Below are 72,089 nucleotides of genomic sequence, written 5' to 3'. Positions count from 1 at the left end.
ATTTTGGGGCTATGGTCTATCACTTAATATTTTAAGAACATATTTAGGTATGGATGCAAATGGATCGGATTCAAATCAGGTTATATCTGAATCTAGTATGACACTATTAATTGTAGATCCAATCAGATCTGGATCTCATAAACATGGATTTGAATTCAAATCCGATAACGAAGTTGGATTTGATCCAATCCAATTTGTTTTTTTTAATTAATAAATTGTTGAATGAAAAATAAAACATTACAATTTAAATAAAGAAAAGCAGAAAATACAAGTATCTTTTGAACTATTTTGATAATATATATACATGTTTTTTATAAAAATAAATAATATAATAAATTTACAAAAATGCAATATAAATAATATATTTATAAATGAATAAATAACATATACAGGATCATCGGATAGGGGGATCCAAATTCGATCCCATTTATCCTATTATGCAAAAAAAGGAGGTTTTTTCTTTTTAAACTGGATTTTTATGCAAAAAAATCATTAAGCAATGTTTGATTTTCTAAATTTAAAAATTCACTAATAATAGAATAATAAAACATTTGCACTGTATATAATTCTTTACAATTACAATGGATAAACTCTTAAAAATTACATAGTCTACACGATCTGTTTCTTCTTCTTCTTCAATCGATCAATCTTATTGGCTTAGTTTAGTGGGAACCACATTAAGAACGAAGCAAAGATTTGAGCCTTGGGCGGGTTGTGGGAGACGAAAAGACCAGACTTGCAATGAGTGAACCTTGGGGCGCCATTCTTGCAGAGCAACGAGGTCGTTCCACGCTCCATTCAGCACATAAGAGTAACTACTGCCGAAAGAGTTCCACCGCGTAAAATTTAGTGTCCAGAATCTGCACTCCGGATCCACAACCACCACCTTCATCCCTCCATTCGTCTCCTTTCTTAGTCTCTCCCTCTCCTCTTTCGTCAGAAACGCCTCCTTCATTTGCTTACCGGGCATTGTCAAACGGTTATGCCCCCTGCTCAAGTCAGTCTTGTAAAGTGTTTTTTCTATCACCCACACGATACTTGTACCTCCATGGCTCTCGATCACGTTCAGCAACGCCTCCGGCATTTTTACTTCTCCGGCCGGTCGTGGATTTAGCGGTAGAGGAGGCGGTAATGGTGATGCTAGTCCTGAAGCAGCATCCATAATCAACTCGTTATTTTTCTCCCCCTTCTCCATCCTCCTCTCTTGTGCCAATTCTTCCATTTCTATCTCAACCAACACCTTCAGGAATTCAAGACCGATCTTGTTCTTCTTCTGATATCTTTTCTTTATCATTCCACTCTTCTCGTCAAAAATCCTCCGGTTCAGTCGCTGATGCAGAAGGATGCCTTTCTGTTGGCGCTTTTCAAGAATATTGTCCTGGTCCATCTTCTGCTGCACCCGCTCTGAAGTTACGTTCATCTTTTTCTTCTTCTCAATTTCCAATGTACGTTGATATCACTCTGAGAATCGTTCTTCTGCTGCCGCTCAATTTCGAATGTACTGGTGTCACTCAGAATTGTTATTTATAAGGTTAGTACTGCTAATTCGTTTTTCTTTCTAAACTCCTAGTAGAATTAGGATTATGTAGTGATCGAAAAGAAATAAAAATCGTTAGAGTTAGAGTCCTATCCTAACTGAAATATTAAATTTTCTCAGTTTCTATTTTTAGAATTTAGAAATTTAGACAGATGGAAATTAAGAAGAGGAGCACTCGAAGATGGAAAGGAAAAAGGAAAGTTAATTCTCCGCCGCGTTCCACTTACGATCTAAAATTGCTTTTTTGTGAATAGCTTCAGTTCTTAAGACTGTGTTTGGTTGTAATGAAATAAATTTGCACTGGTGCAAAACTATGACAGTGCAAATTATTTGAGTGTAAATTCTGACCTATTTTTGTTTTAAATTTTAGCTTAATTTGTTTGATTGCAGTACAAATGAAGTAAATTAACCGAATCGATCGGTATATATACAATAATATATATATAATATATAATATTATATTTATATTTTTACTTTTTAAAAAACCGGCTGCCAAAGGCGCGCCTATGGTCTGTCTGCCTTTCCCACTTTTATCATACATGTAACACACTTATCTTTTGAATTTTCCTCTTTCCCAAGTCCCAACACCCAAGAGGCTGGTGCACACTTGCCGAGGCCAAGTGAGTAATCCTGTGTGCACACTGGCTTTTTCGATATGTCCCCTTCCTCAAAAAATGAGATGCCTAACTAGTAAGTAATGGATTTTCAAAATTTTCAAATGGTGCACACTCGCCAAGGCCGAGTGAATAAACCTGGGCGCACACTCTCCTTTTCAGTTTTCCCCTTTTTCGAAAATAGTGATGTCTAAGTAATGGATTTTCAAAATTTTCAAATTTATTATTTTCCACTCCCAAGCTTTGTTTGACTGTCTCTGTCTCTCTCATCTCCCATCTTCGCGGCTCTGCCATCTCTCAGGCTTTCACTTTAGGCGACAACAACCACTAACTAGTCCGACATTGGCGAATCATTGGCCACCACATCGCCCTCGCAGGCTCGCCCCTCTGCCATGCTTGTTCAGTTATTCTTTTTTTTTTTTTAATTTGAGTGCAAAAAAAAAAAACCGAAAAACCAAACCGCAATTAACTGATCCACCAGTTAACCGATAGACCAGTTAACCGGTTACATTGGCTTGGTTTTGGTTCAGATTAAAAAAAAAACGATCAAGTCGGTTCCGTTTAAAAAAAAAACCCCACGGTTCAGTTAACCGAATCGTGAGCCCCTACCCCTAATTGTGTGGGCATCTTTAACACATTTGTGCCTCTTGTTAAAGGATTCTAACAAAGGCGATCTACTTGCAATTATGTCAAAAGGAGTTTTAAAAATAAAAAAACAATACATGAAAAATTCCAAAATTAAAAGAATTAACATTAAAGTTCCCAATGTAAAATAAAAAAAGTTGAACATTTAACAATTCAAAGAAATAAACGGTAAAGAATAAAGACTAAATAGTAAAGATTAAAGAGCAAATACTTCTAACAATATATAAAACATCACAATTAGACATGGCAATCAGGTCAGTGGGTTGACCCATGACCCAACCCAACCCAAACCTAGTCTTTTCGGGTTGGGTCAAGTTGGGTAATTAGCTACATATGAGACCCTAACCTTGTTTTTTTGGGTTGGGTTGGGTCAACTTTTTGCTAGGTATACATACATTAAAGAACATAAACAAGCATAAATAAAGAAATGTATTAAATTTAGGCTCTGTTTGGTGTCATGAGATGTGATGGGAAAAAGTGGGACAATAGATCCCAATTCTTGGGGTATAGGATCCCACAATTTTGGTAGGAAATAAGTGGGAATGGAGGGGAAACTTGTTTAACAATAAAAAACACATACCTTATAGTTTTTCTAAGAAAAATAATTTAATGTTTTACAATTATTTAATAAAAATGTTAAAATTAAGAATTAAGTGATAAATATTAATGAAATAAAACATTAATGATAAAATATAACCTAATAAAAATTAAAATATTATAATTGCTAATTATTTAAAAATTAATAATTGATAATAAAATACTAAATTATAAGAATATTATTAATTAATAATTAACAACAAAATAAATAAAAATTAATTAACTAATTAGTGAATAATCCAATAATTATTTTATTTTTAATAATTTAGTAATAAAATAATAAATAAATTAAAATAAATCATTAATCAACAAAAATACTAAAAATTAATAATAAAATATTAAAATTATTAAATAAAGCATATGTATTAAGAAAATGAAATATTAATAATTCTATATGAACTGATAAAGATCAAAACATTAATTAATTAAATATTAATTTCATATAATTAATAATAAAATACTTGATGAGGGCGGATTTGGCTCTCCAATGCTATTGTGACACATGGCACCTCGGAACAAATAGGTGACACCCGAAACCACTTTTGCAACAGCTTGCCTTAGCCAAGTTGATGGTATCCCACCTGGCAGCCCAAGCGCGGCCTAGCGGCCTGGCGTAGGCGCGGCCTGGCGCAGGTGTGGTCTGGAGGCCTGGCCCAGGCACGACCTGGCAGCTTGGCACAGTCACGACCGGGCGACCTGGCACATGCGCCGACCTAGCGACTTGCAAGACGTGCTCGTCGACGAATTCGGCAGGCATATCCAAACACTCCCACGATCCTTGGAAGTTGGCCCACATGCCGAACGATCTGGAGGGTGGTCAACGTGCATGGCAATTACCTCTAGGAATCTTGAACCACTTAGATGACCTCGCAGAAATCTCGGATATGGTGCGTGAAGCCCACGCCAAACAATGCCTATATAAAGGCACCAACCCCAGAAGCAAAGGGGGAGGCAAGCAAGTAAGAAAATTCTATCTCTCATAGTTTGTGATTTTTAGCTCGCAGTCTACTGTGAGAATACTGACTTAAGCATCGAAGCGACCTCGCTAGGTTAGCCACCCTGGGTCCACTGACATTTGGTTCCTTGCAGGTCTCTAAAGAGCAACAAAACTCATCAATCCAGCTCGCTAGTTAGGTAGCTCGGCACCTCAAGGCAACTCGCCACCTGGTCAGCCCAGCACCTCATAGGCAGATTGCCACTTGGTCAGCTCGACACCTCATAGGCAGCTCGACACCTAGGCAGCTCGGCACCTCACATGCAGCTCAAAACCTCACAGGAAGCTCAGCACCTCACAGGCAGCTCGGCACCTAGGCAGCTCTACTTTGGCCTCTGAGTCATCGGCCACTTGGAAGCAGGTCAAATGACGAGGTACTTAGCCAAAAAAAAATGATATGTGACCAAAAATCGCTAAATCAATTGGCGCCATCTGTGGGAAACGCTACAAAAAGCTAAGTTCTCATCCTACCAAAAGCTAAGTCCTCTTCTCACAGAAAGCTAAGTCCTCAGTTTTTAGAAACTAAAGCTCTCGCTTTATAGTTTCCATTTTTTATGAACTCAAAGACTATGCAGAAAGCTAACAGACTAAGCAGCTTTACCAACTTTACTTTCAATTCAGATAAAACCTCATCATTCCCCTCTACAAAGATGAGCTCTTCGTGGCTTCCATGGGAGTTGGCAGCCAACAGACTGCATGGGCGCCCTTGCTGGTCGAGCTTTCCAAGGCTCCCGTGCGAGCTGGCGACCTAAAGTTAGTGGGCTGCCCCCGAAGGTCGAGCTCCTAGTAGCTTCTTGTAGGAGTGGGTGACCGGCATCACGGGGCTGATACAGCGCAGCCATAGCTCTAAGGTGCCCACCTGACGGTCCAGGCGCAAGCTGGCGGCCTGGCATAGGCGTGGCCCGATAGCCTGGCCCTAGCACGGCCTGGCACAGGCGCGGTCCGACGGCATGGCCCAGGCACGACCTTGACATAGGTGTGGCCCGACAGCCTGGCCCTGGCGCGACCTGGCCTTGGCATGACCTGACAGCCTGGCACAGGCGCGGCCTAGCGGCCTGGCATAGGCACCAACCTGGCAGCCTGGCCCAGGCGCAACCTGGCAGCCTGGCACAAGCGCGACTTGACGACCTGGCACATGCGTTGACCTGGCGACTTGCAAGACGTGCTCGCCGACGAATTCGGGTGGTTTTTTCATGAATTCTGATTTTCATTGTATATATGACCAAACCAGCGAGGACCTAGCATGGTTGAATCGGTTCATCTGGTCCGATCCGGTTTTCTGAACATCGGTAATTAATGATCAACTTTTTTTGTTCAACATAGTTATTTTTTTTGAACGTAACAAAAAGTGGGACAATAGATCCCAATTCTTGGGGTGTAGGATCCCACAATTTTGGTAGGAAATAAGTGGGAATGGAGGGGAAACTTGTTTTACAATAAAAAGCACATACCTTATAGTATTTCTAAGAAAAATAATTTAATGTTTAACAATTATTTAAGAAAAATGTTAAAATTATGAATTAAGTGATAAATATTAATAAAATAAAACATTAATGATAAAATATAAGCTAATAAAAATTAAAATATTATAATTGTTAATTATTTAAAATTGATAATTGATAATAAAATACTAAATCATAAGAATATTATTAATTAATATCTAACAAAAAAATAAATAATAATTAATTAACTAATTAGTGAATAATGCAATAATTATTTTAAATTTAATAATTTAATTAAAAAAATAAATAAATTAAAATAAATCGTTAATCAACAAAAACACTAACAATTAATAATAAAATATTAAAGTTGTTAAATAAAGCATATGTTTTAAGAAAATGAAATATTAATAATTCTATATGAACTGGTAAAGATCAAAACATTAATTAATTAAATATTAATTTTATATAATTAAGAATAAAATACTAAATAACAAAATTGTATTAGGAACTAAATAATAATTAATCTACAATTTATTACAAAACATCTATTAATTAATTAAGTAATTAATGGATAATGAATAATAAAAATGTTAAATAATTAAATAAAATTAATAATGAAATGGAAATATTAATCGGGTGGTTTTTTCACGAATTCTGATTTTCAATGTATATATGACCAAACCAGCGAAGACCTAACATGATTCAATTGGTTCATCTGGTCCGGTCCGGTTTTCTGAACATCGATAATTAATGATTAACTTTTTTTGTTCAACATAGATTTTTCTTTGTAAACGTAACAAAAAAATATTTATATATATATATATATATATAAAAGGAGGTTTTTTCTTTTTAAACTAGATTTTTATTGCAAAAAATCATTTTGCCAAATTATTTTATTGAGTAGTTTCTGGCTTCTCCAACAGGAAAAGCATTAAGCATAGAAAACCCATGAAGCATTCCCAAATGAAGCCTTAATGCTTGTTTCTCAAATAAGTAATGTTTGATTTTCTAAATTTAAAAATTCACTAATAATAGAATAGTAAAACATTTGCACTGTATATAATTCTTTACAATTACAATGGATATACTCTTAAAAATTACATAGTCTACACGATCTGTTTCTTCTTCTTCTTCTTCTGCTATCGATCAATCTTATTGGTTTAGTTTAGTGGGAACCACATTAAGAACGAAGCAAAGATTTGAGCCTTGGGCGGGTTGGGGGAGACGAAAAGACCAGACTTGCAATGAGTGAACCTTGGGGCGCCATTCTTGCAGAGCAACGAGGTCGTTCCACGCTCCATTCAGCACATAAGAGTAACTACTGCCGAAAGAGTTCCACCGCGTAAAATTTAGTGTCCAGAATCTGCACTCCGGATCCACAACCACCACCTTCATCCCTCCATTCGTCTCCTTTCTTAGTCTCTCCCTCTCCTTTTTCGTCAGAAACTCCTCCTTCATTTGCTTACCGGGCATTGTCAAACGGTTATGCCCCCTGCTCAAGTCAGTCTTGTAAAGTGTTTTTTCTATCACCCACACGATACTTGTACCTCCATGGCTCTCGATCACGTTCAGCAACGCCTCCGGCATTTTTACTTCTCCGGCCGGTCGTGGATTTAGCGGTAGAGGAGGCGGTAATGGTGATGCTAATCCTGAAACAGCATCCATAATCAACTCGTTATTTTTCTCCCCCTTCTCCATCCTCCTCTCTTGTGCCAATTCTTCCATTTCTATCTCAACCAACACCTTCAGGAATTCGAGACCGATCTTGTTCTTCTTCTGATATCTTTTCTTTATCATTCCACTCTTCTCGTAAAAAATCCTCCGGTTCAGTCGCTGATGCAGAAGGATGCCTTTCTGTTGGCGCTTTTCAAGAATATTCTCCTGGTCCATGTTCTGCTGCACCCGCTCTGAAGTTACGTTCATCTTTTTCTGCTTCTCAATTTCGAATGTACGTTGATATCACTCTGAGAATCGTTCTTCTGCTGCCGCTCAATTTCGAATGCACTGGTGTCACTCAGAATTGTTATTTATAAGGTTAGTACTACTAATTCGTTTTTCTTTCTAAACTCCTAGTAGAATTAGGATTATGTAGTGATCGAAAAGAAATAGAAATCGTTAGAGTTAGAGTCCCATCCTAACTGAAATATTAAATTTTCTCAGTTTCTATTTATAGATTTTAGAAAGTTAGACAGATGGAAAGTAAGAAGAGGAGCACTCGAAGATGGAAAGGAAAAAGGAAAGTTAATTCTCAGCCACGTTCCACTTACGAAGATGGATTGTGCAAGAAGTCAAGAAACGGGTATAATATTAGTAACTTCCTTGTCTCCGCTGCAACCAGCAGGAGATCTTACCAACTAGTCTCCCATCTAAAATTGCCTTTTTGTGAATAGCTTCAGTTCTTAAGGAGTGCTTTTATGATTTGTTTCTCATGCATTTGCTATTCTGTTTTTGCTTTTGGTACATAGTTCTCTAATGGCCTTATTTTTTTGGGTAAATTGTTGAAACCTCCTCTGAAGTTTCTGGTTGTTGCTGAAACTTCCCCTGAAGTTTGGTAATTGTATTCACCTCCCCCTTATCTTTCTGATATAATTGCAAATAGGCCCCCTCTGAGAAAATCTTCTAAAAAGAAACGTGAAAATGTCCAAAATACCCATGCAGTTACTTTGACAAAAATGCTTATTTCCCAAACTTTCTATTCATGTAGCTCACTACCCTTAAATCCTTCTAATCTCTTTTCTGAAATTGATTTATTTTCCAAATTTGCCTTTCATATCAATCACTCAACGGTAAAGCTGCAACTTTAAATTCTTTGTTTTTGTTGTTCATAAAGTTTATTTTGGTTTTTTCTGTCGAAACTAGCCTCAATATAACTTCATGGGTAGTTTGGACATTTTAATGTCTTCTTTTAGAAGATTATACAAGAATGGTTCTGGTTGCAACTGAATCAGAAAGTTTTGGGGAGGTCATTGCAAGTACTAAACTCTAGGGGAGGTTTTGAAACTTCAGAGGAGGCTTCAGCAATTTACCTTTTTTTTTTGCTGTAGTGGGTTGATGAATATTGCTTTTCTGGTCAATATTATTTTAATGTTGTTTTGGTTTACATACTTCTATTTTCTGTATAATCTCTTAGTAGCTGTATTAAGTGATTTTGTGGTCAGCTGGTCTGTTTTCCTGAAGGAAAGATGGGGGAGGGTGGGAAGGAGGTATTGAAGACTGTACAGGAATTTCTCAATGTGGTAACTCACAAGGCCCAAGGACACATATCAGAGAAGGAGTTGAAGCCTTCAAAGGACAGAGATGGGGTGGTGGCCGTAGGTGAAGCTACCTGTGAAGGTAGGCTGGTCTTCATTGCATTGAAGGAGGATTGGGAGAAGAGACTTGTAGTGGAAATAAATAGACCACCAAAAGATTGGTGGAAAGTAGCAGAGGAGTTGCTGAGTAATCTGAATCTGAGCTGCACAATTATTTCAACACCTTATGAAAGTGTAAAGCTCTACTGGAGGTTCCAGGTGTTGAGTTGGATTTAGATGCAGCTTGCTTTCATGTGGAGTGTGGTGCAGTCACTGTCTTGAGGTGGTCTTCACTGGCTAATGCCAAGAATTTGAAGTTAGAAGATAAAGTAAAAATTTGAATCTTGGATCTGGCTTTACATCTTTGGAATTCCGAACTACTTGGGTCAATTGCTGCCTTGTGCAAAGCACATTTACATGGAGCTTTGTACGGAAGAAGAGAGCCTTTTTGGTTGGTAACATGACTTGAGCCCTTAAGACCAGTGTTAAACCTAGAGGCTCAACAATCACAGGGTGTCTTGCTGGGGGCTTCTAGCCTTTTTCCTAGGCAGAGTAATGGTACCCCAATAACTGTTTAGAATCAAGCATGTACTCCTGAAGGTTCAGCTGTGTGTTTAAATCTGGTTGGAGGGGATCTTTTGGGGTTGCATTCCAATCCAGTTGCTCTCAACCCCTGAAAATCTTGGAACCAAACTCTCTAGGTATGATTGTCAAATTAGTCAAGGCTACTGATAGTCTCCCTGTGTTCATAGAAACCATGGAAGCCCAATCATTGCCTGCAACTTGTCCAGAAGGAGAGTATTGTTTGTAGAAATGGGTGGAGGAGGGAAAGGTAGAGGAGAATGACTGTGAGGGGCAAGGGGAAAGGATTTGGAAATTGATTTGCGATTGTCTAGATGGTTATGTTGAAGAGGATCTTAATTCAGTGGGGCTGGAAGGACTAGACGGAGATGGAGTTGGGAGGAAGGAAGCATAGGAGATTAGGAAGGATAAGGGGAAACATGAAGGTGAAGTTGTTGGACAGTTGGGTTTGAAATTGAAGGAAGGAGTTTTAGTGTGTACTCTAAGAACAGAGGATAGATAGGGAAATCTCAGAAGACAAAGATGTTGGCGGTGGAAAGATTTAGATCTGATGTAGAAGGTGATATTGAATTTAGTGTGGGAGGGGAAAGAAGGAAGGGACTGAATTAAAGAGAGGGGTTGTGCTGGTAGTTGGTCTTTATCTTGAGTTTACAATAAAAGATCATAAGCTAGAATGTGAGTGGATTGGGGAGTGCTTGGAAGAGAAGAATTATAAAGGATCTGCTTCGAAGGGAAAGGCTAGGTGCAATAATGTCACAATAAACAAATGTGGCTAAAATGGCTAGGTGGGTTAAAAGTTTGTGGAGTTCTAGAGGTTTAAGTTGGTTTGTAGTGCCTTCTTGGGGAGCTTATGGAGGTACAGTCACAATGTGGAGAAATGAGGTATTGGAATCTCTAGAAAAATAATTGGCCAATTTTCAGTTTCTTTTAAATTTAAGAATGTGGGAGATGGGTTTACGTGGGTTTTATCAAACATTTATGGGTCAAATAGTTATAGAGAAAGAGGTCAGTTGTGGGAGGAGCTTTTTGACCTAAGGGTTTGTGAGATGGGCCCCAGTGTCTAGGAGGGGATTGTAATGTGATAAGATTCTCAAATGAGAGAAACAATCCCGTGGTGGAGTGAGGACATAAGTGGTGTTGATTTGGTGGGGATCCAAATTACCAGAGTAGAGATGCAAGAGAGTGCTTCTATCGTTGGGTGTGGGATTCAGGACTGGCCCCTGAGATATTTGGTATTACCTTTGGGGGGGGATCCCGAGGGAGAGGAGTTTTTGGGAGGGGGTTTTAGAGAGAGTTGTGAAAAGGTTAGCTTCTTGGAAAAAGAATTATATCTCAAAATGGGGTAGGGCAACCTAATCAAGTCTTCTCTTTCCAACTTGCCAACTTATTACTTTTCAATCTTTAAAGCCCCAGTTAAAGTAGTGCAAGAAATTGAGAGATTAATGAGGAACTTCCTTTGGGATTAAGGAGGGATTGGCCACGAAAACTATATTCTGAACTGGAAAGAGGTTTGTAAGACAAGATAGAGAGGTGGTTTGGGGTTGGGTCGGTTGGTAGAGAAGAACAAGGCTTCGTTAGGCAAATGGTTGTGGAGGTTCCCTAAGGAAAGTGAGGCTCTGTGGCATTTGGTTATTAAAAGCATTTATGGACAGCACCAAAATGGTTGGGACACAGGACCAATAGGGGTAAAAATGCTAAAAGTTCTCAAAAAATGATTTTGATTTTACTCCCCAATTTTCTTCAACACATTAGATATGGTGCCATCTCAAGACAAAAGGTGAAGTTTTGGGAAGACTTGTGGTGGGGGAATTCTCCTCTCTGTCTTTCCTTCCCTAGAACTTACAACCTATCCACCTTCAAACCCAAAACAATTGCTGAATTGGTTTCCAGGGAAGGGATTAGGATATCTTGGGATTTTGGTTTGAGAGGGCCTTTGAGAGACTTTGAAACTGATGAGTTAATCCCTATGCTTGAACTTCTCCAAAATGTCCGGATTTCCTTTGTAGGTTGTGATGAGAGGATTTTGGTTCCTGCTGTTAAAGGTTCTTACTCTTCTATTTATTTCTTTAAATCTTTGATTCCCTTTGTTGATTCTCGACTCTTTCTTGCTAGATAGCTGTAGTCCAGTCCAATTCCTCCAAAAGTAAAGATGTTTTATTGGGAAGCTACCATCAAAATAATTAACACCTCTGAAAATCTCCAAAGGAAGTGGAAAAATCGATATCTTTCACCTCATGTGTGTGTTTTTTGTTTGAAGAATGGGGAGTCTACTAACCACCTCCTATTGCATTGTTCGTTTATACAGCAGGTTTGGCAGCATTTCTTTTCTTTGTTGGATAAGTCTTTGTGTGCACCAATTGAGGTGGTGGATTTGTTCAAGACAAACTTTTGTGCCCCTCTACTAGGAGGCAAAAAATATTCCAGCAATGTTTGAGAGGTGCAATTCTGTGATCTATAATTAGCTTATTGATTTGCAAAATGTTGGTGTTTATCTAATTTGTCTGGGAAAATGATTTGTTTTAGGATACTGGGGTATATGCCATGCATCTAGGTTGGAAAATTTTGCTTCATAGGTTGTATTTTTTCAGATAATTTTTTATAGAATATTTGCTTATAAAATTTGGATTGGATTAGACGCGGTCGATCTATAATGGATTTATGTTGGACTGGGTTGGGTTGAACCAATATCCAGTCCATTGACAGAAGATAAGAGTAGGGGTGTCTATGGACTATGTTTTGGTCAGATACAATCTGAATTAAAACCAATTTGAACAGGTTGGATAGTCCTATAAGACATTGAATTGGACCAGTCCAATCCAGTCCAGTTTAAACAGGATGGATAGTTCAATAAGCCATTGAGTTGGACTAGTCCAATCCAATCCAGGTTGAACAGTCCAATAAGACATTGAATTGGTCCAGTCCTACAATAAACTTTTAATTTCTTCATAATCTTCCTATCTCTTTGGGTTGTCACATATTGAAGAGAAGAAGGTTTTGCACTGGGAGGTTAAATCTGAATTAAGAAGCCTGTCGGTAGAAACTCAAGTGTTGAATGTTTTGAGCCGCCTTTCAGTCAGATATTGCCCTCTTAGTCTTATTTTAATTGAATTCTTTAGCATATGAGCAGAGGGCGAAGAGGAGAGGAGGAGAAGAGAAGGGAGAAGAGAAAAAGAGATTGAGAGAAGACTCAAACTCATACTGGTGGCACCGGTATTTTTATCATATATACTAGGGCGAACGTACAACTTAAAAGAGGAAGAAAAAGACCAAAATGCCCCTTGCGGCATACACTAAATATTACATCACTCCCCCTTAAGTTGGGGCATAGATGTCAATCATCCCTAACTTGTCACATAGATCATAATGGCGCAAGGAATTCAATCCCTTAGTAAAGACATCTGCAAGTTGTTTTTTTGAGCTGATATAAGGGGTGTAAACTTCTCCTTTCTCAAGCTTCTCTCTGATAAAATGCTTATCAACCTCAATATGCTTGGTTCTATCATGGAGAACTGGATTTGCAGCAATGTTGATAGCTGCTTTGTTGTCACAATAGAGTGACATAGGGTCTTTAGCTTGGAAACCCAATTCACTTAAAAGGTTCTTGATCCACAGTAGCTCTGCAACTCCATGTGACATGGCCCTATATTCCGCCTCTGCACTGGATCGAGCAACCACACTTTGTTTCTTACTCCTCCAAGTAACAAGATTTCCCCCTACAAAAGTATAGTAACCACTGGTGGATTTCCTGTCATCTACCGAGCTGGCCCAGTCAGCATCAGTGTAAATCTCAACTCTCATATGCCCATGTTTCTTGAACAATAGGCCTGTCCCTGGGAATTTCTTCAAATATCTCAATACCCTGTCTGCCGCTTCCATATGTGCTACCTTAGGAGCAGGCATAAATTGGCTGAGAACCTCCATAGCATATGCTATGTCAGGCCAAGTCATGGATAAATAGAGCAGTCTCCCCACAAGTCTTTGGTACTGCTTTGGATCCTCCAAAAGTTCACCACCACAGTCCCCAAGTTTATGATTCACATCTATAGGAGTGTTGGCAAGTTTGGCCCCAAGTTTTCTTGTATCTTTCAGGAGATCTAGGGTGTACTTCCTTTGAGAGATGAAGATGCCCTGTTGGGAGTGGGCCACTTCAATTCCAAGGAAGTAATGCAATGGACCTAGATCCTTCACCTCAAACTGTGTAGCTAGGAACCTTTTTAACCTTTGTATCTTTGAGGCCCAGTCACTGGTAATGACAATATCATCCACATAAACAATCAGAGCTGTTGTTTTCCCTTGTTCCTTCTTCACAAAGAGCGTGTGATCAGATTGGCATTGCCTAAACCCCATTAGTTGAACTACTTGGTGAAATCTACTAAACCAAGCCCTTGGCGATTGTTTTAGGCCGTATAAGGACTTTTTTAATTTGCACACTTTCTGCTCTTTACCCTTGGCACAAAAACCAGGAGGTTGAGTCATGTATACTTTTTCTTCCAAATCCCCATTCAAGAAGGCATTTTTAATGTCTAGTTGATGAAGCTCCCAATCAAGGTTTGCCGCCAAAGAGATAAGAACCCGGATAGAATTCATTTTTTCCATAGGCGCAAAAGTCTCAGCATAGTCAATACCATACACTTGTCTAAAACCCTTTGCAACCAATCTAGCTGTGTATCTCTCAACTGTGTCGTCTGCCTTGTGTTTCATAGAGAACACCCATTTGCACCCTACAGGTTCCTTTTCCTCGGGAAGATCCACCAGTTCCCATGTGTCGTTTTTGTAAAGGGCATTGATTTCTTCCTTTATAGCCTCTGTCCACTCAAGAGAAAGGAGAGCATCTGTGACACTTTTAGGAACTAGGACATTATCAATTTTAGATAGAAAAGCACAAAATGAAGGTGAAACATTTTCATAGGATAAGAATTGAGCCATGGGATGGTGTGTGGTGCATGATCTAACCCCTTCCTTTTTGCAATAGGAAGGTCTAGATCACAATTTGAAGTGTCAATGTCAATGGGTTCAGGAGTTTCAACAGGAATAATAGTACCTGGGTGAGGGCATTGATTTAGCTCCTGGCAGTTCGATGGCATTGATTGCATAGTCTCAGGTTGTCCCTTGGCTATTGAACTCTGTTGGCCTTGACTTCTATAACGTTGTCTCCGAAAGACACGAAATGGAGGAGGGTCAGGTGGGGAAGGCAATAAGACTGGAGTCCGTTTCTGTTTCTCCTCACCAAGATTCTCCCCCTGAGGGGAAACAGAAAAGAAGGGAACATTTTCAAAGAATGAGACATCCATAGAGACAAAATATTTCCTTGAGACTGGATCAAAACAACGATAACCCTTTTGAGAAAGGGGATATCCAATAAAAAGACACATAACAGCCTTAAGATCAAGTTTACCCTGGGTAGGAGAGAGATCATGGACGAAGCACTGGCACCCAAAGACACGCATGGGTATGGGAAACATTGGAGCCTTGGAGAAGAAGAGCCGGTGAGGGGACCTATATTCCAACAACCAAGAGGGCATCCTGTTGATAATATATGTGGCAGTCATAACAGCATTCAACCAAAATCTTTTTGGAACTTGCATCTGCAACAAGAGTCCTCGAGCAACTTCTAAGATGTGATGGTTATTTCTCTCTGCAACCCCATTTTGTTGGGGAGTCCTTGCACATGAGCTCCTGTGAATAGATCCACAGAATGTAAAGAAGTTGGAGAGGTCTCCATGAAAATACTCCTTGGCACTGTCTGATTAAAAGACCTGAATCTCTGTCTGAAATTGGGTGTAGACCATTCGTTGAAAATCTTTCACAAGCTTGGGAACTTCTTCTCGTGAGTGCATAGGGTACACCTAAGTGAATAGTGAAAAGTCATCAATAAAAGAAATGAAGTACTTGTAGCCATTCTCAATTGGAATATTTACAGGTCTCCACACATCAGAGTACACAATATGGAAAGGAAAATCTGATATTTTATTACGTAAAGGAAATGAGGTTCTACAATGCTTGCTTAGTTGACACACTTGACACTAAAACTTATTGATAGAAACAAACTTAAATAAATATGGAAATAAGTACTTCAAAGTCTTAAAAGATATATGACCCAAACGATGGTGCCACAAAAAAAACTTGACTATTACTAGACTGACTCGAAGACTCTGAAATGGCAAGACCAACTTTATTCTCTAGCACATAGAGGCCATCGACCATGCTCCCTCTACCAATCGTCCTCCCAGAAGCCAAATCCTGAAAAACACAAGAGTCGGGAAGGAAAGTTACTGAGCAGTTCAAAGCATGTGTAATATACTACTGATGGATAACAAATTAATAGGCATTTTTGGGACATGCAAAACATTTTGTAATGAGAGACCAAAAGGTAAAGATATAGATCCTCGACCAACAATGGAGGAGAAGGATCCATCAGCAAGCCTCACTTTATCTTTTCTAGATAGAAGGGTATATGATTGAAACAAAGTTGACTTACCAGTCATATGGTTGGAGGCACCAGAGTCAACAATCCACGGAGACTCCGGGGGATCAGTAATCACATGAAAAGAAAAGGTTAAGTTACCCGAGAAAGAAGCAAATGAGGTGGAAGGTGTAGGTCTAGAATCTGTTTGTCTGATGGCCCTACCATACTGCTCCAAATGGTCACAAAATGAGCTGATAATATCTTCCTTGGGATCAGAACTAGAGGGACAATCCGGAGACTCATGTGAGGCAAGATTGGCAGAGGTGAACTTCTTCTGAGTTGGCTTCTTGTTCTATTATGTTGCTGATTTCTTGTTGAGTTCATCTGCCCATTTTGGTTTTCCATGCAGTTCCCAACATGTCTCACGGGTGTGTCTAGACTTTTGGCAGTGAGTGCACCACAATTTGTCCTTATCATCCACCTTTTTCTGATTTTCCCCCATCCTAGTTGAATTGGTGTTACTTCTTACGACTAAAGCTATGGTCTCCCCCTCAAGAGGATTCATAGCAGACCTCCTACTCTCCTCAGACTGAACTAGAGCATACACCTCTTGGACAGACGGGAGATTCTTGCTGCCCAAAATCTGTACCCGGATAGGCTCATACATGGGGTTAAGGCCAAGAAGGAAAGCAAACACCCATTGTTGGGAGACCAACTGTTTGTAGGCCTTGGCATCTTTCTCACTCTCCCATTCAATGGCTTGGTAGTAGTCTAATTCCTTCCAGACAGATGTGAGAGCAGAGTAGTAGGTTTATAAACTCCTCTCACGTTGCTTGCATGTTGACGATTCAGCCTGCAGCTGATAAATCCGTGCATAGTGTCTCTGTTCTGAGTATGTTGCCTTGGCTTGATCCCAAATTTCTTTTGCTATCTCAGCCCACATGAAATTTTGCTTGACAGAAGGCAGCATTGAGGTCAAGAGCCAAGACATTATCATGCAATTTTCCTAGTCCCACTTATCATACTCAGCAGTACCAGCTTTAGGTTCCCTTGTCTTCCCAATTATATATCCAGCCTTACCCCTGGCAGTGATGTACAGTCACATCTCCTTGGACCAAGGTAAGTAGTTTCTGCCGTCCAAGGGAGTAATGGTCATAGGAAAGTGCAGGGTCTCATAACCACCAGACATCCCTCCTTGATGTGAGGTAGCTTCTGAAGTTGCAGACTCTTCGGAATTCATATGAACCAACTGAAGGCAGCAGACAAACTGATTACATCCTTACCCAACTAGGCAAATACAAAAAACTGCTAAAAACAGAGCATAATTCTTGGTGTCTCAGATTTTCACAGACCTGAGAGGTGTCTTCTTAATGCAATACGAACTACAGAAAACATTTAAAGAGGCTGCTGCCTTCTTTCAATCGAACCAGGTCACTTATGACCTACCAGATTCTTCAAACATGAAGATTATTGGGTCTTCACACCCACGAAGAGGGATGAACTCCCTTTATATCATTCGGTCAAGCGCAATAACTTAATCAGTTCTTGGTTTCAACACCAAGAACTAAAAATAAGGTGGTGAAAGCTTCTGTTCGTATTCAGTTCAGGGTCTCTGTAGTTTCCAGCTCAGGAACAACAAAAAACATTAGAAAAAAAAACGACCTCTTAGGGAGATTCAGTCAGTCATCCACTGGCCTATGGGTGTCGTATGAATCAGTTGCAGTCCAAGAAAACAAGGGCAGGGCAAGAACGAACAGTCTTCAAATGGAGTTCGTGTATGTCTCTTCCACTTCGCAGTCCAGAGGAGCAGGAAAGAGTTTCGACTTGCAGGAGATGATTTACAGAGCACTGTCCTGCTCTGATACCATGTTCCAATCAATAGAGCAGAGGGTGAAGAGGAGAGGAGGAGAAGAGAAGGGAGAAGAGAGAAAGAGATTGAGAGAAGACTCAAACTCATACTGGCAGCACCAGTATTTTTATAATACAACTTAAAAGAGGAAGAAAAAGACCAAAATATTACATCAGTATGCATAAATATGAATGTATACATAGGTACAAGTTTGAATAAAAGATGTTATTGTGTTTGTTAGCCATTCTGTTTTTTTCCCTCCTGTTGTACTTTCACTTTTGTACTGCTGCAAAATAGCAAATACACAGACATAAATTGTTCCAGCTTCAATAAAGAAAAGAAAATTTGAAGAAAAGGATAGAAAGAATAAAGAGAAGAAGATAGAAGGAGAAAGAGAAGGGAAAGAGAAGAAAAGAGGGAAGACTGGCAAGGAGAAATCTCACACACACTCCTTACTGTCAACCCAGGTTGTATTAACATCTTACTAAAGCTGAAATGACAATGATGCCCTTAGATAATTTACAGCAGACATAAGAGAGAAAAAACAAGAAAAAGACAATAATGCCCCTGCCAACTAATTCTAACAATTCTAGGATAAATAATACTAGCTCCATCACTCTTTTTTTTCCTGGTGTGGTTATTTTATCACCCAGTTTGAGTTTCAATTCCTTGAGGAAGTTTCTTGATTTGTACAACATAAGTGATGGCCTATGGTAAATTTCTTTAGCTGTGATGTGTTCAACACTAATGGCCTTAAATCTGAGAAAGAGGGGTTTATTAGTTGCAGAAACCTTCAGAGTTGTTGTTCTGTGATTTCCATAGTAAATTTCTTTCTACCATTGCATCATATTCCTGTGCAGTGTGAAAGCTTCTACAACGTTTGATTTCCCAATTATCCCCATTCAACCCACATTCTTCTATCATATTGAAGCTGACTTCTGTAGGCAATTCACATGCTGATGACCAATGTAAACTCTTAGACTGCTTATCTAAATCTTTAGGTCTCTCTACTCTCGGTGGTGATTGTAGCTTCTGTTGCTATTCTTCATCACCTAAGCCTGCCATCAAATCCCATGTGTTGGATTGTTGATTGTCTCATGATGCTAGTACTCAGAGATAGAAGTTGTCAAGTTGACAACTAATCAGACAAGGGTTACTGCTTGGCATCATGAAAATATTAAAGTTGTCAAGTTGGATGGACTCATCAGTTCATCACATTCAAAGTTGATGACTGATTTGTTGGCCACCATCTAGTTCATTGTGATTATGTTTTCTGCATTATGAACAATCCTTGCCGTTTCTGCTGAGATGTAAACATCCAATGGCCCTCAGCTTGTCTCACTATGGTTATTTGTGAGTGCTTTTGGGTGGGGTACCTTTGATAATGATGATGTCCCCTTTTTTAATATGCATACTTGGTGCTTGCTCTGCATTTACTTATTATCTGGATTCAGCTTCTACCAACTTTCTTAGAATTATGTGTATCAACTGGTTTTGGCTGGCCGAGGAATAGCTAACACACTGTCACATGAATAAAATATTATTATAGCAAGATTTCCATTACAAGGTGTATCTTTTAAAAGTGATATCTTTGGTAGAGAGTGCTTTGTATCTGTTCTAAAACACCCCCTGGTAATTGTTTCTATTTCTGTGTGTTCTTCCTCTGGTAGTTAGTTTTAAAACTATTCAGCCATGATCTGTTGAAGTTGCAATATGAACCTTAAAATAGGACCTCTCTCTGTTATCCAAGCATAGTAACTCTTCAAAATTAGGCAGCGAAAAAGAAAATCTGCTTATCCTTGAGAATAGGCAAGTTGAGGGAGTGAAGTAGAAAAATGATTAGTTCAATTTCCCGATGTGTAGAGAGCGCCACCACAACAGACAATTGTCAGCCCTTAACCCTAAATGAGGTTCATTGTATTGCTTTGTTCATGCTGATGGAACTATAAAAAATCTTTTCTACTGAAAGGCAAGCAAACGTGTGATGCCTTTGGAACATACATGAGCCGTGGTGTAGCCCTTTCGGTGTCTTGATGATTGTGCCTCTTAAAACTATTCTAGAACTATGTATCAATACATTTGACATGGAAATAGGAATAGTTTCTTATTAGTTTTTCAGGAATAAAATGTAATACTTCTGTAAGGATTATTACCACATCGTGTAGACTTTGGAATTATTGAATGAGTTGTGTGCTAGAGTTGTGAAGAAAAGCTCAGGACAACATGCAGCAGTCAAAATGTAGAGCCGGAGATGAGCTATTTTGAGTGCTATAATTTCTTATTTCATGTAAGTCCTAGCTTGCCATTTCTTCAACTTTCCACCAGTGGCACGAGAAGCAACTGAAACATTGAGTTTTTTGTCATCGAGCTTCTTTTTGCTTGTCATAACAACTGGAAATGAAATTCAAGTTTGATAGACATTTTATGTAAACACTTCCTTCAACTTACTTGTTGTACTTTACATCTGAAAGAATGTTCAAGAAATTCACCTCTTCCTTCACAGAACACATGTACTGATGATGTAAGCACATATTCTTTGCTTTTATTTTATCTAATGATGTCATGGTAATGCTTTTTTTCTTTTACAGTATGATTGTCTGTTTGCATGATTATTGGTGTCAAAATAGTGATTTCTTCTCAAGAGTATGTTACATTAGAAGAGAATAAAATCCTTCCCCTTCGTGTTTTTCTTACCGTGGCAGTGAATTAGTAATCAGTCTCCTTGTGGCTATTTTTGCCCATGTAACTTTGACATAAGGGATGTGCTTTTTCACACGTGACAAACTATAATAATCCAGTATTGTAAGAAAGTAAAAGACATAGACTCTCTCTCTCTCTCTCTCTCTCTCTCTCCATAGTTTCAGAGTTGTTTTTCTAGTTTTCATTCTATTGATTGGATCCTGCTCCACTGCGTCATCTGGTCTACCTCTGACCCACATCTCTTCTTATTGAGAAACCAATACAGAAGTAAATAGTTGCTCGTGATGATCTCTACAATAGTTCTATTATAAATGTCACCATAGCAACAGTCTTTTTTATTGTTTTGCTATTTTCTTGGATATTAACTTCCTCTGTTTTGAAGTGGTTATCCATATCAGAGTTCATAGTTCATATAACAAAAATTGGTAAGAGAAGAAAGCGTGTCTTTTTTTTTTTTTTTTTTTTTTTTTGCTAAGCAACTGTAAATTTCATTAAATAGGCATCAAGCAGAAAATCCAAGTCTACATTGTGAACATCAGAACAAGGAGGCTTCCAACAAAACAGAGCTCCAAAACAAAAAAGTGAAAAAAAAAAAGAGAAAAAGAGAGAATAAAGCATTTATTGAAGATGGATTCTAGTTGCATTATATCGTGTTATTATGTCCTGTCAAGAACTACCTGCTGCTGAAAATGCTTAGACTGGAAGTGTTTTTTTTTTTTTTATTTTCTGGTTAAATATTCTTTTGTGCTTGGTAGAAATAAATGTTTCATTCATAGAATAGAGAACTTTGCAGTACATATTATTGAAGATGTGGAAGTGGAATTGCAAGGGACTTTTAAGTACAAATGAACTGTTCAGTTAGAAGCATCATATTTTCCAAGTAGAAAGATCTGCTTGACCTTTACTGATTTTAAATGTTTAAGCTTGTAATAATAATATGAGTTCAAAGATAATGGTGCAATGATCTTTCCAAGTTATGTTTAAAAGAAACACTGAAACAATGGAAAATGTGTATGAAAACCACTGTGAATTGAAATTGACTAATCACATATTTAAAACTGCAGTTCTGGTTATGTCTTGTCTGACTTAGGTTTGTGATATACATATGACTTGGTGCCAAATCAATGGAACTTTTAGAATAAATACATTGCATGAATGCCAAAGTTGCAAATTAGAACTGCATTATCTTATGCCTGCTTGTTTGGTTCGGTATGGATCAATGTTTTAAAACACGGAAGCATAACACAAGGCATTCCACTACCTAGAGGCATAAGCCTCCTGAACATACAGACCCTATTGTCCCAAGAACCGATCAGTTCGGTTCTGAGCCTAAAAAGTAAGCCCTATAAGATCCGGTTCGGTTTTAGGTCCATAGTATTTCTTGTTGGGTCGATTCTAATTCCAACTGGACTTGACCCGTTGACAGCCCTAAATTAGACTTGATTTGTATGGGTTTGGACCAGATTGGGTCCAATTTTGTAAATGGACCAACGTTGGATACTTGGATTGGACCAAATCTAGTCTAATTGTCAGCCCTACCACGCCACAACCTGGGTGAATCCACTGCAGGGCCTTCAAACCATATAGAATGTGAAGAGCCTAGAATATTGTCGCATTGGAATGTTAGTGTCCAAGTGTTATGTGAGCTGCGAGAGTAATGTTGCAACTTGCGAAGTCTATGGGAGATCGGCTTCAGTGCTCACACCATTCGCACAGTCTTCTACACTGTGCATTGGGAATATCTGTACTTGTATATTTTTCTTTGCACGGGGAGATATTCCCAATGCAAGGCTGCAAGACTGCAAACGGTGTGAGCACTGAAGCCGATTTCAGTGGAGGTTTTGACCTCAATTAGAGAGACTCTGATTTTCAACGTTCTTTTTTGAAAAAAAAAAATTGAAATTGTATATTGTATCGAGTGTCATATTAGCCTGATCTACGTATGCCAATTAAGGTGTTTTTGGGTACTTTTAGAAGAGATGAAGGCAAGCATTGACGCTGTCCTCTAGGCTCTAGCGAGATGCCTTAATTTCCAACTGGGCTGGGGTGGATTCAAATTTTAACTTTATTTTCTTTGTTTGGGTTTATATGACAGATTAATGGGTGAATAGGAGTATAGGACCGGTTGGATTTTGGTCATAGGGATTAGGGAGAAGGAACAAGGGGAAAAAAGGAAAGCAAAAATACAGGAAAAAGGCGGCACACATTATCTAATTCTCCTTTAAAATGAAGATAAATTTGATAATTATTATAGCTGCACAAGATCAGTAATTCATCGAATAACAAAGCTACAGGGAATAGGAATCCAATATTACCTCCAACACCGGCTACTTACAAAACATCTCTTACCAAAGTTGCACCATGTTGTGTTCCTTCATCCATATCCCCATAATCAAATAAAAAACTAGGAAACAAAATTTCGAATTCAAAACTGAAATTTAAGGTATGGTATCATCTCCAAATTCCAGGCAGTTGGTAACTTGAATTCCAAAACTGTGCAATGATCATCCGAGTCAGCTGGGGAGTGAACTTAATTCTTGAAAGCCAAATCACCTGATGCAGATGTCTTCTCATACACCAGCCATGAGCATACTGGTTCAAACAAAACCCACCAGCACTCTCCTCAGCAAGGCTACTTGTAAGGCAAAAAACAATGGTGGAGCTTCCCGTAGAACAGGGAAAATTACCAGCTCCTATTATTCTGTTAGGGGCATCATTCAACAACGCATGTTATATCTATTATATTTTAACAAGAAACAAATGGAAATATACGCAAGGCAGCCTCTTTTTGACTTGCATTTATCTTGTTAGAAGAGACTGACTATCCATGGGGTCAACTCTGGAGGATGAATGGCCCAAATATATTGGAGAAGGTGACCAAAAGAATATATAGATTTAGTGCCCTCAAACCCTTAGCTTTAGACCCAATGCAGTCTCAATTGTCTATAAATCAACCGTTGGATAGGCTCCAAGTGTAGAATGGCGTCCACTTCCATTGGAATCAGCACTTGCATGCAATGGTGATTGTAATTCTCCCGAGTGTGATGACTTTCGGGACTTTGGGTTCTTGGGAGATGCTGTATAAGATGTACCATAATCATTGCCTGTACTATACAATGAAGATGAGGTAAGTCCGTGGATCTTAGGCAACCCAGTGGGATCTGTACCCAAACTGTAACCTTTCTCAACAGTTTCAGCTTCAAGTGGCAATTCGTCCAATGTCTACAGGTAGAAGAAAAAAAATGGGCAAATATGATCAGAATGGAAGAAAAATAATGTAGTTTTGTGCTTATATGACTACTAACTATAAAAATAAAAGAAAAAGAAAATAAAGAAGAAGAACATCTCATGAAAGTCTACCAACAGCAGATACACATAACCCATGAGCAAGGAGAGCCATTTTGATGGGTCTTGGCATCCCACCCTGGGTGACCAGCCATCCATCGACTATTCTTTCCAGATGGACAACCTTATTCTTTCTGACCATCCAAAATGTGAAATATGGATGGTTGGGGTCATAAACCCAGACCACCATAATGTTTGGATAGATGAAGTGTGCTCTGTGAATCACAAGTACTGCTGTGCTATTTGTGAACCGCAGACATGAAATGTGCTCTGTGGGATGATCTCAAGAGAATCATGAGACACCTACCCTGAAAGCTTGTTGGAGAACTCGCAGCATCTCTCGACTGCGCTTCCTTTTCATGGCAATCTCGTCAGGTTCCTGAAGCATCTCTTCAAAAAGATTTTCTCTGTTGTGGAACAAAATACCAGAACATAGTACCAAATGCAAATACAAGGAAGTTTCACTGGTGATCCAGTTCAAGTTCAACTGGCAACAAAGAAATAAGGAATCAAGCAAAATCCAACTAGAGAAATCCATATACCCTACCTGTAAAGCTTTTTGATGAAGACATTACGGAGCTCTCGTTTGGTATGGTTGACCTGGTATGAAGTGACAATTATCAGATATTCACATACCTTGAATGTAGACCCAATTAAAAGAAAACAATGACAGGTCCCTCTTTTTGTGATTATGACAAATTTATTATCCCATACAGATTAAAATCACATAATTGGCACCCAATTACTAACAATCACATCTAAGCAGAAGCCTGCATGAGATTCATAAATAGAAAAAACACCACTTAGAGAGATTAAACGAGTACAGGAGCCCAGAGATGGACTCGTGCATTACACTACTACAAGGTGAATAAAGCATGTTTTATTACATGATGAATGGTCTCAAGGCCAGGAGTATATACCAGAAAGTGCATAATCGCTTTAGGCACAGAATCCTCAATATTCTTCCTTACGATATCATAATATGATCTCAATAGCAGTTTTGTGACTGCAACTTCAATTGCCTCTTGCTCTGTATGCGTATCTGAAGGCTTCAAAACCACTGGAGGCTAACCATGAAGTATCAACCAGCAAGTCTCATCAGAATGAAAAAAAGCAAGTAAACCTGGCATTTGGTGCTTAATCGGTTATGATGTGAAACTCATTCAGTTACCTCTTTCAGCTGGATCATTGAGAGAGAATGCTCCATGCCATGAGTAGGTTCACTATGTGGCTTGTTTATTGAGATCTCCCTTGTAGATGTACGGTTCTCACTTCCACCAAAAATTGAGGAAATTCCCCAACTTGAAGTGGTTGCATTTCCTGCTTAACAATCAAATCATCAACAAACTAAACACACTAATAGTACATACATCAGAGTCCAGATGATCCAGGATATGCTATCTATAAACATCCATCATTCAAGTGCACATTACCAGATGATCCAGATCTCTCATTATCTACAGCAGGCCGAACTCCCTGTTTGTCACCCAGATGAAAGTATAAGAAACAAAGGTAAATCAAGTGAAGAATGTCAAAACATAGCAATACCTGGTTACTTTATCTGAAAAGATGTGAGAACATGATTCTAGCCATTAAATAGAACATAGGAAATATAAAGAAAATGTGCAGAAACATAGTCCATGTACCTGATCTGGAACAATTCCATTTGCTGATGTCCTAGCAAGAATAGCTCGAGACTTCAAACTCTTTTCAGATGCAGGTATTTTATCAGAATCTACTCCATCCTAAATTCACAATATGCAAACAAATTACAAAATAAAAATTGAATGATTATGGTCCTCACTCCACTCTATTTACCATAGATATTGAAGTAACTAAGCATATCTACTTGCTCTTTTAAACAGGTTACAAGCATACCTTTGATTTAGGCAAAGGTACAGATAACCTGGCAGACTTGACCTGCTGCAATGCAATCTCTACAGCTTTGCTCCCACCAATAAAATTTGGGTGAGAAGTGTTCATGTAGTCCATCTACAAACACAGTTAGTTTAATGGTTTTGGTCCAAAGTGCATAAAAACAAATACAGATCTAAGAATTTAGAAACTAGTAGAACTGCATTAAAAAGCATATAACTGCATTATTAAGACACGAGAGATGGTAGAAGCTCTGTCCCCTGCAGCAAAGTAAGAATTGGATATAGAAGTCATTTGCCAAAAGAAAGAACAAAACATGCAGTTTGGAAAAATAACAGTTACTTGAACAGAAATATGATGTGAACACCTTATAGCCAAATTTTATAGGTATGCTCTCTTATCCACAGCTGCATAAAACCATAATAATCCTATATGTTAATTTCCCCATGGAAAAATAACATATTTACATCTGATGATAGACCTAAAACTAAATTTAAAGACATTTTAGCATACCCTTGTGCCACATTTTCCGGGTTCTAGTGAAAAGCATTTCAAGTTCGCAACAAGCTTACTTACAAATATAAATTGGGTGTAATGTGAGCACATCAAGTGTTCTAAAAGCAAGAAGCACAACTAAAATGTAAGAGGTTCCTATAGCCCTAAGTGCACGGAAAGGAACAAGACAAAGTGCACACCTGAACAATGTAAGGCACCACTTTCGAACAAAAATAAAAGAAAATATATAAGAATATGGAAATCTAAGTTTTGAAAGAAATAAAATAATTCAGATAATCTTTAGTGCAATTGGTTAGATGTCATGTTAACACAAATGTTGTAGTCTTGTGGGTTCAAGTCCTATAAGGCTAATTTCTTAAACTCTAAACATCAAAGGCAATTGCTTATTCAAACACCATATTCAAGATTATTCAAACACCATACCTGGTACACCTTACACTTCAGCCCTGGCAATGTGCCTTTTTCAAAATTTGCACATTTTGCTCTTTTAAGCCTAGCTCTTTTTTCTTTTTTTTTTTTTTTTTTGCTAATGTCGTTCATTTGTCTTCTTAATACAAGACATTTTTAAAAGACAAAGAATTATAATTAAAATTACAAATCTAATCAGCACCATATTAAAATTTCAAGTATCCAGGGCATAAGCATACCTCCATTTCTATTATGTGTCCAATCATTGTTTCTGAAGGTTCAAGGCCTTCCCGCAAAAAATTTCCAATAACTTCATCCATGCGCTTTCTGAGAACAGGAAACCGCTGCAGCTCACTCGACAGACACCGGTGACTCATCTGAGGTAATAAATTTAGTGTCTCACAGATGCAAAACATAGGCTGCTGGTAATGAACCAAATATTTAACAATAAAGACAACCCTTTGGAAACTACAAAGATTGTCAAATCACCTAACCTTAATTAATTCGTCATAGATAAACCTCGCACACTGGAGGCTTGGATCCAATAAACGAGCTATTTGTCTCCGGACAAGATTCTCAAATGGCACCTAAATGTTTGTAGGTTCATAAAATATATATATACACAACTATCAACTGAAAGTTGGAAACTAAAAACCAGTAAACAGCACTATAATATCCACCTCTGGCACAAATAAAGCAGATTTTGGGCCAGTTGCATTTTGAATGGCAGTACGAATGTCATGATCAGTTAAGTCATCACATGGATCCACCTCCTGCATTATGACCCAAATTGCATCAAGTGTCAATGGTCAGCAAAAGCATCAAAATTAGCAATTTATTCCTATAATCTGTATTTCTGAGTAAGATCACAAAGCCAATGAATCTACCAAATGTTGTTCTAAAAGGTTATTAAAACATGCTCCCAGAAGCACATGGCAAGCAAAAGTCCTCATTAGAGTGCACAAAGCACAGCTGCAGGTACAAGCCTTGACTCTTTTTCCCCAAGGAGTACAAGCATTAACGTTGATAATGTTCCTGGAAGCTAGGATAATTGGGGCTTTGAGGCAGTTCTAGACATACTTCACAAAGGATTCGCTTTGTCTATTCTGGTCCAATAGAGGACACAATCATTAGAGTGGCAACATTGGCCTTGCTAGAGGGATTAAAATCAAAGCTCATTATGGAATTTCATCACCTGCAGGTAGAGAGACTAGCGAGTAGTGATCGGATGGATGAGAGTTGAGAAGGTTCCAATAGCATCTATTGCATCACACTCAAAAGGCTAGATCTTTGGAAAATAGGGTGAACATCTTCTTCAACTAGATTCAGAGATCTGTCACTTCTTTAGTGGATAGCTTTAATAGACCAGGAGTGGATAGAGTTGATAAATAACAGAAGCTGATTTATTAGGATAATATATTTGAGTTTTCATTGAACACATTCCATTTCAATTTGAGTTTTCATTTCTGTTCTTTTTTGCATTTTCTCATTCTTTTGATCATTTAACAAAATCCTCATTGCTCATGTGGTGCAAGCCTCAGCTCTTGATGAGTGATATAAGGTTACCAACATGTTTACCATACATCAAATTGGGGCACAAGCTTTATATGATTAAGCATGCAACAAAAAAAAGTACTGTTTGAGGAATGCCCTATTGTCACGGGGGTCAGACCGTGACACTATAGTGTTTCACCTTTCATATGCCTTCATAGTGAGGCCAATCTGTAAGGCTTTCATCAATATTTAGATCACCTAAGGGTTCTCTCTTTGATTCTTCTTTTGAGTTTATAATTTTTTTATCAATAACTGCAAGTTTCATTAAAACTAAAGGCAACTTTTGAGTTAATAATTTTTTTTGGATCAATAACCACATTTCATTAATTAATCACAAAAATATTACAAGGATGAAGATAAACTTTCTTATCTTCCAACTGGAGCTTGAGCTCCCAAGAACAGAAAAAGGAAAAAATTACACTTGTGCCCAAAACATTAACTCCCTCTCGACTCCTTGCATAGCAAACCCATCAGCAAAAAAGTTAGCTGATCTTGATTTCCATCTCTTGAACCAGCCATCTAAATTTCCTCCTCTCATTACTGTACATCTATAACCTGCTATTTCTTTATTCAGCCACCCTACCACCACCTCCAAATCCCCTTCAATGATGAGTTTTCTTATATTCATCTCCTTAGCTCTTTGGACTCCTTCCAGAACTACAAAGATCTCAGCCCTGAGAGAGTCACCCACTCCAATTGGGCCTGAAAACATGGCTGAAACAAACCCATTCTCATCCCTAAACACACCTCCAATCCCCGATTGTCCAGGATTCCCCCAACTACTCCCATCAAAGTTTAGTTTTAAAAAACCAGCCAATGGGGGAGTCCAAGAACACTCATTACTGTTTTGGGCTAGGTGCAATTAGCAATCTCACCCCACTTCCTCAATAAATCATCCACTGTGAAGTATGTAAACAGCTCTGAAGACTTCAGCCATTGTACTACCCTTATATGGATTAGTTCTCTCAATTCTTCATTATCTCTCTCTACTTCAGAGAAGATCCTAGAAATTCTTTCCTCCCACAAAGCCCAACATACTGCAACCCTCAAGCATCTCCACATGGTCCTTCCCCTTTTCATTCGGCACCTGAAGAAGGAAGGGGAAAAAAGGCTTTGCAAATTTGATGGAAGATTCCATCTACCCCCAAAGAGGGATAATGCCCACACCCAATTGTACTTAGCAAACTGGCAAGTTGCCAATAGATGAAAACCAGTTTCTCCATCCGCTTTACAAAGAACACATCAGTTAGGGGATAAACAAGTCTTGTGTCTCTTCTTTTTGAACAAATCACCAGTATTGATTATTTCCAGTTGATAAATTCCTCTAATCAAATCAATTATCAAACAACTTCTGTTTTTTATATTAAATTCTGGTTATTGCTTCTCAGTACTGCTATTATTTGTTAACTCTTGTGGCTCAAACAAGACAATATGAAAAAGACACTCTTTTCTTACCGAGTCAATTATGTGCAAAGTGTAGGTATATAGTGTTCGCTCAGACCCTCAGAGAACATCAAACAATACATTTACACCACGAGGGTGCATGTGAGCAACCCACAGTCAACCCTCTTGCTGCGATGAACCCGTAATGTACCACAAGTTCTGCAATGAACTCACAACGCGCATCACAGAACCGCGATAACCTGCAGTTCACTGAGCCCACTTGGTGACCCGAACCAAAGGAAACCATGGCCAAACCCGCAAAAGGGCCCCACACCTGTTCAAACGCACGATAAACTCACGGCCCGTTAAACGTGCGATGAATCCACGGCCTACGAGCCCATTCGCAACCCAAACCAAGAGAAACCCGAGCTAAGCCCATGACGAAGCCCGCACGTGCTCAAATCCAATATTCCCTTTTCCGATAAGAGACAAGCACCTTTATCTCCTACCCTTTTAGGATCTCAGGATCTCCCCCATAAATAGAGATCCTCTTCGTATTGAAATCCATTCAGCGTCCAGCACTCAAGCACTCTTTACTTTCAGATTCTTTACTCTAACACCCTCAGCCCGAAAGCCACTCCCCCTACTTCCCGGCCTTTCTCTGTCTTTCAAAGAGACCATTCCCCATCCAAGCCTTACCCAACCTACATAAAGATAAGTTAATTCTAAGGGAACAGTTTAGCTAGAGGAGGAGAGTTACAAATGCAGAGTTATATTGGAATTCTTATATTGGAATTCTACCCTTTTGGGTTAGACTATAGTTTAGGTTTCATGGAAGGCAAGATGTGCTTTTACTTCTTACAATGTTTTAAAATTTGAAGGCATTATAAAAGCATTCCAGCGTTCCAATACCTAGAGCCTGGAGGCATGATATGTACTTCAAAATGCAAGATGCATAATCCTCCTCAAGAGGAGGAGGAGAAGGAAGGAAGGAATTCCACTTCTTCCTCTTCTTTCTTTCTTTTTTCTTTCTTTCTTTCTTTCTTTGTCTGGAGACATACTAGAGGTGCATGAGGCATATGCCTCATGCAAAAGGTGCTTGAGGTGTATGCCTCAGAGGAATCTATGGCTCCAGATACACCTCACCATGAGGTGCACTATTGGCTTTCTGCCCAACACAAACACGGATTCGAGATAGTAATCTCCTAGAGAAGAAATGAGAGAAGGGAGAGAGAACAGATAGGTTTCTGGGTTGAATCTTTCATAGCTCTCTTATTACTTTGCATTGCATTTATAGATGTGCAAGTTGGTAGTTGTAACAAATCAAGAATCAAGATTACCACTTGTCTCTTGTACAACTAGATCTTGCTTGGCTGTTTTTACCCCATGTGCTTTTCTCCTTGAGTATACTTTGATAACTGGTTTATTGGCTCGGTCTTGGTTTCTAACAATTCCTCCACCCCCCCTCCGAAGCAACCTCGTCCTCAAGGATGCGGAGGAAATTGTTGCCTTAGAACTGAGCAGGCCTCCCATGTTGCATCCTCTAGAGGCAGTCCTTGCCATTCGACTAAAGCTTCCCGTACCACCTATTGATGTTGTTTGATCCAGCAATAACCCATGACCTGCTTTGGTTGAAAAATGGCATGTCCATCTTCATCAAATTCCGGTAGAGTTGGGGCAATGTAAGCTGAAGTACCCACATGTTTTTTCAATTTTGATACATGAAAGACAGGGTGGAGACGACAGGACTGGGGTAGAGATAATTTGTATGCAACCACTCCAACTCATTCAGTGATGGCAAATGGTCCATAGTACCTTGGAGATTAACTTGTGGCATCTTTGTCGCCCCAGTGAAGCCTGTCTATAAGGAAGAAGCTTCAAATAAACCAAATTACCTATGTTGTACTCGACCTGTCGGTGGTGTTTATCATATTGGGCCTTCATTTGTTGTTGAGCCCGTGTCAAATTTACTTCGAGCTCTTTGAGAATGTTGTCACTATCTGATAGGTGACTACCAACCGCTGCCACTGAGGTGGATCCTTTTTCATAGGGAAGAATGGGAGGTGGGTCACACCCATAAAGTGCCTTAAAGGACATCATGCCTAGGGAGACGTAGAAGGTGGAGTTATACCACAGTTCTACCCAGGGTAGCCACTGAACCCATTGTTGTGGGTTATCACTGGCGAAACACCTCAAATATGTTTCTAAACATTTATTAATAGCCTCTATTTGCCCATCTGTTTGTGGGTGGTAACTTGTAGGCCTATTAAGGGTGGAACCTTGGAGCTTGAAGTACTCATGCCAAAAATTGCTTAGAAATGTTGGATCACGATCCGACAAGATAGATTTCAGTGTGCCATGTAAACGTGTTATTTCCTTTACAAACACGGTTGCTACCGTTGCAGCACTATAGGGGTGTTACAATGGTATAAAATGGGTGTATTTTGATAACCGGTCAACTACCACCAATATGACGGAGCATCCCTTAGACTTGGGCAGACCCCCAATGAAGTCGAGGGAGATTTTCATATGACCCAGAAATTTGACACACAGTTCACAGACTTACAGCAGCGTTCACACACTCGAACATCAACAAAAGAAACTAGTATCCATTCAGCAGAAAACATTAGCATTTGGTCGGTTCTTCGAGAAACCGCCGGCTCTCCCAAACACTCACAATATTCTTTACTCAAAGAAAACATACCACCCCCTATCCCCCAAAGCCCCTTCTTATACTCTTCTGATAGCATAACTGACTCCCTCTATAAATGCCCAGCTGGCCTAGTTATAAATGCCCAAAAACTCTTCTTTTTTCATAACTGACATAGCTATAAATGCCCCAAGACTGTCCTTATAGCCTCCAGCTATAAATGCCCTCATGTGATTAATTGTTCAATTATTTTCCCCCTTTAGCTGATTGTTGACCTTTCCTCTTCCTGGCATATGTAAGGTTAATTGGGGGCCTATCATTACCCGCCGCCCAAAGTCTAACCTTGTCCTCAAGGTTAAAATGAGGAAACTGGTCTCGAAATAAGTCAAAGGGCTCCCAAGAATCTTCAAAATCAGGCATAGTGGATGAACGCACACCGCGCACGGCAGCAGGATAATGGAGCTTTGCAACTCTTCCAGTCTCTGAATAAAATTCCTTCTTTCTTGAAAGCTAGACCTTTTCAATCTCTTGACTGCTACCCTTGTTCCATCAGATAAAAGCCCACTATATGTGCCACCAGTCTTGGCATTTCCAACAAGATGGTTACCTTCACTGAAATTCTTTGTAATTGGCCTCAGTTCCTCATTGCTGAAAACTTTCCATGATGGGGTAACTGATGCAGATGTTGATGGATTAGATGCTTTGCAAGACCTTCTGCGCCTCTTGCTCCTCTTGTATGCAAGCAACCAAATTACAACAGCCAAAGTTGTGCAAAGGAACATCCCACTAACAGTTGCAAGGATGATAAGATACTCCTTGTGGCGGTGCAGGTGGTAGCATTTGTTCTCTATATCAAGCATACAAATGAACTCATGAGAGTTGTTGCATCTCTCACCCACAAGGGTTGGCTGGCCATTAGTCACTGATGTACAGGTATTGATTAGATTAATGCCTTTGCATGATGAATTGGAGCCATTGGAGTGAAATGGTGCCCCAGGGGAGATGGACTCATTCCCATGTGTTGCATTGTCAGACCACTTCAAACTAAAACCACCTGTAGAATTGAAGCCTCTTCCTCCAACCCAACAGCCTCTAACTGTATTAGTGCAGAGTTTTCCAGCAAAACTTAGTTCCTTGGCTGATGTCAGTGCTATCAATTGCCCCTTATAATCCCCACATCGGGACTCTGATTCATCCCAATAACTGGAGTTTTCTATCAGCCCAAAACACTTGCTCTTATTCGGACTGATTACCAGCAGGTCTCGTAGGGGAGCAGAGAGCACCTCGAATTGGCGACGATATTCCTTAACAGTAGAAGACTGATGTAATGAGAAGAGCTGCTCCTGTAAATTACCCTCCTGAGTCGATCGAAAACGTTCAAGGAGGAGCTCTTTGAATTCTGTCCAACCACGAAAAGGTCGCCGACCATCTTCCCAGTAATACCACGCCAATGCATCGCCCTCTAAACAGACAACTGCAGCTCGCAGACGCTCCGCCGAAAACAAGCCATTAATATCAAAATAGCGCTCCACGTGAAAAAGTCGGCCGTCTGGATTTTCCCCATCAAAAATAGGTAGCTCCAACTTCCGAGGAAGTGAGTCAGGAGTATGTTCCGGCACCGGCATCGAGGAAGACGTTGGAAATGCCGCACTCTTCCCTTTGTCAGTTGCACGACTCGATGCGACTAAAGGAGGAGCAATGTCAGTCGTGGACAAAGGAGCTGAATAGGCCTGTTGCTGAAGCAACAGATCAAAACGTCTTACCAAGTCTTGAACGCCCCCTTCCAGGGATGTGATCTTCGAAAGTCCAGCTGTTATCTCATCACGTAAGCCATCCACTTCAGAATGCAGAGAAGTCGAGCGTTCTTCGAAACCCTCCACCTGCGATGCCACTTCCTTAACTGTCACCATGGCTGAGGAAAGACGAGCTCTGATACCACTGATATGACCCAGAAATTTGACACGCAGTTCACAGACTTACAGCAGCGTTTACACACTCAAACATCAACAAAAGAAACTAGTATTCATTCAGCAGAAAACATTAACAGTTGGTCGGTTCTTCGAGAGACCGCCGGCTCTCCCAAACACTCACAATATTCTTTACTCAAAGAAAACATACCACCCCCTATCCCCCAAAGCCCCTTCTTATACTCTTCTGATAGCATAACTGACTCCCTCTATAAATGCCCAGCTGGCCTAGTTATAAATGCCCAAAAACTCTTCTTTTTTCATAACTGACATAGCTATAAATGCCCCAAGACTGTCCTTATTCCCTCCAGCTATAAATGCCCTCATGTGATTAATTGTTCAATTATTTTCCCCCCTTAGCTGATTGTTGACCTTTCCTCTTCCTGGCATACGTAAGGTTAATTAATTGGGGCCTATCAGATTTCTTCCCATACTAATTCCGGTATTTTTAGTGGTTAGAGAAGACCAGTTGGTGATTGTGCCTCGTAATTTTGGAGTTGGCACGTTGGGCATGCTGCTACAAATTCCTTAATGATGCACTTCATGCCCACCCAAAAATAGTGTGATGCAATGCAGCGGTATGTTCTTAAAATGCTTGAGTGCCCTCCCTCTGGTGAGCTGTGGTACAGTTGTAATAACTGAGGCAAGTGTGCTGAAGTGGATGAGAGAACCATGCGACCCTTGTACAAAAGAACTGGGCCTTGCACTGAGTAACCCGGTACCATTGCTGGATTTTGGGCCCATTTAGATTGAATTGATTGTAGTTTGGGGTCTTCTTGGGCTTCTTGTTTGAGGATGTCCAGTAGTGGGTACTGCGGTTTTGAGACTGTTAGAATGGAGGTTTCTTGTTTGCGAGATAAGGCGCTGGCTGCTCTATTGGATGTGTCTGCCTACTCGATCACATAATCGAATCCCATGAGTTTGTAGGCCCACTTGAGTTGAGCTTCTGTATGGACCTGTTGTTCCAGCAAATGTTTCAAGCATTGCTGGTCTGTTCTTATGATGAACTTACGACCCATTAGATATGCTCTCCATTTTTGGACTGCAAGAACAATCGCCATCAATTTTCTTTCATATGTGGGTTTGCATAATGACTGCCCACTGAGGGCTTTGCTGAAATAGGCAATTGGCTGGCCCTCTTGCATCAGAACAGCTCCTAGGCCTCTTCCGGACGCATCACATTCAACAATTAAGGTTTTATTGAAATCTGGTAGGGCAAGTGTTGGTGGGCTGGATAGAGCTTGCTTAAGTAGATTGAATGCAGCTTGGGTGTCATTCCATACAAAGGAATCCTTGCGCAATAGCTGGGTTAATGGGCCTACCATCTGCCCATATCCTTTTACAAATCTCCAATAATACCCTGAGAGGCCCAAGAATCCCCTTAGGCTCTTGAGAGATGTGGACTGGGGCCATGATTTGATGGCGGCTACCTTCTCTAGATCGGCTGAGACGATGCCTTTGCTCACCACGTGACCCAAATAATGAATCCGGGTTTTGCCAAAATCACATTTAGATTTTTTTGCAAACAGTTGATGGTGCCATTAAGTTTCTAATGTGATTCTAGGATGGTCCAAATGAGCAGCCCAATCTGTGCTATATACAAGAATATCATCAAAAAACACAAGTATGAAACGACAAAGGTATGGACGAAATACCTCATTCATGAGTGACTGGAATGTTGATGGCGCATTTGTGAATCGAATGGCATTACTAGGAACTCATAACGGCCATCGTGTGTTCTAAATGTCGTTTTGTGGACATCATCTGGGTGGACCCTTACTTGATGATAGCCGGATCTTAAATCCAACTTGGAGAAGATAGTGGCTGATCTGAGTTCGTCCAAGAATTCTTCGATCAGTGGTATTGGGAACCTATCCTTGACAGTAATCTGGTTTAATGCCCGGTAATCAATGCAGAATCGCCAAGTACCGCCTTTCTTCTTGACAAGCAGCACCGGTGATGAATAGGGACTGGAGCTGGGTTGTATGTGTTGCTTGGATATCAGTTCAGCTACAATCCTTTCTATTTTATTTTTTTTGATAGTTTGGATACTTGTATGGTCTTACATTTGCCGGCGGAGCACCTGGTGTGATCGGGATTATGTGATCACTTTGCCTGGATGGTGGCAACCCCTGGGGTTCCTTGAATACATCCTCAAAGTTCGCCAAGAGTCATTGGAGCTCCCTGGATATCTCTAGCTGTGGTTGTTCTGAATTCAATTCTGTCAGCTTGGGACTGTTTGGGCTTAGGCCCATATTCATCAAAAGGTGGTGTCCTTGCTATATGCAGCACTTAATCATGGATTGGAGGCCTTGATTCTGGGCTGTTATGGGCCTTACACCTTGGAGATGGCAATCCACGCCATCCACAGAAAAGTCCATTGTCATGCGCCCCTAACCACATACCACTGGGCCTAGTTGGGTGACCCAATAGACGCCGAGCACAATGTCTGCTCCTAAGAACTGAAGAGGATGCAGGTCAGCCTGAAGAAGATAGCCTTGTACCTTCATTATAGCATTTTTTCATAGGCCGAAGCATGGAAGGTTATGGCCATTGGCGACCCAAACGTTGAAAGGTTGGGTCTGATACACAGTTAGGCCTAATTGCTTGGATAAAATCTCAAAAATGAAATTTAATGTGCTGTCGCTATCTATTAGAATAGATACAGGTTTACCCGACACTATTCCTTCGACCCTCATTGTTCTTGGGGAGCTGGAACCATTCAGGGCATGTAAAGAGATCTCCGGTGAGTCTTGGTTGTTCTCCTCTAGGCTATTAGAGTCTGCCAAATTCTCTAATTCTTCTGACTCATCAGTTTGGAGTAGATAGGCCCTTTGAATCTTGCATTTGTGTCCAGGGCCGAACTTCTCTTCACAATTGTAGCAAAGGTCGCGCTCCCGGCGATTTTGCATCTCAGTCCAAGAAAGCTTCTCGTAAGGGACTAATGCCTGTGAATTCTGTTTTAGAGCTGGGGATATTATGGGCTTGGATTGAATTGGTTCGATTCTGGGTGGATTCTTGATGAGAGGGGCAGACTGGAGTAGTCGACCAATCTTTTTCCACTAGTTCAGTTTTTCTTCTTGCAATCTTGCAAGTCCCACAGCAGCCATGACAGAGGAGGGCTTCATGCTCTTCACTTCGACTCTGATGTCGTCACACAGGCCCTTGATGAAGCTCCCGAGCAATGCAATTTCAGGCCACCCTTGTATACGATTTGCCAGCTTCTCAAACTCCTACTGGTATTCCCGGACAGTACCCCTTTGGCGTAATTTGGACAAGGCTTCGTCGTGATTTTCGAACCCAGTGGGTCCAAATCTTACGCACAAAGCCTCAATGAAGTCTACCCAAGAAACTTGAGGGTGGGAATGCCAAAACCATTGAAACCATACAACAGCTTCACCTTCTAAATGGAATGAAGCAACCAGAACATGTTCATTGCTGGGTGTCTCGTGGAACTCAAAGTAACGTTCAGCTTTAAAAATCCATGGGACTGGATCGTCACCTAAATACCTTTGGGAAGTCAAGTTTTTCCCAATCGAGTGTTGATTTGTCTTTGTTCTCGACCGGTGACTTCTTGATCGCTTTCCAGGTTATTGTTAGTGGCACTCCTCCCAATCTGCGCCAGTATGGCATTCAACGACTCCTTAATGTTTTGGAGGTCGGTGGTGACCTTGTGCAGGCCGATCTCCATTTGTTCGACCCTGACTTCCATGGAGTTGGATCGTGTGCTTGGCATTGGCTCTGGTATCAGTTGTTGGGTTTCTGCCCAACACAGACATTGATTCGAGATAGTGTGATCTCCTAGAGAAGAAATGAGAGAAGGGAGAGAGAACAAAGAGGTTTCTGGGTTGAATCCTTCATAGCTCTCTTATTACTTTGCCTTGTATTTATAGATGTACAAGTTGGTTGTTGTAACAAATCAATAATCAAGATTACCACTTGTCTCTTGTACAGTTGGATCTTGCTTAGCTGGATCTTGCCTTGGTTTCTAACATGCACCTCCAAGTATAAGCTTCAAATGCATTTTGGTTGTATGTTCTCCCTGATTTTTTAAACCTTCATATCAAAATCTATCAAATATAAAGAAATAAGTTCATCTAGGTCACACAAGATAGAAGTTGAAGACCGCATATCAACAATAGAATCATATTCCTCTTTTTTTGATAAGTTAGAATCCTTTTCCATTTTATTAAATCCTTTGTTAGATGCCCCATATTTTTTTTTTACAATAGGAGAATGACATTCTTCATTTAGAATATGATCACATCATCATCATCATCATCATCATCATCATCATCTAAGCCTTGTCCCAACCATATGGGGTTGGCTACACATTCGTCATGTAATATTGTTAAAATCTTACGATTTACGATATGATTCACGATTTGAATCATGAATATCCAAGGGTTTCAATTCAATTTGAATCTTAAGTTTGAATCCTTTTCTGCAAAAAAAAAAAAAAATATATATATATATATATATATATATTACAATTTTTGTTTGAATCCTACTATTTGATTCATATTACAATTTGTGCGATTAATTGTGACTCAAATTAATTCAATTAAGAATTAGTTATCTACTTTATCATTTTGTTTTGTCAAGGGTGACTTGTTTTAAAGACCTTACTAGAAACTGATTTATTACGTTATTTAAGACTATATATTGAGTTTATTTGCTATCTTGTGTTGGATAAAGAGCCATTGTATGTGGATCATTTGACTTTCAAGTCAAACTTGATTATTGTTTTAGGTGCATATATGGTAGATATGACTTAAAAATAACACTTTTCTATATATATTTAGTCTTTTAGGATGCCTAGATTTAATTTTTGACATCTTTGTAAAAATTAGAAATAATCTTACGATTTACGATACGGTTCAGGATTCGATTCATTTCAACTTTCTGGACGATTTATGATTTTTAGAACATACTCCTAGTTCATCATTCCCTTCTGTTTAGGCCATCCTAACAATTGTGAACACTTGAGGTCATTTTTCAGTACTTCAACCCATGCACTTTTTGTCACCTAATGGAACTACTTTCTTTTTCGATGAATCCTAATGGAACTACTTTCCCTTCTTAGACTGCTTTCCCTCATTTTGTCACCTAATGGAACTACCCCCAGGTTCCTTTAAGCAATTCCATTTCCAATCCTCTCTTTCCTAGTTTTCCCACTCATCCATCTCAACAGTCACATTTCTGTCACACTCAATTTTTTATCTGATTTCTGACTGTCTAACACTCTCCTCCATACAACACTACTGGCCCTAAATCTCAACAGTTGTTGAATATATGTAGAGAAAAAGTTTGTCCTAAATTTCCATATACCTAAATTTTATGTTCTTCAATTAAAACAATTTTATCAAAAAAGGGAAATAAATGATGAAAGCAGGGTCTTCCCTGAGAATACTCAATTTAACAGCCTAATATCACCATAGAAACCATTGCAAAAAAGGAGCAAAAAGTCAGGGTCCAAAGACACAAAGGTGCCATTTGATAATTGCTGAAATAGGTGGTGAAAGTAGAAAAATATTCATGCAGACCAGTGCATGAGGCTCCCACCAATGCAGGGTCTGGGGAGGAGCAGACGTATGCAGCCTTACCCCTGCACATACAGAGAGGCTGTTTCCAAGAAACCCAAAAACAAGAGATGAAGAAAAAAAGGATGAAATAGATGATGGAACCCAGCTTAAAAAAATGATGGTCCAAGCAAAAGCAAGGAAGGGCAGGCAAAACTGGCTAAGTCAGATATGGGGACCAAGGTTCAAGGTATCACAACATATCAGTGTGTATTGTATGATACAAATTGGTTTTTGAACCCACTGATACATAAAATCCAAGGATTTAGGACAAAAGGACATTTCCAAACGTTAATACTCTTCCTAGTGACATTGATAAAAAAAAAATACTCTTCCTAGTGATAGCCTGGTTCAAATCTTTGAAATATGAAGCCTTTTAAAACTATGAGTATCGCTCCCTTGAATCTTCTTTTTCACGAACCATTTTCTTCTTCAAGTTGCTTCACTGTACTACTTAACCACTTACTCTTTCATCAAGGAAATAATTGGTTCTATTTTCTAGAAAAACTAAAGCCAGAGAAAGGTGAGATGATTCATTTTTTTCGTACTTTTTTTTCCAATGGTAATGATGACCATGTCTCATGCTCTAATGTTTTATAGAAGTGCTACCAATTCAAGCAAAAAATGATGTTACATAAGACATCACGAGGCTGTAGGCAGAACAAAATGTGCTTTTTCTTTATGATGGGAACATTCATAATTTTATTGATGTATGATTAAAAATTAGTTAGTTACACAGTTACAGAATGTGCCAAGCACAACTCTTTGATAGGCTAGCCCCTCTAAGTCTGCTCTCAGTCCAATGGAATATCTTTTTTATTTCATTTAATGTCTGCATTACAGTGGAAGGCAAAGAATATTACAGAGAAATAAGAAATATGGTACCCCTCATTCCAAAAAGTCACTTGCAACACATAAAATGTTGTATTCAAAATGGAAGAACTGATAAAAGGTTATTTGGAGAGAAACATGAGAAAAGTAAGGATACGCACTTCCAAACTCTTCACAAAAATTTGTTGGAAGACATAATGAATTCGTGCTCCACCAGACAGCTCAGTTGTTGCCATTTCTTCATTTTTCCCCTCAATCATTGATGTAAAGGCTGTCATCAACAATTCATCTATGAGCAATGAACTGAACCATATTCAAAAGTATCATGAAATAAAAGGGATGAACATGACATTAAATAAAGGATTGTCCATGGTTACCTTCACAGTATTTGGAAAGAATGTTCAGGAGGAGAGTTCCCTGACCAGCCTGTAAGTTATAAGAAGCATGTAAAACTGAACAAATACAAGGATAATGGTAGTATATAACTCTTAGCTTATAGGTAAAATTTTTCATAATAGAGAAACAATATACATCCCCTCTCCCTCCACCCCCACCTCCCCCCCCCCCAAAAAAAAAGAAGCATTTCAAAAGCGAAAACATTTGCATAAAGAACAAGTAATAGACTTGAGAAAGAATGCCATAGAACACAATCAATACAAGTTCACACTTAGAACTGTATATTGTATCAATGTCAAATTATGAATAAAACTCCTACCTTTGATTCTGTTATTTCCCCATAGCTGGAATGCTCCTTTGCCACAGAAACCAATGCTGAACTTATTCGTGACTTCAGACCTGGAAGCACTGTCTTTATGTGCTGCACCAGAACCTGAACACAAAATACCACATGAAGCATAGGTTAAAACAGAAATACAAGGAAATAGATTAGTGCTAATACAGTGTTTTAAAAGCACAAGGCACAAAAAAAAGTGCAAAGGCCATTTTGTGCCCGAGGTACAAGGCACAAGGTAAGGTGCATGCCTTTCTGAAGCAAGGCACAAAAAATGCTAAAAAATTCAAAAAATGCCAAAAAATAAAAATCAAAATATAAACATAATATTAATTAAAAATATAAACTTAAATTTTAAAATAAGTGCTTTAAAAAACCTATTATCTCAAATTAAAATACATAAACATAACATGTAAAAAAAAAAATTAAAACGAAAATTTAAAAATAAAATCAAGCATAACATATAAAACATATTCAAGCATCTAAACTCTTAATCCCTTTGTTTTTTTCCCAATTGCATTACTTCAAATAGCCTATGTGATGATAAACATTACGCATTCCTGATTCTATAAGCCGCCTTTGTACCAAGCCCCTCGAGACAAGCCCAAACAAGTCCATGTCAACGCCTTAAATTCTTAATCCCTATAAAAAAGGTTTTATAACTTTAAGTGTCTTTCAAAAATACCTTTTATCAAGATGAATGAATGAGCAATATCTTAGAGAAGGCCTAATGACATGGGTGATTGGTCTTTTATGATGCAAGTGTTGGATTGCTTTGGATTTGGGAAGAAATGGTGCAAATGGATATTGGGTTGTATTGAGACTCGTCATTATTCCATCCAGGTGAATGGAACTGTAGTGGATTACTTTCCAGCTATTAAGGGAATTAGACAAGAGGACCCCCTCTCTCCTTTCCTTTTTACTTTGATTGCAGAAGTTTTGGGGAAGTTAATTGAGAGAGCATATTCAAGAAGCCTTGTGAGGGGGTGGAGGGTTGGAAAAGATAGTATACCTATTACCCACTTACAATTTGTTGATGATACAATTATATTCTGTGAGGGGGAGGATGTGAAATGGGCCAGAAATTTAAAGTTGGTGGTTCAAGTGTTTGAACAAATGTCAAATATGAAGGTGAATTTTGATAAGAGCTGTGTGGTGGGGATCAATATGGAAGAGAGCTATAGTGGAGAGAGTTAAGGCTTTGGGGTGTGTGGTGTCTCAATGGCCTATGAATTATTTGGGGATGCCCCTAGGGGGTAACCCAAGGAAAGAGAGTTTCCATAGCCCTGTAATTGATAGGTTTACTAAGAAGTTAGCCTCTTGGAAGAAGAAGTACTTATCTCTAGGTGGCAGAATAACATTGATTAAGTCTATATTGGCTAGTTTGCCTATGTATTACTTATCAGTTTTAGGATCCCAATGAAGATAAAATAGGATTTGGAGAAGTTGATGAGGGACTTCTTGTAGGAACCAAGGGAGGAGAGGAAGGATTACGGGGTGAATTAGGAATTGGTCTCTAAAAGTAGGGCTGAAGGAGGGTTAGGATTAGGGAAACATTCGGAAGAAAAATGAAGCTCTGTTAGGAAAATGGATGTGGAGGTTGGAAGGTGAGAGGGATAATCTGTGGACTAGGGTAATTTTGAGTATTCATGGTTAGGCAAGGATGGTTGGGACATTGGGTCGTTGACAATGTCAATTGGAGCCTTTCCTTGGAAATCCATACATGCCATTCTACCCTCTTTTTTGCAACACATCAGGTGACCTTTGCTCTAGGAATCAAGTAAAACGTTGGGAGCACACTTGGGTGGGTGATGTACCTTTGAAAGACCAATTTCGTTCCCTATTTTCCCTCTCTCGGTATAAAGGCAAGGTTGTGTCTAGTTTTCTGGCTCCTTCTCAGTCTAACTTTGGGTTTGATTGGGACCTGGGATTTAGAAGAGGCCTAAGGGATTTAGAAGCTAGAAATGTCATGAACCTGATTTAGATCTTAAACGGGGTGGTGTTGGATCCCTCTAAGAGGGATAAGAGACTACGGACTCTAGCTTCCTCTGGGACATTCTCTTGTGCTTCCTTCTTTGAGTCCCTCTTGCATTCAATCAGCAACCTTGTACAGAAATTTCCAGTAAAGGAAGTTTGGGGTGAGCCGATTCCTCATAGTATTGGAGCTTTTTGTTGGGAAGCCTTCTTGGAAAGATGTAACACCTATGACTTGCTCCAAAGAAAAAGGCCTTTTTGGTGCTTGTCTCCAACTTGGTGTGTTCTTTGCAAGGCTAATGGTGAAAGTTCTTATCACTTATTAATTTCTTGCCCTTTGTTGTTGTTATTTGGGACTGGTTTCTTTCTTTATTTGGTTGTAGGTGGACTCCCTCCGCCAAATATTCAAAGCTTGTTTAGCTCTCCGTTCCTTAGATGGCCAAAGAAAAGGGGAAGGATTGTATGGAGGTGTGTGAGGGTTGCTATCTTTTGGACTCTATGGGAGGAAAGTAACTCCAAAATTTTTCTAAAAAGGAAAGAAGTAAAGAAGGTATTATTTAAGTAATAATAGTTAAGGCGCTGCACTGGCTAAAATCTTTGGACCTGTTTGATGATGTTTCTACAGATATGCTACTAAACAGCTGGGTGGAGGTGGCTAATTCTACTCCTGCTTGCTTTTTTGTCTCTCCTATGTGGTCACCACCAGGTTGTGGATTTATAAAGCTAAGTTTTGATGGAAGTAGCGAGGGCAATCCAGGTCCTTCAGGTGTAGGAGGTGTCTTCAAAGATGAGGATGGGAAGGTGATTGCATTGTACTGAGGTTCTATTGGGGTTGGGGACTCTCTCAAATCTGAGGTCTATGTTGTACTGGAGGGTATAAGAAAGATTAACTGAATATACAGAAGTTAGTTGTTGAAGGGGACTCTACGAAAGTGTTTTAAAAGCGCAAGGGCCAATTTGCGCCTGAGGTGCAAGGCACAAGGCGAGGTGCAAAATATAAAAAATAAAAAAAAAAAAGAAAAGCTAAAAAATAAAAAAAAAAGTCAAAAAAATTCAAAAAATATTAAACATAATGTTAATAAAAAATATAAACTTAAATTTTAAAATAAATGTTTTAAAAAAACCTATTATCTAAAATTAAAATACATAAACATAACATGTAAAACGTATTCAAAATGAAAATTTAAAACTATGATAAAATGGTTGCAGAAGGGGGAAGGGGTGACATGGCAGTTGAAGAATGAGTTCCGAAGACTAAAATGGATGTCAAGGGACATGTCAATCCAGGTGGGATGGGTTAGGAGATATGCCAACAGTTTGGCAGATAGTTTAGCGAAGCAAGGGGTTCAAAGAACACATATGTTTTGGGCACATTTGTAATTCTGCCCGGGGTCAGCTTACTGAAGCTGATTTCTTTCACAACTTCTCGTTGTATCCTAAAGTTTTCTAATTAATGAAATCTTTTCAGAGTTATTGATAAAAAATTTGAAAATGTAAAAATAAAAGCAAACATATAAAGCATTTTCAAGCATGTAAAACCCACAATCTCTTTTTTCCTTAATTGCATTGCTTCAAGTAGCTAATGTGATGTAAAACATATTGCATTCTAGATTCTATGAGTCGCCTTTGTACCACGCCCCTCGAGGCAAGCCCAAACAAGTCTATGTAAGGGTCCGAAATTCTTATTTCTCACATAAAAAATTATGATTTTATAACTTTCTTTGCCTTTTAAGAAGATATTTTATTGCAATGAATGAATGAACAACATTAGCAAATAGGGGGTTCTCAGAAGATATTTTAAAAAGGCACACGCCTGGGCTGAGGCGCACCCCTAGGCGCACCAGGCGCACTTCTTTTGAAAGGGGTGTGCCTAGGACCTGGGCAAGGTGCATAGGACCTGTGCGCCTAGGACCTGTGCACCTAGGCGCACCTTTTAAGTCACTGCTCTAAGTGTTAAGCTGGTTACAGAAGGAAAGTGGACTTCGTAAATTTGCTAGTTAAAGGAAGGAAATTAAATGGCTGACTAGGGGGCTGGACATCCGATTTCAGTGGAGGAAAAGAACAGCAAATGCATTTGCAGATGCTTTGGCAAAGCAGGGGGTGGGAAGGGACCAAATGTATTGGGCTGTTTTGTAATTTTTTTATATTGCTCTCTCAGAGAGAGTTAAGCCATTTTATCTCTCTCCAGAGTGTTGTATCTAATTTTTTAAGAATCTAATGAATTCCTGTTATTGATAAAAAATGAATGAGCAATATTAGCAAATATGGGAAGCTGCCAAGCATAAAAAATAGAGAAAAAAATGCACAAATTTTCAAAAGGTGCATGACTGGGCTCAAGCGCAAGGTACGCGGTGCGCGCCTTTGAAAGTGTTGCGCCCAAGACCTAGGCAAGGCACATACCATAAAATGCACCTTGCCTGTGCACCTAGGTGCACCTTTTAAATCACTGTGCTAATAGCAGGTCAAGTAGTTAAGAATTGTGTGGATGCTCCTAAATGGACAAACCATCTGTGTGGGGAGCAGTAGATACTGAATTCCATGGGTTCTGGATGGAGTGAACACTCTGCATATTGTTTCAGTTTAGTCCTTACTGGTTTGGCATAGTTGCACATTTACCATATATTATGATTTATGAATACCATCTTTTCCTTGTAAGACATACCTAGGTCAAAAAGATAAATAATGCCCTTCCTATAGGTGTATGAATCTTGAACTTCACAAGATACCCAATAAATAATTGCCAAAATCTTATGATTTACAATATAATTACTGATTTGACTTGCAAATATAAGGGTGCAACTTGAATTTCATGTCTGAATCCTTCTCTCAGAAGACCTTACAATAATTGTTTGAATGTTAAATTTGGTTTCTGAATCTTACGATCCATCCTATTCATTAGGAGTGCAAATTTGAAACTCAATTTGAAGAATATGCACTACATTGGGCCCAGGCACTTGGGCTAAGCTCCTTCAAAATTTATCAAATTCTCAACCCAGGCGCACCCATGTTGCACCCTTACAAAGAATGAGATTTGAATCAATTCAATTGGAATATAATTCTCTAATTTGTCATCCTTTTTGTTTTGATTTCCTTTCAATGGGCTTTTCTTATTCTTTTAAAATTTTTACTGAACAAAAATTTTATTTAGGTTATAAAAGAACTATCTAGAGACCTTATTAAGTTTATCTTCCATCATATATAGTTTATAGTCACTATATGTGGATCACTTTGGAGTCAAACTCATATATATTATCTTACACTTCTATTGTACATATAATGAACTTTATCAATATTAAGTAATAAGTACATTAAAATTTCACTTTTCTATATATTTAAGATTTTAGTATATGTATATTTAGTACATGACTACATGTGTATGTATATACGTATTAGTTTTGACAAACTTCTAAAAAATAATAATAATCTTATAATTTATGATGCAATTACAATTTTCAAAACAAAATTATTCACATTGTGTACCAATTATCTTTTCTCATGCATCCTCCTATGGTCCGATCCTTTATATTTTTTTCAACAAGTTAGGCCATGCCACAACAGCATTATCATCATTTAACTTTAGAAAATAATAGAATCTTCAGTTCCCTAGATTGCCAGCAGGTGAAGGGGGTATAACAATAGGAAATACCATGGGAAACCTCAGTGCACATTACAGAAGATAGATTATTTAGTTATGTCAATGATCACATTTGCCACAGAATATACACTTTCCTACCTGGTTCAACTTCTTTGCTAACTGAGGAATGCCACAACGATCACCAAGACCATTATAGACCTGTAACAGCATAAACAATAGATCAAAAGATTGCAAAGATGTTCCAAGACCACCAAAGAACCAAACCAGAAACATGACATACAGGGCGACTGCGGAAGAAGTTCTCCTCATAGGCAAGTGCATCCTTAATACTCCGGTTGTACATAATATCCTGATAAATTAAGAAAACAAAAAAAAGGGAACCTGATTTGTTAATGAGAACAAGAAAGTAAGGCTATGTTTGGTTTGAAGGAAAAGGTAGGGAAACCTATATAAGTTTTGTAAAGGTTTCCCTACTTTTCCCTGCTATTTCCTTCAAACCAAACACAGACTAAAAGAAAACAAAGGAAAGCCATAACACGTGAATAAAAAAGAGAAGCAGTAGTAAAAACATCAGAAGTTTATAGATATGCCTGCAAAGTAGCATGAAATGAAATTCTAAGAGATAAAATTAACAATTGCACTCCATGGACTTGGTGGTTAATGAGATTCAAATACTAATACTAGCATAACAGTTTTTCGCTGATTGCAAAATGTTTTTAATCAGTAGAAAGACAAGAACTTGGATTTTTTTTATTTTTATAAGCCGGTGAACATTTTCTGTTGCATTACTAAACCGATGTTTAACATATTCTTAAGATTTGACTTTTCAATTAGTGATGACCAAAAAACTAGTTGGGAAAAAGAAATGTAAACATATGTTCCTAAGCTTTTTTTAATGAAATGTAAAATAAATCAAAAATGAACTGTCAAGAATTCTTGCACATAAGGTAGCTATTACAGAGAAAAAATCCAATTAATTAGTTGCCATGAACACATGGTCTATTACATTTTATTCAATGCTTGGAAAAGATTTTGAATCCAAAACTAGTTGGTGTTACTTTAAGACCAAACCAATTTGTGTGAATAATTTCACTCATGGAAAATTAATATGTGAATCTGACCAAACACCCACAACATGTGTAAGTAGATGATACTTGACCACCAAATCAAATGAATGGAGTAAGAGATGAATAAATAAACATTTAACACCTGGATGATCAAGTATTCCTGCAGCAACTAAATCAAGTGATGCAGAGATATTAGACAATTTCTGTTATTCAACAACAAGATTACCTCTTGACTACGATTCACAACACCGACATAACCAAGTCGAAGAGGGATCACTTTTCCAAGCAAAAAATTACGGGCATCAGTACCTCTGTCCATAATATCCAACTGAAGCCACATAGAATATATTGTTACTAAAGCTCATCAGAATCAGTAAATGACATCAGCTTGCCACCATTCATAGTAATAATACTATAAACAAATGGCTTGCAGATGTTGCTTGAAGTACATCAATAAAATAAAATTTGTAAGTCAAAGCTGTTGCACCTTTGTAATTATACCAATAGTTCGATAACCTGCCAATAGAAAGACCACACATAACAGCATTAGGACCAAGCTAAAGGTCTTCCAGTAATTAATATATTTATGTGAAATACAAGTGATCAAAGCCCAACTTGAGCCACTGCAGGCCCAGTCTTCTAATATAGGTAGGGAGTAGGAACCTCTTTGCCAATCACAGTGCCTTGTGGGGTTGAGGAGTCATTTCAGACAGATAAGGAAGCATTACTTGCAAAACCAGCAGCCTGATTGGAGAATTGATTCCACTAAGGTGTAGATGGTGGGCCTTTGGACTTTGAGGGGCTATCTTATGCCTTCATCATTGTTGGTTGAAAGGGATTCCACCAATGCTATTAGGAAGGGAAAAAGAATTCAGGAGGGCCTTAGGAGTTAACAATACTTGCTTAATAAGAAAAGACTGATTTCAGGTGCAATACCACATTGAGATGTATTTCTAAAGGCCAAATGCCACAGTTGACCATTTGGCAAAAATAGGGCCCTGAAGGAAAGGGATCTATATCATGTCCTCAATGCCACAGTGAAGCTTGTATAATGCTTTTACTGTCTTGGGATGGGTTGATTATTTCTTGATTGATGTTTTTTACATCATTTTCATACCATTGAAGTATTAATACAATTTTTCAGATGTTGCCATTCAGGGAAAAAAACACCAAGCATATAGGAAAGTTTACCATCAGGATCAGCCATCCCTGCTATCTGAAGTGCATCTGAATTAGCCAAATCTGAATTTGCTGGAGATACTGCCAAAATTAAACAGCTAGGGTGTTTGATGTACGATAGTATCATTGTTCTAATTCTTGCTTCAATATCAGATGGCTGGTCACCAACTGGAACCTTTGTTATTCCAGGTAAATCCACAAGTGTGATATCAAGAACATTGGGTGAATTGATCTTTAGACGAATCTGCTTGTCTGAAATACCCTTGTTTCCTCCTGCTTCTCTCTCTGTCTCTGCCTGCAATTTAGAAAACAAAAAGTCTGTAACTACAGTCTAAAAGAAATTGTAATATCGAATGCACATGAAAATATAAAAATGAGTAAGGGGTGCAGGGAAGGTGTTATGGAAGCATTCCTCGGGAAGACGTACCGTCACCGCCGGCAGCAACAGGAACCTGACCCACCGCCAGCAGCAGCAGTGATTCAATGATTCTCATCCTACCCAGTTCGGCAACAGCAGCCTTATCTAGATTAGATTAGATCATCTTGCTTGTTCTTATCTTATTGTTCTTATCTTATTGCTCTTATCTTATCTTGTTAGTAGATTATCAGATTAGGATTAACTTATCTTATCCTTAGCAAGATAGAACTGGAAGTCTCCCTATTCAGCAAGGAGACTCCCTAAGATTAGGACTCTTGTAATCTCCTATTTAAGGAGACACCATTATTGAATGAGGATATCGAATATTCAATTAAAGAAGTGAGTTAGGAGAGTTGGTGATCATTTGAACAAATCACCAGAGGCGCCAAGATAGGTTCATCAGAGCAGGAAGGAACAAGGGAAAACAGGAGGTTTTCCCCATGGACCGACCCGTGACGAGATCCTATTCCCGGGCCCTCAACAACTTGGTACCAGAGCAAGGCGTCATGAGAGATCTGGAGCAGCTACCATCCAGGGTCCACGACCTCGAGCACCAACTCGTGGAGACCAGCTCCGAAGTCCGTGAGATCAAGGACGAAGTGAGGGAGCTGCGACGTCTGATGGAGCTATTCCTTTCTAGCAGGGAAGGGAACTCTGAAGAAGGGACAGCCGCTAACGGCCGCCGACCAGATCTGCCAGAGTCTTCCGGCGAACAGCAGTCCGTTAGCCAAGGAGCCGCAGTCATCCCCAAGTATAGCAGGTTGGAATTCCCGTCGTACAACGGCAACGGAGACCCCTTAGGCTGGTTGTATCGCTGCGAGCAGTTTTTTCGGAATCAACGGACAGATGACCGACATAAGGTAAGTCTAGCCGCCTTTCACTTAACAGAGGAAGCACAACTTTGGTTTTATCGGTTAGAGCAAGAAGAACCCAGGCTCAGTTGGCCCCAGTTTAAGTCCTATTGCCTTCTTAGGTTCGGACCCCCACTGACCAGCAACCCCCTGGGCGAGCTGGTTAACCTTAAACAGACCGGCACAGTGGCTGAATACCAGCAACAGTTTCAAACCCTCCTCGTGAGGGCATCCGCCGTGCGACCCGACCAACAAGTGGATATGTTCACGGCAGGGCTAGCAGAACCCCTGCGGGTGGATGTCAAGATGCAGAATCCCCCAAATTTGGTCACAGCCATGAACTTAGCCCGCGCGTTCAAGCGCAAGCTGCAGCTCAGCCGCAGAATTTTTAATGTGGGTCGCCCACCAAACTCATGGGTACTCCCAAGATCAACAACAACGACCCCCTCTTCTGCTACCAGCCGGGAACTGAAATCTCACACAACCACCGCCTCTAGACCAGTGACAAGAACAGGTAGTAACATGGCTGCTCCACCCATTAAGCGTTTGACCAGGGCAGAAATGACAACGCCAAGCGAGAGACCAATGTTTCAACTGTGATGACCTCTACTCGGCAAGACATAGATGCAAGAGGCTTTTTTGCCTCCTCATCGATGAACAAGAGGAGGATGGAGAAGAACCTGTCATATTCGAGCCAGAGATCTCTCTCCATGAGATCACCGGTATTAAAACCTCTCAAACCATGCAGTTATAGGCACAGATAGCAGGTCAACCGGTGCGCATTCTCGTCGATTCAGGGAGCACATACAACTTCATAAGTGAACATGCTGCCCTTCAGTTGAAACTACCAATGGAACTCCGGCCGCGACTACAGGTAGTCGTCGCAAATGGTGAGAGAGTTCACAGTCCAGGAATTTGTAAGGACGTGCTGATACAGGTCAATTCTGAATTGTTTCTTGCTGATTTATTTGTACTCTCATTGGATGGGTTCGATATTGTTCTTGGGGTCAAATGGTTAATTACCCTAGGCCCGATTTTATGGGACTTCAGTGCTCACAATGACATTCCACCTAAATGGGAAGCAAGTTTCATGGCACGGTTGCAGGGTTAAAGAAAAGACACCACAGGTCCATGCACTTCAGACAGAACCGACAGCCATGGAAAAGCTCCTCACAGAGTTTTCAGATCTATTCCAGGAACCCAAGGGACTCCCTCCTCCCCAAACTTGCGACCATCGCATTCCTTTGGTGGCGGGTTCAGCACCAGTCGTTGTCCGACCTTATCGCTACCCTCACCTACAGAAGGACGAGATAGAAAAACAGTGTACAGAGATGCTGAAACAAGGAATCATATGCAAACAGTGTACAGAGGTTCTGTGTTGACTATAGAGAACTCAATGACCGAACGATCAAAGATAAGTTCCCTATTCCCGTTGTGGACAAACTGCTGGACGAGTTGCATGGTGCTCAGTATTTCTCTAAGTTGGACCTCAGGTCCGGGTATTTCCAGGTTCGCATGGCTCCCGATGACGTGAAGAAGACTGCCTTTCGCACCCACCACGGCCACTTCGAATTTTTAGTCATGCCATTCGGTCTCTCCAACGCCCCATCCACATTTCAGTCATTAATGAATGAGGTATTTCAGCCCCATCTGCGCAAATTTGTTTTAGTTTTTCTTTGATGATATCCTCGTTTACAGCAAATCATGGGTTGAGCATGTGCACCATCTGCAGACCATTTTCGAGCTCCTACGCCAACACAAATTATTCCTCAAACGGTCCAAGTGCTCCTTCGGGGAGCGATAGGTTCTTTATCTCGGCCACGTCATCCATGGGTAGGGTGTGACAGTTGATAGTTCCAAAATTCAGGCTATAAAAGAATGACCCAAGCCTCAATCAGCCAAGGCCTTACGCGGGTTCCTCGGATTAACGGGTTACTACCGCAAATTTGTACAGAACTATGGATTATTGGCGGCCCCGTTAACCAACCTGTTAAAGAAAAATTCCTTTCGGTGGGACGACGCAGCCGATGAAGCTTTTCTGACACTGCGAAATGCCCCGTCTTCCACCCCAGTCTTGGAATTACCAAATTTTGCCCTCGAATTTACAGTCGAGTGCGATGCCTCCAGAGTAGGTATCAAGGCCGTATTACAACAGCAAGGGCACCCGATCGCTTTCTTCAGCCGCAGACTAGCCGATCGGCATCTGAAGCTTCCAGCCTATGAGCACGAACTAATCGGCCTAGCCCGAGCTGTCCAACACTGGAGGCCGTATTTGCGGGGGCGGTCGTTCGTCGTCAAAACTGATCATTACAGCCTCAAATACCAGTTAGAGCAACGTCTCACCACTTCCCCTCAGCAGCATTGGGTTAGCAAACTGCTCGGGTTCGACTTTCGGGTGGAATACAAGGCGGGGTCCTCAAATCGCGCAACTGATGCCTTGTTTAGGCGAGATGAAGAAGCGATGGCTCTGTGTGGCATTTCCCAACCCCGGATCTCTCTGTTTGACGACATTAAGAAGGCAGCACCACAGTCCCCGGAATGGTCGCTCTTGGTCCAAAAGATCCAGTCTGGCACTGTCGACCCCAATTGGTCACTTCAAGACGAGTTGGTACTATATAAGGGACGAGTCCATCTTCCGCCAGACTCCTCATTGATTCCCACCATCATCACCAGCATACATAACTCCACCCATGAAGGCGTTCAAAAAACGCTACACCGCGTCCGAGCTGATTTCCATTGGCGAGGTATGAAGACTTCTATTCGAGATTTTGTCCAGAATTGCTCCACATGCCAACAGCATAAATGGGAAAACCTACACCCGGCAGGCCTCCTTCAGCCCCTTTCCATTCCGACATAGATCTGGGCCAACATCTCCATGGACTTCATTGAGGGACTACCCAAGGTAGGTGGCAAATCAGTTCTCTTCGTGGTAGTCGATCGCTTCTCTAAATACGCCCACTTCATTCCTCTATCACACACGTACAGTGCCACTTCAGTTGCCCTCGCCTTCTTTACACATGTTTTTCGCTTACATGGGTTACCAGAATCCATCGTCAACGATAGGGACCCGGTTTTAACTAGTGCCTTCTGGAAGGAGTTATTCCGGCTACACGGCACCACCCTGGCCTACTCATCAGCTTATCGGCCACAGACCGACGGTCAGACGGAAGTGGTCAACTGCACAATCGAGATGTATCTCCGTTGTTTCATAGGCGATCAACTGCGACGGTGGGTGGATTGGCTCCCTTGAGCCGAGTACTGTTACAACACAGCCTACCATTCTTCCCTCGGCATGACTCCCTTTCGCGTCGTTTATGGTCGGGATACTCCCCGCTTGCTGTCCTACGAGCCCGGTTCTACTCGTTTGGAAGCAATTGATCACTCCTTACAAGAACCAGCTTCGCTTACAGCAGGCCCAGCTCCGCATGAAGCTCAACTATGACAAGCACCACCGGGAACTGTCGTTCGATCCAGGACAATTTGTTTGGTTAAAACTCCAGCCCTACCGGCAATGCTCCTTGCGCCATAGGGCTGCCCCAAAGCTGGCCCCTAAGTTCTATGGGCCCTTCAAGGTTCTACGACGGACTGGCAATGTGGCCTACCAGCTGGAATTGCTAAAGACCAGCCGGATTCATGATGTCTTCCACATCTCCTTGCTGAAGCCATTTACAGGTGTTCCTCCGGACCAAGTCCCCTCCCTGCCACCCTTGAAAGATGGCAAACTGGTTCCCCAACCTAAAGCTGTCACCCGCTCTCGTTTCAATCATGGAATTCTTGAAGTCTTGGTGGAATGGTGTAATTTACCATCGGCCGAAGCCACATGGATCCCATTGGCAGAGTTCCACGCCACATATCCGAAGTTCGAGCTTGAGGACAAGCTCGTAGTCTAGGAGGGGAGTAATGTTATGGACGCATTCCTCGGGAAGACGTACCGTCGCCGCCGGCAGCAACAGGAACCTGATCCACCACCAGCAGCAGCAGTGATTCAATGATTCTCATCCTACCCAGTTCGGCAACAGCAGCCTTATCTAGATTAGATTAGATCATCTTGCTTGTTCTTATCTTATTGTTCTTATCTTATTGCTCTTATCTTATCTTGTTAGTAGATTATCAGATTAGGATTAGCTTATCTTATCCTTAGCAAGATAGAACTGGAAGTTTCCCTATTCAGCAAGGAGACTCCCTAAGATTAGGACTCTTGTAATCTCCTATTTAAGAAGACACCATTATTGAATGAGGATATCGAATATTCAGTTAAAGAAGTGAGTTAGGAGAGTTGGGGATCTCTTGAACAAATCACCAGAGGCGCCAAGATAGGTTCATCAAGAGCAGGAAGGAACAAGGGAAAACAGGAGGTTTTCCCTGTGGATCGACCCGTGACGAGATCCTATTCCCAGGCCCTCAACAGAAGGTGTATGGTCGAAGATAACCAAAAATAGGTAAAAGTAGATTAAGTGAATAGATAACAGGTAGAACCTCATAATCAGTCATAAATCTGTTGGGAATAAGATAACTACTAATATTATAGTATAAACAAACTATAACCTGGAAATAATCCTTTCTTTCTAGGCCTCTAGAAACAAAGAAACAACAACTTCAGTGGTTAAAATGAACAAAGAATAGAAACATCCAATTCCCCTAAAGAAATAATTCTTTTGGTGGGTAATATATTGATTCAGAAGTATAGAAATAGGTATTTACAAACCCAACGCCATCCTGTTCAATGAAGGAAAGAATGCTAGCAAATTCATCTATATAAAAAAGACAATCATAACAACATAACAAGAATAAAAGACAGTCAATTGCATCCTGAGAATAGGATAATTTACAAGTTTCCATATCAGAAACTTGTATACTGTGCATATTCAATTTTGGGAAAAGAACTCACTTGTGAATGCCCATGGTAAACTTTTTAATTATGATGATCAGATGATTAAGCAAGGAAAAAAGACAGTAGACCATAGTGAACTTTTTTTTCCCAATCCTGACTTACATGGTAAAGGAATTTATTTAAACATTTTACCCTAGAGGCATACAGGAAGGAACAATCCCCCATCTTCTTTTAATGAATACACCAGAGTTTCTTAGCAAACTTGCACCTAGATTCTGAAGCCCTGGAAGGTATGAATGATGGAACCTTTTACCATAGATAGAACTGTAAAAGCTTATGATTATGTCTCTTAATTAGTTTGTTAATGATCATATGTTCTTTTCCAAAGCCATTCATGACAGTGTCCTTCAGCCAGGTCTTCATAATGGAGAGCTTGACAGCTAAGTAGGAACAGCATGCCTAATTACTGTGTCCTTGCAAAAAAAAAAAGGTTAAGTTAAGTTGTAAACCATTTTTTTCCTACTGTTCAGTTGTCCATAAAAGTTATTAGTTATACTCTGATTCTACTCACATTTTGCTTTCAGTTTTTCTCCATAAAGTTTACTAGGATGGGTTAAAAACAGTGGAATTTTGGAATCAATGGGATCCTACAGAAGCTGTCCATCTGTGCTTATTTGCTGGAACTTATGGAAACAACATTAGACCTTATTATTGAAGATAAATATCACACTTTGGATTAATAGAAGACAAAAGTCATTTATTTCCTGTTTGTCCTCAAGTTTAAAGATGTAAATTTAATATCTTTATGCCCCATAAAAGAATATTATACTCCATTAGAATCCTTATCATTTATATTGCCTAGGCATTTGCATCAGAGAAGATACTGGTTCCACTGAAACTTTTCAGTAGTTCTTCGACTTGCAATGAAGATTTTTATTTTAACACGAACCAGTGATTTAAAAGGCGCGCCTAGGCGCACAGGCAAGGTGCATTTTGTGTGAAAACTAAGAATTTAAGACCTAATGTGGACTTGTTTGGGCTTGCCTCAAGGGGCATGGCACAAAGGCGGCTCGTAGAATCAGGAATGTAATATGTTTTACATTACATAACTATGTGAAGTACTGCAATTGAGCCTTCTCCATCTTATGTATTTTAATTTTAGATAATAGGTTTTTTAAAGCATTATTTTAAAATTTAACTATATATTTTTAGTAATATTATGTTTAATATTTTTTATTTTTTTGAATTTTTTGGCTTTTTTTTTGTATTTTTGCGCCTTGCTTCAAAAAAGCATGCGCCTTCCCTTGTGCCTCATGCGCAAATTGACCCCTGCGCCTTGCACTTATAAAACACTGACACGAATAAGTTGCTCAGCAGAAAGAGAGAGCCGAACAACATCCCAGAGATTAACATAAAACCGCAAACACCTAATAAAAACTTTTCTCATATCCACCAATGGACTCATTGATGACTCTGTGGGATACTTCTGTTTGTATTGAATTATGCCTTTAGGAGCAGCTATAAGAATAACTAACTCTTTGTTCATCAAGAATTTATAGCGATCAAATCAGCCTTTCATCAAGGTAATTGGAAGCTATGCTGTGCCACCCTGAGCCTGAGTAAACCAGGGTATGTAACTAGCTCTTGCTTCTATTTTTAGACTTTAGAAATGAGTAAGTTCGTGAAGCCGGAATCAATACGCATTGAATGATTGAAATATAAATGGTTCTTCTTTCCCGGGTAACTACTAACTAGATTATGGAAGAATCCGTGCCCGGTAGCTACAAGAAAACTATACCTTTCCATCATTGTAAGTGAGGATTGCACGCCTAATGCCCTAATACTAAAAAATATTGATTAAGAACTCTAACGCCATTTATAGGGATCCAAAGCCCAAGTAGACTCCAATTTTCCGACCTTTCGGCAAACAAAATTGAACGTAGTAATCATATAGAGGAAGGAAACCACCCGATTTTCAGTTACTACTGGGTAGACATGTGAAACCTAACCTGAATTTCCTTGCGGATTTCGGAAAAATCGTAGAATTTCTTCCTTGGCAAGTGCAGGAACTCTCCATACTCCTCCTCCGTTCCATCTGGTTTCCGTTTCGTCTGCACTAGCTGCAAAACCAAGGGCCTTCGGGTACAGATATCCGAACCCCTGGGCAAAAAGTCCCTCCCCACCAGAGCTTCAAGAACACTCGACTTACCGCTACTTTGGCTCCCAACGACGGCAACCTGCGGCAGCTCGATTGTGGAGGAGCTCCCAAGCTGGGTGAATATGTCTTGTAGCTTGTTGATAATCGGAATCATGGAATAACCGAGAGGAGCAGAACTCGACGGGTTATGAGGAGTAGAAACTGGTTCTTCGGCCATGGATGGCTGCCGGAAGATCGAGGCTGTGCGAGACTAATATCAAATACAAATCTATCAAGCAAAGAAGCCCTAAATTTGCCTGACGTCGATAACCAAACCCTAATTTGAACAAGCAGCACGTACGTAATAGTAAAACAAATGTTCTGGAAATTTGGAGGAAAACGGGGTGTGAGGATTTTGACCACCGTCCGAGCAATCGAAGCTGCGAAGACGGAGAGGAGTGGGATTTCCAATTCTAGTATCCAGAAACATGGAGGGAGGTCTACGGCTCGGGTCGATTAAGCCTGTACGGTACCTGTGATAAAATTACCAAAATGCCCTTCTTGATACCATGGACCCACCGTCTAAAACTAGCGGTTGGGAGAGGCGCGAGATCTTCTGTAATCCCACTGTGTCTCGTTACACGAAACCCCTCACCAAACGTGCAAGAGTAAAACCCTGTTTTCCACTTTTCCTTCCTTTCCCGGTTTCTCCACCACGATCACGAGCGTCTCCTCCTCCTCTCTCTGACTCTCTCTCTCTCTCTCTCTCCACCTTTGTCTCCTCTCACCGTCGGTTTCTCTCTTAGTCTCCTCCCCCCTTTTTTCTGTACACAGTTTGCAAAAGTTATTCTCTTTGGCCATTTATCTAACAGTCGGCACTTTGAGTCCCTTCAACGGTGTTTCGTAGATTTTGGTAAGAATATGGGAGATGGGATGTCGCTCGATGTTTTGCCTGCATCCACGACAAGCAGTTGAACCATCCATTGCTCCTGGAGCTCTAAGGAGTTCTTTTCACCAATAAGTCTGTTGGGTTCTTCATGGATTACTACCCAATCGAAACCAGAAAGGTAGACAACTGCCCATTTATCAAAAATTTTGCTCAACAATATCTGGGCTTGGATTATTTTCAGGCCTCTTCAAAAAGACCTCCAATTGAACCGCGTTTATTTACCCGGCCCCGATTTATATGCGTGCGTGTGGACGAGTCAAGCCGTGGAAGAGCTTACGTGTTTCCCAAGTCTTCACTTGCAGTTTATATGTGCCCAGAATTTTCAAGAAGCAGCCCAGACGTGTAGCTTTCTTTCGCCTTATAAAACACCCCTTCCCTTGCATCGATCAACCATTTATTTCTTGCGCTCGCAATATACGTTCCGCTTCGTTTCGTTTCTATCTGCTCAATCGGTAATCATGCCTCGCCGAAGCTCTGGAGGTAAGAATCGTTTCTTTCTTTATATGTTATATTGCTCATGCACCACTATTTCTTGTTCTTCCTATTATTATTGCAGACAAAGTTTCACATTATTTGAGCTGGATTCTTATTTTCACGTCTTGGAGATGAGTTTTTGGGTTTGGGAAATGTTTTTTATTTATTCTAAGTATGCTTCTCTGGGTTTGTTGGTTGCATGTATTATTGTATTTCATTGCATTTAGATTGATTTTGGGTTGGAATTTAGAATTTTCTAAGTATGCTTCTCTGGGTTTGTTGGTTGCATGTATTATTGCATTTCATTGCATTTAGATTGATTTTGAATTGGAACTTAGAATATGTTGTCTTGTTTTCATCCAATCTTTTCGTTTTTTTAAATTGTTTCTGATTACGAGTTCATCGTGTTACAAGGTATTCATCCTTTAAACATTTATTCGAAATTATAATATTAGAATTCAGATCCATTCTAGATCAGACTTATATAGATGGTGCAGCGCTTGATCCACCAGTGTTGGTGGTTGCGGAAACAAACAACAATGTCGGTTGTTTCTTCCTCCCTTTAAGCTCTGATACTTGCTTAGCTTCTAGGTTCTCTTCCTCTGGCTGTAAACTCATAATTCACCCCGTCTTTGGTGGGACAATATGTCTTTGCCAAATAAAGGATTAAGTCAAGAGGATTTCTATTTGTTGACAAACCTTGCAGGGACATATTCTGTACTGCTATAATTGACATCCATGTATATATTTGTTGTATATTTGAAGCGAATTAAGTTCTTTACACAATTCATACAACCGATACATGAAAATTGATCAGAATATGAATTAAAGGAATGACAATTGATAATAGTAAAGCTCAACCCTAAACAGTACAGACTACGAAGATCAATGCTGGGACATTGAACATGCGTTCCCCACATTAACCTCATTGGAGTTAAGTGATTGTGTAAAAGAAAATTAGATGAAAGAAAACTTGTAGAGGAAATAATCCATCTGTACTACTTTTGGCCATGTACTTGTAGATTGATTTTTGAAGAATAATCCATCCTATAATCCTAATGGCATTTATGCAGGAAGATCTTCTCTTGGCAAGACTTCTCATCCTTCTCCAGTTCGTAACCCTCCTAAGCCTGGTAAGGTTATGATACTATTTTATTGATAAGCAATCAACTTACATATTACTGCAGTGCTTTTTTTATGCTACAAGTTGAGACTATTGCATCCCCCTCCCTGCAACCTGCACTGGCAAATATTGAAGTAAGGAAGCAGGGTCACAAGATTTGGTGTGTCTAATAGGAGAATTCCCCATAACCATATATCCATTGTTGCACCAACTCCTATGGATGAAGAGCCAATAAAAAGCTTACCTAGATATGGTGGTTATACCAATCTGTTAAGGCTATTTTTTTAGCTTCTTGTCAATATCAAGTTCCATTAGGTGTGGCAATCAGATTTATTTCATGCATAATGTTTCAAAGCAGGACTTTAATAGCCATACCATCTGCCTTCAACCAATTAACCTAAAAGAATTTCTCCAAGGGTGATTGCTTGTAGGGGTGCAAATGGATTGGATCAAGATCCAAACTTATCTGAAATCCGATCCTATTTTGTCAGATTCAGATATCCCCATTTTGGAATTTCAGATCAGATAATAGAATCCAATTAAAATCGGATGAAATTTGAATCACCCCCTATCTGATCCAAAAGAATCTGATATATGTTATTTATTTATTTATTAATATGTTTATATTGCATTTTTGTAATCTTTTATATTATTTATTTTTTATAAAAAACATGTATATATATGATGAAAATAGTTGAAAAAATACTCGTATTTTTTTCTCTATATAAACTGTTATGTTTTCTTTTCATTTTAATAATTTTTTAAATTTTTATTAAATCAGATTGGATCATATTCGGATATCCAACATCCTTATTGGATTCAGATTCAAATCAATGTTTGTGAGATCTGATCAGATCGGATCTATGGTTTATAGTATCGGATCAGATTTGGATATACCCTGCCTCAAATCTGATCCAATCCGTTTGCATCCCTAATTGCTTGGTGTGAGGGTAAATTGTTGACAAGAGTGAGGAAATGGATTTGAATCTATGGGCATCTAGTGCAAAAAATGCTGGATATGATGGCCTTTTAACAATCATCATGTTAATGTGCTTCAGTTTTTTTCCTCTTTTTTTTTCCTGATCCTGAAGATCTTTTAGTTGAGAAAATCAGAAAGGATATTCTGTTCTTCTATATTGGGCTTATTTATGTGTTGTATCTACATTCTGGACCATAATTGTGGTTTTAAATACCCATTTTATCATCTTTCCCTCAACTTTAGCCTGAGTTCTTCTAGTACCTTTGCGGTTTATGTCAAGTGAAATATCTTATCTAGTAATTTACTGTCATTTTGATCTGAAGTTGACGATTTTAATTGGTTTACTGCTACAGCAAGTCATGCTCCTCCTCCAGTTGTACAAGGTGGTGGAAGCATATCAACTCCAGGCCTTGGTGCTACTTTGGCCGAAGGTAGTAGATTCTCCCCTTTCCATTGAAAAAACATGTTTAGCTAATAAAAATGTAAGAATTGACCTATAAGAGTAGTGAATTCTGTGTATTATCTGTTTGCCTATTTCCTAATCTTTATATTCATGGTTTTGCAGGCATTGCTTTTGGCAGTGGCAGTGCAATTGCCCACAGAGCTGTTGATGCTATGATGGGTCCTCGAGTCATTCAACATGAGACAGTGGTCTCAGGTGCTCCTGCTGCAGCACCTGCATCTAATGTGAACGGTATTGGAGGATCCGATGCATGTGGCATTCAATCAAAAGCTTTCCAAGATGTATGTTCATTATCTGAATTATTAACTATTAGTTAGCAGGCCTATATGTATGTTTTTCATTACCAACTATTAGTGACTGCTGCAAATAACATGGTGATTGGTGCCATTAACATGTGTTGACTTGATTGGGTGGTAAAAGGGGATTTGTACACAGTAATGAGTCCTTGATGTTTTTGATAAACCTTGAAGTGTCACTGTTGAAAATATGATTTTAAATCTTTAGGAAATTTGCACATGAAAGGGAGCTTCTCAGTTCTCATTTCTTCAGACTATCAGTTATCTTCATGAATTTTCCTTTTGTTTATTTGTATACATAATCATGCATAAATGTCCATATGTATAAGAAAGTTTCCTATTGAAGCATTTGAAGAATCATATGTTCATTTGTAAAAGGCTCTGTGTCCTTTGCTATACCAAGAACATGGGCTATATTTGCAAATTGTTTTTTGGGGCTAACGTTGGCTCTGTCATTGTTAATGAGCCATGTTGCCTATGGTTTATCCACTGTTACGTGTTTTTTTAATCATTATCGTTTGGATGCCAACATTCATAAACTTTCCAAGCAATTTAAGCTGCAAGAAATGTAGTGTTTGAAGTTATGGAAGTCTTTTGGTAAGTTGGATCCTGTGTTATCTTGTTTTTGTTATCTTTTTCTTGCCAATAACGATCTACACCTTTCATAGATTCATATGATGTAAATCATGCAACAGTACCTTGTCTTTCTTTTACCTTTTTTTTTTTATCAGCAACAGAAATTTCATTAATTAATAATAAAAGTACCTCTGTCTTCTTTTTGCTTTATTCTTTGGCATTCTGTTTCTATATTATCTATCCTGTAAATGTATGCATATTCTAGTACTTGCATGGAACATAAATAAACCTGTTCCAGTAATGTTAATTTGGAGACAAAGGCAACATAAACTTTTGTATTAGGCTATGATTATTTTAAGGGTCCGTTTGGTTCGCAGTCGGAATTGGAATCAGAATTAAAATCCTCTGCAATTGGATGGAATTGGAATGGTCTATTCCCATAGTCTGTTTGGTTCAGACAGGAATCATAATGAAAATCGGAATCAGCCGGAATGGGATTTCATTCCCAAGGGAGGGGGAGTGAATGGCCACTCCCTCAAATGGGGGAATGCGATTCCACCAGGAATGGGAATGGGATTCTGATTCTGCCCAACCAAATGATTGGAATTGGAATGGCCCATTCTGATTCCAATTCCACACCCCTATTCCTGCAAACCAAATAGGGCCGTAAATGTTGGATGAAAGTGTGCCCCAATATCTGTTCTAAAGCATCATATTAAGTGAAGATTAATAGGGTTTAGATCATTGTTTTGTTTCTCTTTGTATCATGAGTAATCTTGCTGAAAAATTTATGTATAAACAAGACATAAGGTACATTCTATCCTGTTTTTGTTTTATTCTGAATTTCTGATGCCTTTTTATCTTGCAGTGTCTAAACAATTATTCGAGTGATATCAGCAAGTGTCAATTCTATCTAGACATGTTGTCTGAGTGCCGCAAGAACCATGCTGGTGCAATGGGTGCCTAGGTTTTGTTTCAGCACATCATGGATTTCTTAACCCCCCCCCCCCTTCTATTTTTTTTCTTTATTTCTTACCTAAATTCCAAGTGAATATATGTGGGTTTATCTGATAATTGGTTGGATAAGGATAGGTAGGGATTGATCAAATAGCACCTATTACTTGGTAAGAGGCTTTATATGGGCACCGATTGTACTGCCAGATGAAATTCACACACGCGACTCTTTGGAGTATTTCTGAACATAATATTATTATGCTTATTTTTATTGTGAGCCCTGTTCCTGCACTTTAACTACTTAAGAGCCTTTACTGAAATAATGTTGTGGGCTTGTGGCCTTGTGGGTTGATATTCGGCTGCATTTGGTGGGGCTCCTTGCCACTAAACGGGTTTCTTAGAAGCACTTTTCCGATAAACACTTCTAAAAAAGTACTTAAATTCTGCTTGGTAAGGTGCTTTTTCTAAAGAAAAAAGGAATTATTTAATAACATTGCTTGGTTCAAAATGAGCTTTTGCCAATATAAAGACAATATTGCCACAATCTTGTATAAGCTATAAACATAAGAAAACATGTACCACATTGCTTGGTCCGATCCATGTTCATTGTATGAATAAAACAAGAAAATGTATGAATCAACCTGGGTCATCGCGCTGTTGGAGGTGTTTGATTCAAAACATAACAATAAAAGAAAAAAAAAATAATAAAGAAGGGTGAGATTGAGTGATGGGAATCAACATTCAATCAATTTTTTTTAGGAAAAAAAAAACAAAAATACAAGAACCGGAAATCAAACCTGGTTGTAGCTTGCCAACGTTGCAAGTGGTGACAAGTGAAAATAGAAAGGAAAAGCAAGGAAGAAGATGGGGGCATTCTTAGTATTAAGAAAAGTTTAAATGGGCAAAATTGAGATGGGAAATAAGAAGCGCTTCTTGAAAACATCCATCAATTGATTTTTCTAATAGGCTTTTTCCACAAAAAAAAATGTTTATTGCTTTTGGGGGGTGATTTTGGCTTTTGAAATGCAATAATCACTAGAAATGCTTATTTTAAGCCCCACCAAACATGGCCTTAGGGTATGGGTGATCATGGGCCGGGCCAGGCTTTGCACTTATGATAAGGGCTATAGCTTAGGCCCGTGCCTGACCTGGCCTGGGGTTCTGGGCCTGAAACATAAGTCCTAGACCAGGTTTATACGGGCCAGGCTGGGCCTGATTTCGGGCCAATGTCACTCATATACAAAGCATTACATATCTATATATTAAATGACATAACATGCATATAAACTTATTTTATATATTTTATAATATAAAATATTACATATAATATAAATTATACATGTTATGTTATAATAATTATATATAAAATATATAATATAATGTAAAATAACATGTATATATATGTATACATTATACACAAAATGTGTAAGTTTAAATATATGCGGGCTGGGCCGGGCTTGAAGTATTAAGTTCAAGCCCGATCCTAAAATTTGTGAGCCTAATGTGGGCTCGGGCCTGAACACAAAACATAGGCCCAATCCTGAAATTTTTGGGTCGGGCTTGTGCTGGTCGGGCTGGGCCGGGCTGAAATGATCACCCCTACCTTAGAGGACCAAAACATGCCCATCAACCTTGTTCAAAAGCAATGATGGTCATGCTTAAAAGCAAAGACCTGTCTATAGGAGAGGATGTCTCTTGCTTTCCAAAGCTTGAGATAGCTTTGCCAAGAGAATGGCCACAAGTTGTGATCTTGTGATTGCCTTCAAACCGAGGCATATAAGGTGTGGTTGTTTTGTTTCTTTCACGTACCCATTTTTATTTGGGCTGAAAGATGTAAAAGCTAGCTATGAAAAAAAAAAGGGGAGAATGACAGTTCAGCCCAAGGTCAGAATCTTTAGGCCCAAAGTACAATTGGGGTGGGTGTCAGCTCGGAATTGATACCAATCCACGGGTGGGCATTGGTGTATAGAGTGGGGGTTTTTGATATTTTGAATGTTTATTGATTTGTAGTGGAATTCAGAAATCTGCATTGGGGTTGTCTGTACTTTTTCGAAAAAACTGCATGAAATGGGCTAGAATTTAGAATGGTTGTCTGCCAATGCCGTGATAAAGCGGTGGTTTTGACATTAATCGGATTAAATGGATAATGAAAATTGGTGATAAAAGAGGGATTTTTGGCTCAGAAATCTGAATTGCAGCCCCCTCCTAGTCTACTAGTAGCCCCCCCTATAAATCGCATCTTACCCGTGGATTTGGCATCAATCCATGATCAAGATTCAGTCCACCCCTAGAGTGGAGCCCTAGATTTATAGGGGTGGACTAACCTATAAAAACTCCTAAAAAAATGGATAATTGAGTATATTCCATTTCTAAATCCTTTGGGCTTAGTGTCACTTTGGTTCCTGAATTATAAAATGCGACAATTCAATATCCAAACTTTCAAAACATACCAATTTAGTACTTATCGTTAACTAGTTGCTAAGTGGCATTTGAAAAGACACAAATGCCCTTTAGTTGTCAACTAATTTTCTTTATCAACCATCTAAGTGTTGATAAAAAATGAACAGTCCCAAATCCTTGTCTCTTTTATTCAAGAAAGTTGGGGTCACTAGAATGCCCATTGAAATGTGACCCCAACTTTTTTGAATGGAAGAGGGAAGGATTTGGGACTGTTCATGTCAACATTTGGATGTTTGATAAAGAGAATTAGATGACACTCAAAGGGCATTTGTATCTTTTCAAATGCCACTTAACGGCTAATTAATAGCAGGTACCGGATTGGCATGTTTTAAAAGTTTGGGTAATGAATTGTCACGTTTTAAAGTTTGGGAACCAAAGTGTCACTAGGCCCAAAGTACAGGGTACTAATTAGAATTCCAAAATATTCACAAAGTTCTAAACATCTGGGATCCTAGGGGCTAATATGAAAAGTAGCAATAGTCCTAGTCTAAAGTTTTAGCCATATTTGCGACCAAATAGGTGGGGCATTAAACTTCCTATTAACATGAGAATAAGAAACAGAAGCAAAATGACGACATAACTCTCAGGTCTTAGCTAAGAACCAAAAGCATGACCATGGGAGCCCAATATCAGATTGGAAAACATTCACCACTTGTTTTGAATCTGAATAGATCAAAATATGCACAAGCAAGATAGGCGATGCAAACTGGATTCTTGGCTAGATCAAATTTAAATTGCATTTGATAAATCTGAAATCTAAAAAGTTAAAAATATATTATTTGTGTCTGAAATCTAAAAGGAAGCATAGGTGCTATTCTAGTTTTTAGAGGCTCTAAATCAATAAGTTTGTTTGTGTTAGATCAACCCTTTACCATATGAAATTCACTGATTTTACTATTTTACCCCTACAACATACTATTTGGAAATGTTGAGTTCAATTTGCATTATCTCATAAAAAATAATTTTCAACTTCAAAATAATATTGAAACAATACAAATAAAAAATAATAAATTAAAAATTAGTAATTACTAATTAATAAATGAAATGACTAAAATTAAAAAATAATTAATGACTATAAAAATATTAAAATAATTAATAATTAATAATTTACACAAATAAAAATTAAAATAATTTTTAAAAATTAATGAAATGATTAAAATTACTAGTTAATAAAAATAATTAATAATTAATAAATAACATAAGTAAAATTAATAAAAATATAAAATATTTAATAATTAATAACTAAATATTTATTATTATTAATTATTGATCCCTCACCCTCTTGACAGCAAGTGTCGCTACTGAGAGAGAGAACCGCCGCTGCTATGAGTTGTAGCGACAGTGGCCAGAAGACAAGAGAGAGAGAGAGAGAGTGGGGTAGGGGTATTTTTTACTTTAGGCCACGTCTGAAACGCGCCTGATCACGTTAAGTGGCAGGCTTGGGTCTTACAATTTCATATCTGAAAAGTTCATATTTTAGATGCAACACCAAATAAGCATTGCATCTGAAAAGCAAATATTTCAGACTTTAGATTCTTCGATCTACCCCCTACAATTCCAAGACAGGCCAAAGATTTAGTTACACATATAACTCCAAATGAACACGTATCAGGAGGAATCTTACCAACATCAACAAAGATAATTAAGTTTAAATTTGACGTTGTAGGAAGGGTGTCAATGGATCGGTTTTGGACTGGACCCCGTTCAGTCCAAAATCAATTTGAACGAATTGGACAGACCAAAAAGACGGTGGATTGGACCAATTCGATCCAAAATATTTATTAAATTGGACTAGGCTGATCCGTCTGTAATAAATTTATATATGGATTTGATTGGATTAAGCCAATATCCATTCCATTGACATAAGATAAGAATATAGGTGTCAATGGACCGAGTTTGGGTTGAAACCAATCTAAATTAAAACGAATTTAAACAAATTAGACGGTGCAAACATTGAATTGGACCAGTCCAAAATGGTCCAAATTATTCATTAGATTGGATTGGACCTGGTCCATTTATAATGAACTCACATTGGACTGGATCGGATTGGACCAAATTCAGTCCAATGGACACCCTACTTGTAGCTAGAGAGACCTTCTCTCGGCTTAGGATTGGAGGGCTCACATCGCGAGGAATCAAATTTACGGAGAAATATAAGGAATTGATTTTCCCAATATTAGCTTGAGGATTTGGATTCCTCTCTCTAAAGCATCTGTCATTCCTTGCACACCAAATGAAGTATAGAGCTATTGCATACCAACCTAGGGCCAAGTTACAAGTAATTCTACTATTAGGAAGATTAATAAGTAAATTATTAACACAATTCAGCCAAGAGCCATTAAAAGTTGCTTGTAAATTGATGTTTGAATAGGTTGCAAACAAAATTGCTTTAGAAAATGAACACTTAAAGAACAAATGATTTAATGATTTTGGGTCCTGATTGCGAAGGACACATTGTTGATCTTGAGAAGACAAAAACAGGGTCTGCTTTACTGGAATATAACTGTTCACAACCCTCCAAAAAAAACAGTTGAAACCTTAGGGAAACGAAATGTTTCCAAATGACCTTGAAGCATTTTCTTTGAAAATTAGACACTAGGCTCAAAAGAGGATTTGGAGCTTGAATATAGCCATGTTTCACCGTAAATTCATATGAGGGGTGACAGGTCCAAACCCAATGAATTGAATTTTCTTCAGGGAATACTGGTGTGTTGATAATATCTCGACTAATCTCATCACTTAGACGATGATAAATAGCCTACTGATTTCAGTCCCCATTCAAAATAAAATCCGAAATCGGGACATTTTCTAATTCTGATGATGTGGGTTGAGGAATGAAAAAGAATTGGTCATTGAAGGGGAATTTGGCCCGACCTCGTAATAGGGAGATACGTGGACGTGACTCGGTGTATGTGACAATTCAATATGATTAGATCGGTACATGGACATGACTCAACACAAGTGACACCTTAGCGTAAATCAGCTCGCTACAAAGCGACCTCGGATATCTTGGTACCCCGAACTAAATTTAGTTCGGGCTAAGATCGTCCCAGTACCAGTTCGCGACCAGGACAGCGGTGCCAAATCTGCCACAGATTGTGCCCGGACAGCTGGGCCCACTTTGGAAAGAATCCACCTCAAGACCATCCCACAGTGCAAAATCACCTCGACACCAAGGCACTTCGACATTCAGAGCAGGTCGGATCCGAAGAGCACGAGCTTGGACAGCTCGTCACTAGGCAGCTCGCCACCAAGCAGCCCGGCACTTCACAGGCAGCTTGCTGCCTAGTCAGATCATCCCGCATGGCGACCCCCGAGGATCGCACCTCCGTATCCCGCACCTTACGGAATCGTACCTTGCAACGGCTATATTAGCTCACCCACTCCTCGATTCAGACGGAGATGGCCAACCTTACAATGGGAGACGTTACTCCCAACTAACACGATAACGGGGTCTACTGCAGCGGAAATCCAGGACTTACTCCACCAAACCCATCAGGGCTCCAGTATATAAAGATCTCACCCCCCAGGGGCAAAGGTAATGCGTAATCTTGCTCTCTAGCTCTGTAATCCTCTACTATCATCTTCAAGCTCTCTACTATTAAAGTGCTAACTTAGCCATCAGAGTGTCCCCGCCGGGTAAGCCACCCCGAGATCTCTGACTCGTTTATTGCAAGAACCTTATTTCTTGTCATTGCTGGTAGCCAGATCGTCTCCAGCAGGGAGCAGCTGGATTACGCCACATCATTTGGTGTCGTTTGTGGGAAATCAATACTAAAAGCCTCTTATCTCCACTTCAAAAATCTCAAGCTCATCCATGGCTTCCTCCAGCAACGTCGGACAATACAACGAAGCGAACGTCTCCGGGGGCAACCCCAGTTCCCGTCTGTCTGCATAAGTCAGTTCACCATACCGCTCTCTGCGGGTGGGATCCCAGAACTGACTGTACCCCAGCCAACTGTGCCCATGAATGCCCCACTTCCTCTTGTCGTGGGTGCGACTTCCGTTGAACCCTCTGTGGTTCCCTCCGGAGTTGGGCAAAACCAACTAAGCGACCTGGTGCACTGTGTGCAGGCTATTCAAGCCCAAATGTAGAAAGTCCAGCAGTTCCAACATTACCAGTAGTAGGTTCTGCATCACTTCTACCAACAGTAGTTCCCATCACTGCAATAGAACCAGCAAATGGCTCCACCCCAGTGTCCGGTGACGCTGCAGAACCAACAGCAGCTCAACCGTCGTCAAAGCAACCGCCTCTCCGCCGTGGAGAGACTTCCCAGGTCTCATCCTGCAGCAAAAGGGGAAAACAAGTAGCCCTTCCCACCTCGCAGCAACGGGACAAGACGGGAGATACTCGGCCCACCAAAGCCAATCCGTCCTAGCTCGCACAACCGGAAGCTTCACTTACAGGAAACCGATTCGAAGCCTTGGCCATGGACTCTATGCAAGACCATTCTGCTCGAGGAAGCCAGTGTCAGCAATCCGATTCTCTTCAATCCAAGACACGACTTGACAGCACCGAAGCAAGCAGCACCAACGCGGACCCGGTCAAGAAGCAACGAAGATTACGCCCTAAGGTGCACCGGGCAATAATTCCAGATCAGCTCGCGGAATCCAACCGACCCGAGCTGCCTAAAGGTAAGGCGGGGGCGAGCTTGGAAGTCCCAAAAGCCGCCCCCTCTTCTCTCTGTGTCGTCTCCTCTGTCCTCCGAGCTCTTAGCTACTCCAATGCCGAAGGACTTCAAAGTGCCCCCGCTGGACAAATATGACGGGTCTTTCGACCCGAATGATCACGTGGACTCTTTCCAGTCCCATATGCACCTCGCTGGGGCTGACGAAGCTTGCATGTGCATTGCCTTTTCTACGACCTTCAGGGGGGTAGCACGCACATGGTACAGAAACCTCCCACCCGGAGCAATTAAGAGTTGGGCGCAATTCGTGCAAATGTTCACCTCGCATTTCATCACCAGTAAGAAGTGCCCGAGGTCACAAGAGAGCCTCCTTGGCATAGTCTAGAGGGAGGGAGAGTCTATTCGGAGCTATATCAAGCGCTTTAACGACACCTACTTGCTGATCCCAGACTTAAACCCCATTTTAAGACTCGCGACAACAAAGAAGGGAATCACTCACAGGGAGTTCAAGTGGCATGTGGTGGCGAACAAGCCCAAAGACATCACCGCATTCCTCAAGCTCACTGATCAATTCATCTAGACTGAAGAGGAAATGAATCAAAAAACTGAAGCTCCAGCGGAGAAGAGGAGGAGGGAAGACGACAGGTCGCACAATGGGGGCGGCAAAAGAAAGAAAAGCAAGTCCCCAACTAGGGGAGGGAACAGGTCAGATTTTCATCCTCGAGCTCCCCCGGTTGAAAGAATGAACTTCACCCCCCTCAATGCAAAGCGAGGGGAAATTCTTATGGCAATTAAAGATGCCCCTTTTGTAAAGTTGTCGCCCCGGTTGAGGGGAGATCCAACCACTAGAAATAAAAATGTATATTGTCACTTTCATAGAGACCACGGTCATAGCACCGAAAACTGTAAGAACCTCCACGACGAGATCGAAGAGCTCATCCGTCGCGGATACCTGAGAAATTTTGTACAAAAGAATAATAAAGGTCAAGAAGATCAGCGGGGGGAGCAAAAGAGAGATGCTCCCGAGCCCAGCAACAGGCTGAGCGAACAGAGGCAGTTGCCTGAAGAAAGACCAGTCTTTATCGCAGGTTGTTCCCCAGTAGCAAGAAGGACTTCAGTCCGCGAACTAGAGCGCAAAGAGAAGAACCCTCCGAAGAGGTCGCGGCCTGAGGACCCTATATTCTTTATCGAGGACGACGCGTGTTGGATTCAGTACCCCCACGACGACGCGCTGGTCATAAGAATGAAGATCAACGACTTCGAAGTTAAGCGCATCTTGGTAGATTCAGGGAATTCGGCTGATATCCTGTTCAAGGGCACCTTCAACAAGCTACAGCTCCAGGAGAGCAACATCCAGCCCGCGAGTACTCCTCTAGTGGAGTTCAGCGGAGAAGAAGTTAAGCCCCTCGGGCGAATTTCATTGCCCGTAGAGGTCGGGACATGGCCCAACATCGCGAGGTTTGAGCATGCCTTCCTACTAGTCACAACGCCTTCCCCGTACAATGCCATTATAGGATGACCCATCACCCACACACTTCGTGTGGTGGTGTCTACCTACTACCTGGCCATGAAGTTCCCCACGGACTTTGGGGTAGGGGTAGCTCGAGGCGACCAGCTTGAGTCCCGGAAATGTTACGT

The 72,089-nt window shown here is 39.8% G+C and overlaps 2 protein-coding genes across 2 annotated transcripts; one reads left to right on the top strand and one right to left on the bottom strand.

Annotated features, from left to right (window-relative positions):
* Positions 1-22,867: 22,867 nt before the first annotated feature.
* LOC104611951 (dynamin-related protein 3A-like) lies at positions 22,868-58,039 on the bottom strand. Its single transcript, XM_010279255.3, has 20 exons — positions 57,422-58,039; positions 49,325-49,607; positions 48,621-48,649; positions 48,360-48,461; positions 47,347-47,415; positions 47,205-47,264; positions 41,483-41,596; positions 41,145-41,193; positions 40,929-41,038; positions 27,481-27,573; positions 27,295-27,387; positions 27,040-27,177; positions 25,880-25,993; positions 25,648-25,746; positions 25,435-25,477; positions 25,173-25,321; positions 24,922-25,068; positions 24,549-24,601; positions 24,309-24,408; positions 22,868-23,878 (listed from the first exon to the last, which is right to left on the bottom strand). The coding sequence occupies exons 1-20, from the start codon at positions 57,785-57,787 to the stop codon at positions 23,600-23,602; spliced, it is 2,490 nt and encodes an 829-aa protein (XP_010277557.1). The 5' UTR covers positions 57,788-58,039; the 3' UTR covers positions 22,868-23,599.
* A 225-nt stretch (positions 58,040-58,264) lies between these two features.
* LOC104611950 (uncharacterized) lies at positions 58,265-63,640 on the top strand. The gene is made up of 5 exons (XM_010279254.3): positions 58,265-58,978; positions 60,046-60,105; positions 61,428-61,505; positions 61,640-61,818; positions 63,278-63,640. Exons 1-5 carry the CDS (start codon positions 58,957-58,959, stop codon positions 63,374-63,376), a joined length of 438 nt encoding a protein of 145 aa, XP_010277556.1. The 5' UTR covers positions 58,265-58,956; the 3' UTR covers positions 63,377-63,640.
* The last annotated feature ends 8,449 nt before the right edge of the window (positions 63,641-72,089 follow it).

Source organism: Nelumbo nucifera, chromosome 1, assembly GCF_055504915.1.
Source record: "Nelumbo nucifera cultivar China Antique chromosome 1, China Antique-T2T, whole genome shotgun sequence".
NCBI classification, from domain to species: domain Eukaryota; kingdom Viridiplantae; phylum Streptophyta; class Magnoliopsida; order Proteales; family Nelumbonaceae; genus Nelumbo; species Nelumbo nucifera.
The sequence above is the reverse complement of the archived record's forward strand: the minus strand, read 5'-3'. Positions and strand labels throughout refer to the sequence as shown.

What these genes read in the sequence shown, in the direction of transcription:
- LOC104611951 (XM_010279255.3), bottom strand. Translation starts at nt 57,787, where the DNA reads ATGGCCGAAGAACCAGTTTCTACTCCTCATAACCCGTCGAGTTCTGCT. An exon ending in TCTATGACGAATTAATTAAG is followed by an intron (nt 27,178 to 27,294) that starts GTTAGGTGATTT and finishes TTATTACCTCAG; the next exon opens with ATGAGTCACCGGTGTCTGTC. An exon ending in TTCATCAAAAAGCTTTACAG is followed by an intron (nt 24,409 to 24,548) that starts GTAGGGTATATG and finishes GTTCCACAACAG; the next exon opens with AGAAAATCTTTTTGAAGAGA.
- LOC104611950 (XM_010279254.3), top strand. Translation starts at nt 58,957, where the DNA reads ATGCCTCGCCGAAGCTCTGGAG. An exon ending in GCCTCGCCGAAGCTCTGGAG is followed by an intron (nt 58,979 to 60,045) that starts GTAAGAATCGTT and finishes GCATTTATGCAG; the next exon opens with GAAGATCTTCTCTTGGCAAG. An exon ending in TGGTGCTACTTTGGCCGAAG is followed by an intron (nt 61,506 to 61,639) that starts GTAGTAGATTCT and finishes ATGGTTTTGCAG; the next exon opens with GCATTGCTTTTGGCAGTGGC.